We start from the raw sequence: 60,948 nt of genomic DNA, 5'->3' as shown, positions 1-60,948 counted from the left end.
TCAAAAGCAACACGGCCGAGTCGGCGTCTGATTTGCAGTCTTCTTTTTCTTTCAGTTCACGCTATTCCTGAAAAGCTTGCTCAACGTTTACTCGTGTCTGGCCTCTCTGTCGGTCAGTCTCCCTTTTCTCTTCTTCTGTTCCTCCGACATTGGGTTTCTCTGTCTCTTTTTAGTCGGCTGATCTATGATGAATATAACAATCCCTTAGTTACTTGTGTTTATATCGAGCCGGTTCCGCGTTTGGGGGTCTGTGCCGTAAAGCACCAACGCCCGGAGTTCAGAACTTTCAACGCTCCAACGCGTGACGCTTAGCCACGATAGCCAATCAGCGTGGAGCTTGACCCGACATCACCGACAGAGAGTAGTGACCCTTGCACAGAAGCATACGGCCGACATCTTTCTTTATTCTGGTGGTGGAAATAGTAACATAGTTACGCCATTAAATGCGTTTATGGAAACATTTTTAGCGAGAAATGTGCATTTTACTTTCATAATGTTCGCTCGGTGAATGTGAAGGATGTTTGGTTTGATAGTTATGACGAAGAGTGAACGCTCCGTTCACTTGCATGGACAGAATCTGGTTGCTAAGCAACCTCAACGTCTTGGCGGACTATTTCTCTGCTGATCAACACTACGAATGCTGGAAACACACCAGACACACCATGTGAAGTTATTTAACCCGATTATCGTTATTTATGAGTCCTTAGCCCAAGTGAAGGAGTTCAAGTACCTCGGGGTCTTGTTCTCGAGTGAGGGTACTATGGAGCGTGAGATTGGCCGGAGAATCGGAGCAGCGGGGGCGGTATTGCGTTCGCTTTACCGCACCGTTGTTACGAAAAGAGAGCTGAGCCGCAAGGCAAAGCTCTCGATCTACCGGTCGATCTTCGTTCCTATCCTCACCTATGGTCATGAGGGTTGGGTGATGGCCGAAAGGACGAGATCGCGGGTACAAGCGGCCGAGATGAGTTTTCTCAGAAGGGTGGCTGGCGTCTCGGGATAGGGTGAGAAGCTCAGTCATCCGTGAGGAACTCGGATTAGAGCCGCTCCTCCTTTACTTAGAAAGGAGTCAGCTGAGGTGGTTCGGGCATCTGGCAAGGATGCCCACTGGGCGCCTCCATTGGGAGGTGTTTCAGGCACGTCCATTGGGGAGGAGACCTCGGGGAAGACCCTGGACTAGGTGGAGAGATTATATCTCAACACTGGCCTGGGAACGCCCCGGGATCCCCCCGTCAGAGCTGGTCAATGTGGCCCGGGAAAGGGAAGTCTGGAGCCCCCTGCTTGAGCTGCTCCCCCCGCGACCCGACCCCGGATAAACGGATGACGAGGAGATGAGATGAGATCGTTATTTATATCCGAGATTATTTAATCTAACCCGATCTAAACTCTATCATGCACCCAAACACGGCGGCGTTTGGGTTTCCTACCTCGGACTCTAGCGCAGCCACAGGCGCGTTGAACCATTTTTGTGACACACAATGATCAAGCGTCAGGTTAGGCGCGTTACTCGCGTTATCCAACGCGGGTGCCATGTTTGGGTGTGTGTCTGTGCCGTAAAGCATTTTCGAAACTACAATCTGACTACATTTTCGAGGATACTTCCGCTGCGTCACATCCGGATTGTGTCGGTCCGAACAGATCAAGTTGCATATGCGCTTTTTCACTGGAGAGGCGACATGGGTAAATGACACACCCACCAATCGACCCAGAAATGGATGCAGAACCATCAGCATAACTCTCAACCTGCATACTTAATGTAATTTTGGCTAAAAAAGTTGCATAGTGGGCCTTTAAGTTTAAGTTTTTTGACGCAATTAACGCATGAGTAGAATGATCTGCCCCGTGCATCCCACCCGCTCTGTAGGCTACTACAGTCACTTTAACGTTGTGGCTTTCCGATGATCAGAGTAGCTGACTAACCACGGACCTATAACTGCTGCAAGTCAAGAAACTCATTTTAAGAATGCAAGGCAGAAAAGTCCCTGGTACTGCTTTTAACCAGATCCTGTTCTTCTCTACACGCACATGCTCAGCATAATCGTATGCAATGTTCACTGAAGTAAAACCCTTTGAGTAAACTGTTCAACAAAATAACTCGTCCCACCACAGCCCGTGTTCTAATAAAGACAATCTACTTTTTATGAGGATTTCTTTATTTCCTGAAAGCACAAAGTCATTCATATTGGGTATGTTTTTAGAGCAGGGAACAGTATCCCAGTTTCCACCTCACCCACCTTTAACTTATGTTCCAAAATTTGGATCTCCAAAGCATCCTTTTGCATCTTTTGAATTGTTACAATTGCATGAAGGTTGGTGAGGGCATCTGGTTCAAGTAGCCTAGGGCGATGACGCCATCAGTAACTGGAAGAAGATGATTAGACAGTGAAATGATTACTTGAGCCAGAATATTGCCCCATCTAATTTGTAACGTGCTGTGTTGCGTGTACATATTTAATTATTTTGAATAACCAACCTCTTATAAAGGCATTTCTATCCTGGAGGGTGAGGGGGGGGGGTCAGAGGAGCTCCCCCCAGGGATGCCCTCAGCCACAGGACGCATACTCTGTTCGCTGAGGGCCATCCCCTCAGCCTCTGTGAGGGCTGCAGAGGTGGACCCCCTCCAGTCTTCCGGGCCTCTGCTTTTTTTAGATTTGCTAACATGGAGGAAAATGTTACCCTAAAATTCAGTAAGCACTATTTTGAAGACATGTATATATATATATATATATATATATATATGTAATGCATTTGGCCTAGGTGTAGCCTTCTAATATTTCTAAATCCTATTAACTATTGGCAGTGTTGGGGTGGCTGGGAAATGTACTACTTACATTTACTGCTTAAATATAGGCCCATCACATGTTGAAAATAGCTGTTAAATTAGGTAGAGCAGGCAAAACAGCACAATTGATTTGATTTCAATTAAACATTAGTTTACATTTTTGAACTATATTTTTGTACTTCATCTTCATTTGCTGCCAAGTCCTCTTGGGGCAACTTGGGGTTGCGTAAATTGACACACACACATACACACAATATACATATTGAATGAGTGGAAGATATTAAACTATCCTCTTATTTTATTTTACTAATTTATTTTACACAGGCATTGACTTGTTCAGCTATTTCATGCCAAACAATCTCTCGCGCTCTCGCTGCCGCGAGAGCGCGAGTTGGCGCTCTCGCTCTAGCAGGGGTAACTGCTCGGCATAGGCGTTCATTAGAATTTCCAATTCCGTGGGAAAAAGTAAGTGGATCTCCGCTTTTGGTCCATGTTTGATCATGTTATCAGAGATCCATTGATGCTGGCTCTTTATAGTCAACAGGCACGCCCTCAACCCAGCGTGAACACACCCCGAGTTGATTAAGCCAACGCTGATCGCCTGTTCTGAAACCGAAAACCCAGAGTTGCTTTTCAACCCAGAACTCTGAGTCAACCAACTCAGAGCGCAGGATTAAACTCAGAGTATGTTAAACCAGCTACCTGAAACAGGCCTCTGGTGCGACCGGTCATGACGTAATAATGTTGATGTGAAGTTACATGAGCTGAGTATTGTGTTTTATTTTGAAAATTGACCGGATGCTCTATGGCTTTTACTTTTCACTTCCTGCCCGGCTCGACCTGCTCTGTCGAAATTGACGCGGTTTAGCAGCGGCTCGCGACAAAAATAGAATTGAGGCCTAAATACACCGGCGCCGAAGCGGCGCGTAAAAAAGTCTGCCCCCATTATTCCGGGTGTACTAGCCCACACTGGCACCGACTAGCTGCGCGGCAGCATTCCGCGCCGCGCCGCCCAACTAGTTTTCGAGCCAATGTTCTATTCCCTAGCGTCGCCGCCCCTGAAAAAGCGCTTTGTAAAAGCGGGTTTGTACATCCCGGGTCCCTTATGCCGCTTTTCCACTGCATGGTACCAGCTCGACACGACTCGACTCGACTCGACTCAGCTCGCCTTTTTTGCGTTTCCACCGCGAAAACATGGTATCTGGTACCTGAAGTGGCTGCTTTTTCTAGTACCGCCTCGCTCTAGGTTCCAAGCGGCTGAGCCGATGCTAAAAGGTGACGTCGGCAGACGGCCGGCCACTGATTGGCCAGAGAGTGTGACGAAGTCACGAGAGCGACATGGCAACCATGCTGGTAACAGCCATAGCAGCGCCGCAGCCAACATATTCCACTTCTTCAACATGCCAGCTAATAATACGAACACGAATACCATCGCATCGATGTTCTCCATTGTTGTTATGTGGGTTCTGTCCATGTGTGGGTTACGTAGGTGTTGTTTGGGTCGCGTACAAAAATACGTCACGGCCCTTTCGCGCAGCCGACCCCGCCCACGTCCCGGAGGTACTATTTGCGGTGGAAAAGGACCCGCGCTGCTACCGTGTCGAGTCGTGTCGAGTCGTGTCGTGTCGAGTCGAGCTACATGTGCGGTGGAAAAGCGGCATTAGGCACTTCCATATCTACCCCTCACCGCTGGATGTCGCCCTCTTTCGTTTGTGAGGAACAATTCCGAGAATGCACGATGAGAGACTGGTCGTCGAGGTGGAAAAATATGTCTAATTCTAGGACCAAAGTTCCCGTCATTACAAAGACAACTCCAAAAAGGACATTGCCTGGCGAGCCATAGCTCTGGAGATTGGCTCTTCAGGTGAGAAATCAACAATGGTGGACTAAGTACCCAAACCATTAACCATAATGGGAAATAGACAAAATTAAGTCACACATAATCACACCATGTAGGTAGAAACCAGATTACTTGTAATATATATATTTTTATTTAAGGCAAGGCAACTTCATTTATATAGCACTTTTAATACATGAAGCAGACTCAAAGTGCTTCACATAGAAATACAATAAATATACAATACAATAAAATAGATAGGCTAAGTAAAAGGAAACACAGGCAAAGTTAATGCCTTGTCATGTATTAACTGTCTCTCTGGGTTTAAGGAAAAATAACATTAAGTGTCTCGAGCACTCAAATAAAATAGACTGGCTACTGAGTCCAGCACAGCAATAACATCACTGTATTTATCCAGAGGGATAAAATATATGCGTATATATATATATATATATATATATATATATATATATATATATATATGCAAAAGAGTATACCAGAGAGTGATATAACTAAATTATAGGTCATCATGGCTATAGGTTACACCATACGGTTCTGCCATTGCACACTTCCTAGTGGCGAATTGAAATATTGGCGGTGCCTCTGCACGGAGCTCCTGGACCAGATTGTGGTATACCCCCTGTTCTTGTCTCCGTTCATTGATGGGGTGCACCCAAACCCTTCGTCTTCTCCTTGCCCGCTTACGGCGCAGCAGAAGAAGGGAAACCACCCGCAACAATTGTTCTGTTGAAATAAAAAACTCAATAAAATGTGAAATAACTTGTGTTCAATTAAAATGGATAACTACTGGATGCATACAGGTAAATGTGTGGCTATGTTAAGGCTATATAGATGGATAGATAGATAGCTACCTTATTGGTCCCAATGGGGACCAATAAAGTCATGTTTCCATCCAGCAATCCAGTAGCTCAATACAATAAATACACACAATAACAATTGGCCTGAAAAGGTGACTGCACTACAGTGTTAATTTTGTCAGCTATTTTAGATTTAGTCTTAGTCTTTGACGAAAATGCTTAGTATATTTAGTCACATTTTAGTGTTTTCCTTTGTAGTTTTAGTCTAGTTTTAGTCAACGAAAAGTCCTTACATTTTAGTCAACTTTTAGTCAAAATGTTTTCTCTTTTTAAACTAGTTCAATTAGGCTAACCCTATATAGGCTATATGGACACCTGCTAAGTTGTTCCACTCAAATAGAGTACTAAAGTGAAAACGTTACGTTGTCCTGGCAACCGGATTTTCAGTTCTAAACAACCAAACGAGAGATGGCGTTCTCCATTGCTTCCATGTGTTGTTTCTTTCAAAATTAAAATAAATCAATTTCAAGTGGTGAAAATCACTACCAATCGAAAAATGTCGAGGCGTTCATGTATTCCCCTGGGGCAGGGATGGGCAACTGGCGGCCCACGGGCCGCATGCGGCCCGCGACCCGCGGGCATGCGGCCCGCGACCCGCATGCCCACTCAGCCCGCACATAAAAAAAAAAAAATATATATATATTATAATAATAATAATAATTGATCGAGTTTCAGAAAACTCGTTCAAGAAAGATGAGAAGAATTCATAGAATTCAAAGGCAAACCCATGCGTCTAGTTTGCTTAGAAGCGATATCAGTCATTAAAGATATCCACTTAAGTCGCCACTACAACTACTACAACTGCTTGTTGGGTTTGAGTTCATTGAGTTGTTGCACTTAATGTTGGGCCACTGTTTTCCAGTTTTTTGACTTCATTGAATGATGATGTATGTGAGCCCTTTGCACTGAAAAAAATACTGACCATTCATGTGGCTGTTTGAGCATGGAAAACATGAAATTAATGTATGTTGGTTCAATTAACATACCGTACATAGGTTATGATTCTGGACGATTTTTTAGGTAGTGGTCATCGCCAAAATGCACCAGAATACAGGAAATCATCTACCAAATTCAAAATTATGTAGCTTCTCTCAGCTCACGTTTAGTTGAAGTGTGCAGTCATGTGGCCCTCCGATGGTTATGATAAAAAATGTGGCCCTCTTTATCATGAAAGTTGCCCATCCCTGCCCTGGGGTATTAAAAGGAAAAGTTTGTAAACGTTAGTTTAGTTTAGTTTTTTTTTTAATATGAAGACAATCTATTCTCAATATTACTTACATCACTGGTAAAGCAAACTCACAAATCAATTCGCAAAAAGATTGTTCCTTTTCTATAAAAGGTTTGTGTCAGTGTTAATTTCGTTAACGAAAAATATGACGAAGAATGTTCGTCAACGACCTTTTTTCCGTGACTAAGACGAGACGTTGACGAGCTAAAAATAGATCTGTGATAATAAAAACGATGACAAAATGTGATTTTGTTTTCGTTGACGAGACGAGACAGGACGAAAATGTTATTGGTGTGCTATTTGGACATTCAAAATGCACGATATTTTCCAATCAGTGCACTCCCGTAAGGTTCTTATGCAACTGTTCACTCCTCCAGTAAATAGGACGGACCTTAGCTACGACTTGGCAACGGGAGGTATGGTCCACTCAGCTATGAGCTAACGTTATGCATTGCACATGATTCGAAATTCTTCCCAGCTTTTATTCCACAGATACTAGGGTCTATAGCATATAACCGCGTTGTCTGATTACAGTTTAATTCATTTTTCACAATTTACCGGCTCTCGTTTTGAAGAAAATCGTTGCGCCATTCGTTTCAATGGGAATCGCCACGGTCTATACTTCAACATAAGGTGGACTTTGAAATTCGTCCCAGCCTTTATACCCAAGATACTATAGGGTTTATAGCATATAACCGCGTTTTCTGATTACAGTTTAATGCATTTTTTACAATTTACCAGCTATCGTTTTGAAGGCTGAACAGACAAGAGTACTAAAGTGTGAGGTCACGTTTCGAGAGCAACAGATTTTCGGTTCTACACAAACCAAATTAACAAGGGGAAATCCTATGCCACACAAACCAGTGTTAATTTTGTCAGCTATTTTAGATTTAGTCTTAGTCTTTTGATGAAAATGCTTAGTATATTTAGTCACATTTTAGTCATTGTTTTCCTTTGTAGTTTTAGTCTAGTTTTAGTCGACGAAAAGTCCTTACATTTTAGTCAACTTTTAGTCAAAATGTTTTCTCTTTTTAAACTAGTTCAATTAGGCTAACCCTATATAGGCTATATGGACACCTGCTAAGTTGTTCCACTCAAATAGAGTACTAAAGTGAAAACGTTACGTTGTCCTGGCAACCGGATTTTCAGTTCTAAACAACCAAACGAGAGATGGCGTTCTCCATTGCTTCCATGTGTTGTTTCTTTCAAAATTAAAATAAATCAATTTCAAGAGGTGAAAATCACTACCAATCGAAAAATGTCGAGGCATTCATGTATTCCCCTGGGGTATTAAAAGGAAAAGTTTGTAAACGTTAGTTTAGTTTAGTTTTTTTTTTAATATGAAGACAATCTATTCTCAATATTACTTACATCATTGGTAAAGCAAACTCACAAATCAATTCGCAAAAAGATTGTTCCTTTTCTATAAAAGGTTTGTGTGGCATAGGATTTCCCCTTGTTAATTTGGTTTGTGTAGAACCGAAAATCTGTTGCTCTCGAAACGTGACCTCACACTTTAGTACTCTTGTCTGTTCAGCCTTCAAAACGATAGCTGGTAAATTGTGAAAAATGCATTAAACTGTAATCAGAAAACGCGGTTATATGCTATAAACCCTATAGTATCTTGGGTATAAAGGCTGGGACGAATTTCAAAGTCCACCTTATGTTGAAGTATAGACCGTGGCGATTTCCATTGAAACGAATGGCGTGGTGATTTTCTTCAAAACGAGAGCCGGTAAATTGTGGAAAATGAATTAAACTGTAATCAGACAACGCGGTTATATGCTATAGACCCTAGTATCTGTGGAATAAAAGCTGGGAAGAATTTCGAATCATGTACAATGCATAACGTTAGCTCATAGCTGAGTGGACCATACCTCCCGTTGCCAAGTCGTAGCTAAGGTCCGTCCTATTTACTGGAGGAGTGAACAGTTGCATAAGAACCTTACGGGAGTGTACTGATTGGAAAATATCGTGCATTTTGAATGTCCAAATAGCACACCAATAACATTTTCGTCCTGTCTCGTCTCGTCAACGAAAACAAAATGACATTTCGTCATCGTTTTTATTATCACAGATCTATTTTAGCTCGTCAACGTCTCATCTTAGTCACGGAAAAAAGGTTGTTGACGAACATTTTTCGTCATATTTTTCGTTAACGAAATGAACACTGCTGCACTATATAGGCTACTAAAAAGGCTTAATAGAAGGTCCTGCACTTATTGAGATTATTGATGCAGTAGATGAATAATTGCAAAATATAAAATAAATAAGAAATGACAGCAAATAAAACGATAAAGTGCCCTACAAACTAAGTTGGTAGTCTTTACATACTTTCACTGCACAGATTATACATTTTTCAAATTATTCAGCCAAAAATATAGAAAATAAATAAACTAGATTACCATAGGCTACTCACTCATTGCGTTTCGTCTCTTTGTTGCGGTTGATTGACAGGTGACTTCCTGCTTTTATACTGCAGCGCGGCCGTCGCGCCTCCTCCTGTTGGTGCTAGGGGCGGCTTTTGACGCGCGTAAAATGCGCACCGCTGCGCTGCGGCGCCGGTGTATTTAGGCCTTCAGGCCTTTTAAGCGTGAGCGTCATCACTGGCGAGCCGTCTCGTTATCACCAGGAGAGTGAACGCACCTCAAAATTTGGCCCGAGTTGCTGAACGGAAGCAGAATCATAACAGCGTCATGAGGTGTCGTTCACGCGCACATTCCAACGTCGCCAAAATGTTTTCCCCATAATGTCCAGCAATGCGAACGCGCCATTTCTTCCATACACGTGACCACACCGTTCTATAGTCACGTGACCACGCCGTTCTGTAATCACGTGACCACACCGTTCTATTATCACGTGAATTGCGTGAAGCGATCACGTGAGCCAGACTTAGTTGATCTGGGACACATTAACAGATACTGGGGTTTCTTCTGATTAACTGTTTATAATACAGAGGTATCACTTTATGTCCGTTGCTGCCGTGTCAATTTAATCTCTAGAGTTTCGCATTGTTTGGGGTGTGACCCGTCACTAATCTGAGGTCTAATCTGCTGTTGACCACCATGAGGCTGGTGATCCTGGAGGACTACGACCTGGCCAGTGAGTGGGCCGCCAAGTACATCCGGAACAGAATCATCACGTTCAGACCCACAGCCCAAAGGTACTTCACCCTGGGCCTGCCCACAGGTGAGGGACACAGACACACAAACACTGCTGGCATGCTATCTTTCTATCAGTCTATCTTGTCTATCTTGTCTGTCTGTCTGTCTGTCTGTCTGTCTGTCTGTCTGTCTGTCTGTCTGTCTGTCTGTCTCGCTCTCTCACTCTCTCTATACACAGATTAAATAAAACTATGTTGGTATTATATAACGGAATTGCATGATGCCATCTTTCTTCATGAAATAATGCAATGGAAGGAGGCATTCGTTGAATGACCAGCATGACAATAATCTATAAGCCTACACATCATTTGATGTAACAAATATAAATGTGTCAATCATGTCATGTGTTTTTTTTAATTATGGCATTTTATTTTAGGAAGCACTCCATATGCCTGTTATAAAAAGTTAATTGAATATCACAAGAGTGGGGATCTTTCTTTTAAATATGTGAAAACCTTCAACATGGATGAATATGTGGGTGAGTAATTGCCTTCTTCTGTGTCATCCATGTGTAACATAAAAATATAACATTGCCTACACATCAACATTTGCTATTTAATTTAAATTAAACTTGCGTCCAGATGTTCGTTATGTTACATTTGAATCAAACTGCAGTAAAATGAATGCATTTGTACTGCCATCTAGTGTGTAGAAGATAATAATAATAATAATAATAATAATAATAATAATAATAATAATAATAATAAATGAAATTTATATAGCGCTTAATATGGTACTCTAAGACGCTTAGATGGTTAACATGCACCCCTCTGTAGGCCTGCCCCGCGCCCACCCTGAGAGCTACCACTCATACATGTGGAATAACTTCTTCAAGCATGTTGACATTGACCCGGCAAATGCTCACATCTTGGATGGAAATGCACAAGACCTTGAAGCAGAATGTGCTGTCTTTGAGAAAGACATTGCTGACGCCGGAGGAATAGATTTATTTGTAGGAGGTTGGTAGTGCTCTTTATTTGTTGGTCAGTGTTTACAACATGTACACAGCAGAGATGGTTAAATTAAAGTATTAGGTTAGAGATGGTCAGAAAATTGTGACGTTTAGGTATGAGAGATGGATGATGGTTGAGTTAAAGTTTGAGGTGTTAAGGAAGGTGAAAGAGTTAGAGATTGTTCAATTTAGTTATTATGCTAGAGATGATGGGTGTTGGTGTTGGGCAAGAGAATGGTTAGGTGAAGGTATTTGGTTAGAGATGGTTCAGTTTAGGCAGAGATTGGTTTAATTTGGTGCTACCCACCAGCTGTCAGTCTTTCCATTTAACCACGCTCTATATTGTGTTGAACTGTGTTTTCTTGGTCTGTTAAAATCTTTAACCATTCATGCATGTATTATGTGGGCAATCCATGCAATCATGGATATAGCATTTCATTATTTTAGAAGTTATTGGATTTGCAATAATGTATGCTATGAATATATGTGCTAATGCTCCTTTTAGCTGTATTATTATGCTAATAGAGGCCTTAGGTTTATTTTATGGTAAGAATTTGATTTCCCTTTTTCTGTGTATTCTATGAATACCTTTTTTTTTTTTTTTTTTTGAGTATCTGTTATTTTGTCCAGGCATTGGCCCGGACGGCCACATAGCCTTCAATGAGCCGGGTTCAAGCCTTGTATCGAGGACCAGAGTGAAGACCCTGGCCAAGGACACCATAGTGGCCAACGCTCGCTTCTTCGGGCATGATCTCTCCAAGGTGCCCACCATGGCACTAACTGTCGGGGTTGGGACTGTCATGGATTCCCGAGAGGTGAATCTCTTATTCTTCCACCATCTAAATTTACCCAAACACCGAATTGAATCTAAATGCTATCCAAATATGGAGCTTGAATCTTCGGGTGACATATTTGGATTTGGTAATTATTTAAAGTTGCAATTTATAAGATTGAGCCCCTCCCACTTAGTTGGAGAATTTCAGAATTAAAACTACTCTATTACTGGCTGTGCCACTGTGTGATGTGAAGTAGCGTAGCTGGGCTGGCTGGGTGGTGGGGGGTGTTTGGGAGTGAAGATGGTACGATTCTTGTGAACAAACTGGGAGGTACGGGCTAGCTCAGTATTTATTTCGAGAACATATCAGTTGTACGATGTGATTTTATGACTAGGAAATTTCATAAGATGGTACTTTATAAATCCCAGAAATATATAATGTCGTTGTCAAGGAATTTTAAGGAATTCTATGAATTTTAAGATGCCAAGTGGTGCTTTAGATGTCACATTTGTACTTCCTTGTTGCTCAGGTGATGATTGTAATCACGGGTGCTCACAAAGCTTTTGCGCTGTACAAAGCCATCGAGGACGGGGTGAACCACATGTGGACGGTCTCAGCCTTCCAGCAGCATCCACGCACCATCTTTGTCTGCGACGAGGACGCCACACTGGAGCTGCGCGTCAAAACCGTCAAGTACTTTAAAGGTGAGACTGAAACATTATGCCTCGTTTTCACTGTTTGGTTCGGTGCGGCTTGGTCGAGTAGTGAAGGTGCGGTTTGGCGCAGCTCAGTTACGGCTCGCTTCTCACCGCGTTTCCCTACCCTTATGGTAGGGAAATGCCTGCTACTAAGTCCAAGGGAAAAGAAGAACGCGACACAATGAACAAAGAGCAGAGGTGTCAAAAGAATTCACATTCATTACTCAAGTAGAAGTATAGATACTAGCGTTTTAAAATACTTCTGTAGAAGTTGAAGTATCAACTCAAGCTTTTTACTTAAGTAAAAGTATAGAAGTACTGGTTTCAAAACTACTTAAAGTATTAAAGTCAGAGTAATGCAAGGGGGAAAAAATGCCATTACGGACAAAAGCTTAGGCCGTGAAGGCCTATAGAATTACAATCAGCTTTTTTGCCAAGTATGCTCACACATACAAGGAATTTGGTCTCTGCATTTATCCCATCCGTGAATTAGTGACACACACAGCACACCTCTATAGCACACTGCCCCACTTCCCCCAAAAAAACATTTTTCTAAAGGCCATCTAATGACTATAATGCTAATGTTGAGAAATTGGGGTGCACCTGTTTCAGACACATTTATGCCCATTGAAAATGAATGCATATTAGTACAATGCAAAAACATTAAAGAACCATATATGTGTACTACTGAGCATTAAAATGTGTTTCATGGAGCGGAAGATATGATGACTAGTTCCCTATAAGTATTGGAATGGTGCAATAAGTCAAACTTCAGAGGCATGTTATCAAAAGCCTTTATTGGGAATGTAAATGTATGTATCCAAGCTTAGCTGCAGGAATTTAACATGTAACGAGTAAGAACTTGGCGAACTGGGACACACCATTACAAATCAGCAGTGCCCAGCTGACGGTGCTAACCAAACTTTTGCTAGTGATTAAGCATTTCCTGAAAAAAAACCACAATATCTACACCAGCATCTACATCAGTTATGCACAGACCATGCAACAAAGAGTTACCAATAGGCTTTAAATTACTCTTATAACATTAACCTCACTACATAACACACCCTCATTACATAACAATACCCTCACTACATTACGTTACCCTCATTATATTATCCTCATTACATTACCCTCAGTAAGGTGACCTGATGGGGAAGTGGTCTTCTTCTAATGGATAGATTTATTTATTGTTGGGTCAGATTATTTACCTTGGTACAGGATATATATATACCAAGTTTAATTTTGAAGGTATTTGTAATAGTTTAATTCATACTGCAGCATAGGTGAATAATTGATTTTGATTCGTCAATAATGTTCCATAGGAGTGCATTATCTAAGGAAAAAAACAAGAGGGTGTCTCGTTATTGGACATTCATCATGTGTGACAGGGCTTGTGATGAGGCTGCCACGGCCAAACAACATTATATTCCAATAATGGGACACAACAGAATATTTTATTTTGCTTTTACCAACAATGATTAAATATTACTTAATGTAATTTAAAATATCCTTCCGGGGCACTCAAAATATTGGTTTGCGTTGGCTAGGAAACATCTCGTTAATTTGCCCAAGATGCTGCCATGACCAGCAGACTAACTTTGGATGGATGTTTTAACTTTTTATAATGATGAATTAAAATGTTTGAGCAATTCATTTAGAGAAACATAATTGTACTCGACTAATTCATGATGTTTGAGGTTGTATCAGGCCCTTTTGGTAGGCCTATGTGTCTGTTTCTGTGAAATTTCCTCATATTATTATATTCACCTTCTACATTTTCTCCTTGATTCTTACCAGGTTTAATGCATGTTCATAATAAACTTGTGGACCCAGTGCTTACCATGAAGAACGATTTGTCTTGAAGTGAAAGTGATGAATAAATACCAACCAAAATGTTGAAAAGGAAAGAAGAACCATATCCAGAAATTCTTCAAGCAACCACGATTGTCCCCTTTACCTTCAATAATGACTGTTTGGTTTAAGATAGTATTTGGCAAATTTGCCTGAAAAGCATTTTAATGTTTACATAAAATGAAAATCGGTCACAAAAAAATGTGTTTGTACTTGTAAGTTTTAGTATTTCTTATTCTGATTCAAGTCAACAGTTGTTAATTGTACTTACGGTTTTTCAAAAGTTACAAGGTCGAAAGGCATTTGTCATCAAACCACTCTAGTGAATATTCCATAGTAAAGGTTTATTTTTTCTTTGCATAAAAACATTGCAATACAAGATATACTTGTTCAACAAAGTTACTGATGGGATAGAATCAAATACTCTTTTATTTTTTTCGTATCTGAGCAGAACCAGAATGTGTGCGAATGGCTTAAAAATAAAAAATTCAGGTTTTGCGTAATGCTATTAAGAAATGCCTTTAATCATTTTGTTGCAAAATTCAAAATGGCTTGTTTTAAATACGGTGTAAAAGTATATATTAGTGCTGGCAGTTTAAGGCGTCATTAACGACGTTAACACAAACCAATTTAACGGCGTTAATTTTTTTGCTTGGCAGACGTTGTAGTTTTTGTCACCTGCTGTCTAGCAACAATCAACAGTCACGTTAGAAAAACTACAGCAACATACCGGATCTATAATAATAATAATAATAATAATAATAATAATAAATTAAATTTATATAGCGCTTAATATGGTACTCTAAGACGCTTCTAGCTACACGCAGCACTCGAGTTGAGGGGAGATGAGGGGGGATGGCATCTGTTGGGAAAAATAACCTGCTGAGTACATCACATGTACATTACAAATATAGCTAACTCCTACCCTAGCCTGATGAGCACATCACATGGCAGACACATTACAATATAGTCAACTCTTGCTCTAACCCAACGAACACATAACACAAACATGATAATGTAGTCAGGTCAAGGCCGGAGCCGAAGGCCCCATTTCCCCATCCAGGCAAATGGTAGACACTCAGACAATGCACCAGTCATCCTCAAGAACAGGAGCCACATTAATTTATCACACAGGAGACATTTTGAGAGCTCTCCCCCGTTAGGAGGAACCAAGAGATACAACTGCCCATACCAGGGCCTGAGAGCCACATTAAATTATCACACAGGAGACACTTCGGGGGGCGCTCCCCCGTTTTAATTTATCACACAGGAGACATTTTGAGAGCTCTCCCCCGTTAGGAGGAACACAAGAAGATACACATGCACATAGCAGGGCCTGAGAGCCAAGGTCAAGCAAAAACACACAGAACCACGCACACCTCAAACGCACACACCTCATCGAGGGGAGGATACAGCATAAGACTGTATCACACAGGGACTCAGGATCTTCTTCTGAAGCAGACCTTCCACGGAGGCGAAGCTCTGGAAGAACCATCAGCGCTGATTAGGGACTTAGACATATTCGATTTCTCACGCTTTATGACTCTGTATAACCGTTGCCACTTTACTTAATAAATCCAAGGTCCTCGTGCCGACAGACTTTATTACCTCTCCGTCTCATTTCATCTGGTCCAGTAACTAGACAGACCGTTTTTCCCCTCAATTTGGTGACCCCGACGTGATCTTTCGTCGAATTGAATCGCAATTGGGAAACGAGAGACGGAGAGCGGCACGACCTCGGGACCCCGGAGCACCGGACCGATTCCTGCAGTCTCACCTCGCGTACGCCCAACAAAAGGTAGGCAGAACCTGTTGATAAAATCCAAACTCTGCATAGTAATATAGGAACCACATTAGGAGGTGAGACTGTGAGAGCGGTTCGCTACGGGATATCTCGTGGGGACGAATAGGACTGCATCCCAGCATTTCCCCATAAACCCGATTGACCCTGAACGCGTGACACATCGAATATCGGCTCGTTGCATGGTGAAGGAATACCCACGAGACCATAGGGCCTATAAGAATCGGGCATAGTGATACAAGACTACCGATGGCCAAGTAATGGATGTGTAATAAATAAACCGGCGTTTTAAAGAGGGTTAGGGTCCCCACCGGTGTCTTAAGAGGGTTAGAGTCCCCACCGGCGTCTTAAAGAGGGTTAGGGTCCCCACCGGCGTTTTAAAGAGGGTTAGGGTCCCCACCGGCGTTTTAAAGAGGGTTAGGGTTCCCACCGGTGTCTTAAGAGGGTTAGAGTCCCCACCGGCGTTTTAAAGAGGGTTAGGGTCCCCACCGGTGTCTTAAGAGGGTTAGAGTCCCCTTCTTTGTTTGTGTATTAAATAATTCTGTGTCTTAAAGAGGGTTAGGGTCCTCACCGGCGTTTTAAAGAGGGTCAGGGTCCCCCCCGGTGTCTTAAGAGGGTTAGAGTCCACTTCTTTGTTTGTGTATTAAATAATTCTGTGTCTTAAGAGGGTTAGATTCCCCTTCTTTGTTTGTGTATTAAATAATTCTGTGTCTTAAGAGGGTTAGAGTCCCCTTCTTTGTTTGAGTATTAAATAATTCTATGTGGTAAGAAGGTTAGAGTCCTTTATCAGGGTTAGAGTCCCTTTGCAGAGGAAACGGTATGCCTGGGGCATGAGTGGCACCCAGAGGAAAAAGGTAAATGAGAATAAGATAAACTAGGCTCGTTGCGTGGTGAAAGAACACCCTCGAGGCCTAAGGCTCGCCGCCTTTGATAAGTGAATCTGAGGTGCCCGAAGAAGCACAACGATTTCTTGGCCATATATTCATTGCATATGCGGGGACTGACGGACAGACACCTGAACTGACGCAGACTAGGGATAGCAGAGACCTCTCACCCCCACCTTCACGACCAGAGAGCAAGTGCGTGTGTATGGAATCCAGAATGAGAGTCAGCGTGGGTGGAAGAATAGGAGCTCAAGACTAGGAGAGCAAGAGAGAGAGACAGAGAGACAGTGTGAGCATGGGTGAGAGAGAGACAGAGAGACAGTGTGTGTATGCGCGTGAGAGAGAGACAGAGACAGTGTGTGTATGTGCGTGTGAGAGAGAGACAGAATGAGAGGAGCCGTGTGTGAAGTCAGTGTGAATGTGCGTGACAGCATGTACATGTCAATGTGCGTTTGTGTGAGAGGGAGCGAGAGAGATAGCAAGGAGAGATAGCAAGGAGAGCTAAAGTCGGAGGATGATCGAGAGGGACCATTTTCCCTCTAGTCAGTTGGAGGTAGCGATAGAGTGCGTGTTTTTCTAACAATGAACGGTTGTTTCAGGACCACGAGAAGGGACTCGTGGTCCAGTGTAATCCCCTTTCCCATATGTGTAGTCCTCCCATTTGAGGTCCCCGTCCACCATATTTGAAGTCCTCTACTCCACCTCATGTTGTAGTTCCCCTCCCTAGAATTGTATGGAAGTTAGAACCTGTGAGGGTGTTTTGGTTCGGCCTGACGAGGCCTGTACCAATTTCGGTGGTCAGCTTCGTAGTTTCGTGTATATAGAAATTTGGAAAGGGGGAGCAGTATTAAGTTATATATAATAAAGTGAAAAGTTATTTGTGAATGAAGGGACAGAAGGATCTTTTTGTGTGTGAGAGATAGTTATTAGGCCATTGTTCCATGATGGATAGTTCAGGATGTTGCATTCCAGGCTTATCTGTTAACGGTCCTAGGTGCGGCCTGACCCTAAGGGGAGTGAGGAAGAATAAGAGAGAGAACTGTAACCCCTCTTTGCCTTATGAGGTTACAGGTATTTTTGGGTTTCGGTTTCAATTCGAAGTTGGACCAGTTACCAGGATTCTAGGTTAACGCTCATGGAGCCCAGGATGGAACATCAATACTGACCACACTCACACAAAACATAGTTTCAGAACTGTATTGTTAACAAAAATTTTCAACATGGAAAATAATAAAATGCGCGCAAAATAAAATAGAAATATAAAGAAATGTCTTTATGGTCTTCTCTTCCTTGATATGAGCTCAGTTTATATCGTTGGGGCCCTTTGATCTTCGTGTTTCCTACCACACCGCAGGTTTGGGAGGTAGTTCAGTTGACTCTGTTCCTTAGTTCCGGCTCGCCATCTGGTTATCTCCAGCGGATGTCTGGAAGCTGCCTGGTGGCTATCCAGTGCTGGTCTCCTATCTATCGTTGACTACCAGTGTCGCTGATGTCCCCTTGACATCGAGCGTCACCAATTCAAATCCTTCACAAAAACCTGACCTGTAGAACAGGCCACATTCATACATCTCAGTAAATTACAACAGGCCATTGTTTCAGTTAAAATAAATAATAACATAAATATGACCTATATATTAATTTAAATCAATTAACAAAAATATATTATCCACATAGGTCTCACTTTACCAGTGAATGAAATAAAAACTCAAATAACTCAAAATAGCCTTTTAGCATCAATTGTCCGAATTAAATAATATTTGTCCGAATTAAATAATGAATCCCCCTTTTTCTCTCCTTCCATACAATGCACACAATAGCTTAACATTTAGAATTACCCCACGGTGTTAGCAGTTAACTCGTGCGTTAGCTCGAGTTCAATGCTAATTCGCCTTAGCCGCTACACTAGCGGCTAACGCACAAGGTTTCAATTTAGCAGTTAGCGACAAGTTCGCACTGACGCACACACACCTCCACTCGACGCTCCCCACATTCAAAAGACACATTAAACTCACCGCCGAGCGGGCAACATCAACTGTGGACTGTTGAGTCAGCTCGCGGTGTTTTCCAACTACTTCTAGATACTTTTAACTACTTCTAGATATTTTTCAATCGTGCAACCGAACGGTGCGTTCTCTCCTCTATGGAAGCATATATGTAGCAAAATTCAAATGGCAATGCAATTTGGAATTACATTATGCATTTGACAATTCATTATGCAATTTTATAATGTAATTTGTAAATACGTTATTCAAAGTGTATTTTAACATGCAAAGTGACAATGCAATCCTCAATTAAATTTGCAAAAGTTATAACAATACAAATAGAATAACATTTTGTCAAATTATTTGAGTTCCTTTATACAAATTGAAAAGCTATAGCGTCCCCGTGATTGCAATCCACTTCGCCACGCTCCATGTGTTGCGATATTCAAATTACATTTCAATCCGCAAAACGAACGCTTTGCAAAAGATTTGGCAAAACGGAATCCAAAGAGGAATCCAAAGAGGAATCCAAAGAGGAATCCAAAGAGGAATACAAATAGGAATCCAAAGAGGAATACAAATAGGAATCCAAAAAGTCAATATGCAAAGTGGCAAACGTATCAGCCAATCAGCGTCTGGGCGGCAACTACGTCACTTGCTCGTAATTTCCTTGTTCCCTTCTAGTTCGTAGCCTATGGTCCATGGTCACCAATGGAGATTATTGATATGCTCCGAAGTTTGGCCGATGATGTGGAGAACAATCGAGTTGAAGACACAGATGCAGTAGATAGAGTGCGTGTTCTGGGAGATAGGATAGACGACTTATCCTCACTGGTACGTTTTGACGCCAGTGTGGTATACACAAAGATTTCCCAAGTGCTACAGGCACTGGGTGCAAAACATAGGGTCGGGAGACCCACCGTCTCCACCCACTCCTCACCTACAAAGCTCTCCACAACCTAGCCCCCAGTTACCTCTGCGACCTCCTCCAAGAATACACTCCCTCCCGCTCCCTCCGCTCAACCTCTGCTGGACTACTATGTATCCCCACATCACGACTCATTACGAATGGGTGCCCGGTCATTCAGCTGTTCAGCACCCAGGCTCTGGAACTCCCTCCCCCCACACATAAAACAGTCATACACCATTACAACCTTCAAGTCACAACTCACCTGTTCAAACTCGCACTCAACGTCTAACTGATCACTGTCTTGATTGTTTGTTTGTTTTGTCTTGTTTTTGTTTTATTTATTTATTTATTTATTTATTATTATTTTTCCACAATGTGTTGTTTTAAACTATTTGTGATAACTTTATGTTCTGTAAGGTGACCTTGGGTGTCTTGAAAGGCGCCCTTTAAATTAAATGCATTATTATTATTATTATTACCGTGGAGAGATACCCTTGGAGACAATAGAAAGTGACGTCCAGACGCTGATTGGCTGATACGTTTGCCACTTTGCATATTGACTTTTTGGATTCCTATTTGTATTCCTCTTTGGATTCCTATTTGGATTCCTCTTTGGATTCCGTTTTGGATTCCTATTTGGATTCCTCTTTGGATTCCGTTTTGGATTCCGTTTTGGATTCCGTTTTGCGGATTGAAATGTCATTTGAATATCGCACCACACGGAGCGTGGCAAAGTGGATTGCAATCACGGGGACGCTATAGCTTTGCAATTTGAATAAAGGAACTCAAAAGAATTTGACAAAATGTTATTGTATTTTTATTGTTATAACTTTTGCAAATGTAATTGAGGATTGCATTGTCACTTTGCATATTAAAATACACTTTGAATAACGTATTTACAAATTACATTATGAAATTGCATAATGCATTGTCAATTGCATAACGTAATTACTTATTGAATTGCAAATTGCAAATTGCATTGCCATTTGAATTTTGCTACATATATGCTTCCATACTCCTCTCCCACTAATTATCACGCAGTTATGCGCACCTACAACGCCGCTTCACCGTGACGTCATGACGCACATCTCTCTGCTCTGTCTGACGCAGTTAACCCCATAAATGCCAGCTATCGTTCTCTCACACATTCATACAAAGTAATAGCGAACTTTTACTCTTTCTTCTTTTAACTTTTTCACAGCTTATGAAGCCTGGGCTACAGAACACATTTCACCCCCATTTGTCGACCTACACCATTAAGGCAGTACAGAGAGACACACTAACGCACAGTACAGAGAAAGGAAATAGAGAGTGTGTTCAACTGAAAGCGTGTGGTGGCCATACGCCATAAAATACCACATATCCAAGGAATACAGGTAGAGCTCTGTTGAGTTTTCAGGCTTTGATAAATTTGTAGTTCCCCGTCTGCCATGTTTGAAGTTCTTTGTAGTCTCTGTCCATAGGTTTCACCTGAACAACCCCTCTGCTGGCCGAGAAAAGGAACTACCACTGGTTTCTCCCACACCCAGCCCCCGGAGCACGCTCGCTTCAAGGCGTTATGGCCGCACCCAAAGTGGGAGGGAGACACGCAGAGAGAGAGAGAAGCCACATTCCACCCTTATCTGTTGTCTTGCACCAAACAGCACCCCGTACTGAGGAGGGAGAGAGAGCGTGTTCTCCTGAAGGAGGGAGAGGGTCACAGGGAGACACGCAGTGGATATTCACATTATGGCTAATTTGTTTTTCTTTAAGTTTAGTTTTTATTTTGTTTTTTGTCTTCCTAGGACAACAGTAATGATAATCTAATGCAATTGGACTAAAGAAGGTGTTGCTATTAACTAAGTGATTATTATTATTTTCACACAGGAAAGAATAATTGAATAAATATGGATATGATAAAGATGAGGATAATAATTAAAAATATATACATCAAGTAAAAACGTAATCTTGATAAACTGTACAAGTAGGACTACACCAATTAAAATATAGGGTAAATCTCTTTGGTCAAGGATGACGGGGATTAGCGCTACATCTGCTGGAAAGGGATCCTACATGCTATGTTGTCAATTTGGATTCGGAAGTAGTGGGTTTACCTTTCAAATGCCACTACTGCTGCTGCAACACTTTAATAATTTTAACTCTGATAAATGACTTTTTTGTTTTACCCTGAGGTGTATCTTTTACGCACACACACGCTGCATAGGGCAGAAGCGGCTGAAGACTCTGTCTCCATCCCTCCACCTTGCGATCTATACCACCATATAGGTGGGGATTGATCGTATCCCAGGTACGGCATCCTGCAATAAGCCAGTATGGAAGGCTGGTTAGCCAACGACGGGTAAGATCCCACCTTGAAGCCCGGGACGACCTAAGGCAGGCACAGTCACGATTACTTGGCAGAGTCGCTGTGGGCACTGGCTTACTTGATCATGAAGTCACAAGCTGCAACAATCATAGGAAGTGCCGGGTGGGGTGTAGGGTGGAGGAGGAACAGGAGTCAGATATGTCAGCTCTTGCAGCAGAGGTGGTCTTGGAACGGGGCATGTCGCGTTTTATTTTATTTGACCTTTGTGGTATAGAAGGCCACTAACGCATGTACGTTTTTTCGGTTTAGTGCATGACTTTGGAACAGCGTGGTTTCAGGCGGCTGATGGTAAACCCACCCATATTGGGCTTTGGATTTGGACATACTGGTTTCAATTTCCCTTCCCAAAAGATTGGTTTCAGTTTGCTGATGCTTAAGGTTAGACGTTTCGACGTTGGTTGCACCAACGGCGTTCTTAGATTTGCTCATCATTTAATGTGCATGGTTTTGACCATTGCGCAAGGGGGGAGGTATTGAGGAGAATTAGGAAAATTTTTGAAAACAAGGTTTTTCTTCACCATACTTGCAAACAATGATTGACATCCAGCTAAATGAGTGTGAAATATTTGAAAAAACAGTGTTCAACAGATGGGTAGAAGCAGTCCCATCAGAAGACCAAAGTGCGGCTACGGTAATCAAGGTTCTGACTAGAGAAGTCATGCCAAGGTTTGGAATTCCGTCACAAATTAGCTCAGGCGATAGGGCAGTGTTTATTCAGAAGACACTCAAACGAGTGATTTAACATCTGCATGTCAAACAAAGACTAGTCTGTGTCTACAATCCTCAAACCACAAGGTATGGTGGAGAGAGGAATGGGACGCTTAAGACAAAGATTAACAAAATTAAATTAGAGTACTAAATTAAAGGACTAATGCACTACGACTGACACTAATGAGTTATCGCAAGAAAACTAACAGAACGACACATCTAACCCCGCATGAAATGCTTTAGGGTCGACCCATGCCTTCACTTAACATTCGAGGGTCCCAAAAGGGACTTCCATTAGAGTAATTAGAAATAGAATTAAGGAAAATATGTTTGAACATCTAACTGTTGTACATAAGTTTGTAATTCCAGCAAGAGAAACACAAAGTTCCAGGGCCAGAGGAGGAGCCAGATGCAGACACGCCCGGAGCCGACCAACTACCCAAGGATGACGCAATCAAATTTCAGCAGGGTTTGAATCAGTCCTGTTTTGGTGGTCCACTATTAACAAAAATGTTGATTGGATAAATAATATATACTATAATCAGCAACGGTTTGTAAGTTTTTCCACGGATAAGGTCAAGGGACTATATAGATATAGATATGCTATTGGCAGAGCAAGGAGGGGTGTGTGGGATGATAAGGACGACATGTTGTACTTTTATCCCCAATAACACAGTACGGATGGGTCGGTGGCCAGGGCGCCGGCAGGGTTACAGTCCCTCAGATTAGAGTTGGCAGAGAGCTCCGGCATTAATGACCCCTTCACAGGATGGATGGAGAGCCCAATGAGCGATGGGTGCTACAGGTGCAGCAGGTGCCATCCAAGCTTACCTGGGGATCGAGTATACACCGGAGAGTTTGGATGAGGGACCACCAGAGGGGCCCGACCTGATCTGGCTGGAGAACATAGAATAGACCCCCTGCACCATTGTCCAAGAGCCCCCACGCAATGCAGCGCACCAATACATGAAGATCATCCGGCCCCGGCGTCCTGTTTCCACCACCGTATGCTGAAACCCCACCACGACACCCCCCTTTCCCCCCCCCCCCCCCCCGCCTGTGACGTGCTAGTAACCTCTCCAGGTGGGCTGCCCCATTCCCGTCCCCGCCAACGGCACCACCCCCCTCCCACCTGATGCACCCACGTTGCCCGGACCAGGGATCTGCGTTCCGGTACCAGGGGCTGCGGCCCGTTCCCTTAAGGCTTGAGGGCACCCCTGGCTGTATTCGCTTCTGTACGCTTCACTGTTTTTAGCCGCTCCCATATCTATGCCCGCGTCTACGCAACCGACGCCGGGAACGCAAATGTTGTTGTTTATATCGCTGTCCCACTAGATAGAGCTCGGGGATACACACGGGCGAGATTCCAGGGGCCTTGATTGCCCGTTTATCAGATGAGGTCCTGAGCGCAGTTGAATAAAAGGGTCTAATGCTCAGGTGGCGCATTGCGTCCACCTGCCCGTGATGACGCTCAGGACTATTCCGTGGTTTCTTAGTTGTTCCCGTGCCCCGGGCCTACCCTGGATACCCCATGCGTGTGATTGCTTATTGTTACACGACCAGTTAACTCCTCCTCACATCCTTAGTGTGTGGTCATCTAGGGATGGGTTGAGGGGGATTGCCATTCGTTGTGTACCTCATATCTTTCTGATATTATTATTATAATTTAGGGACACGTTTCATGGTTGCATTTCTTTCCTGTGATTGTTATTGTGTAGTGTTTGTGTGATTGTTGCATTTTTGTTTATATCGTTATTGTTCACTGTTAGTTTTATTGTTGCATTTTGTTGTTGTTGTTGTGGTTTGGTGTTGGTTTTGTTGTGTATCATCTGCTGCCAGTATTGTTGGTATTGTCTGCTCGCGATGTAAGGCCGGGGTGGATGCCACCCCCTAGGTGGGGTGTGCATGGCATACCCATGTCTGAAGCATGGGTGGCGTTTCTCCCACGTGGTTCCCCATACACCCGGTCCAGCGAGTTGTTTTAGTCCCATGCTCATGGTTGTTTGTTTTTATGATCATTTTGCCTTCTTTCTGTTATTTCTAATGGTGTTATAATGGTAGTCCCGTGCTGGAGTCCTATCCCTCGTACCCCTAATGAGTAAAAGTCGTCTTGCGACGACTTGAGGGGGATATGTTGGGAAAAATAACCTGCTGAGTACATCACATGTACATTACAAATATAACTAACTCCTACCCTAGCCTGATGAGCACATCACATGGCAGACACATTACAATATAGTCAACTCTTGCTCTAACCCAACGAACACATAACACAAACATGATAATATAGTCAGGTCAAGGCCGGAGCCGAAGGCCCCATTTCCCCATCCAGGCAAATGGTAGACACTCAGACAATGCACCAGTCATCCTCAAGAACAGGAGAGCCACATTAATTTATCACACAGGAGACATTTTGAGAGCTCTCCCCCGTTAGGAGGAACCAAGAGATACACCTGCCCATACCAGGGCCTGAGAGCCACATTAAATTATCACACAGGAGACACTTTGGGGGGCGCTCCCCCGTTTTAATATATCACACAGGAGACATTTTGAGAGCTCTCCCCCGTTAGGAGGAACACAAGAAGATACACATGCACATACCAGGGCCTGAGAGCCAAGGTCAAGCAAAAACACACAGAACCACGCACACCTCAAACGCACACACCTCATCGAGAGGAGGATACAGCATAAGACTGTATCACACAGGGACTCAGGATCTTCTTCTGAAGCAGACCTTCCACGGAGGCGAAGCTCTGGACGAACCATCAGCGCTGATTAGGGACTTAGACATATTCGATTTCTCACGCTTTATGACTCTGTATAACCGTTGCCACTTTACTTAATAAATCCAAGGTCCTCGTGCCGACAGACTTTATTACCTCTCCGTCTCATTTCATCTGGTCCAGTAACTAGACAGACCGTTTTTCCCCTTACATCCCCCTTTGGAATTAAAATGATCAAAATCATCCCCCTTCTGAAACAGCCATCCCCCCTTCCCATCCCCTGTTATTTGATCAATTAATGTGGAAATATTACCGCCATTTCATTATAGCGGTTTCCTTTTTCAATTCGGCGCAACGTAGGGTTGCCTCAGTATTGCCTGGACATTTTCATACCGAGTAAAAAAAAAAAAAAAAAACTCTGTGTTGCCGGTGTCCTCAACACCGGTAACGATACTGCATTCTCGGGCAGTATGCTATTGCGCAAGCACGCAGGCGTACTTGCGCATTAGTGCCACGAGCTCTCACGAGACAGACACGTGAAGCATGAAGCATGAAGCTGTCTCTGCATCTCAGACATCGCTTCCACAGGCAACTAGCTCTCTCCCCTTTTCTCCCTTTCATTCCAACCTGTGAGCAAAGCTAGTTTCCCTTCTCTGCCGAATGCATTTTTGAAAAAAAAGAATAAGTATCAGTTTTTAAAATCCTTAAATGTGATGCATGCCTCCGAATCGTGTGATGCGTCCGATCAGCTGCAAAATAAGAGCGATGACATGACAGTAGTCATAGCTCTTATTTTATCTCCAAAAATATATGATAATATAATAACAATAATTATTATTATCACACCGTTGTTGGTCTCCCACCTGTCATCAGCACAAATGATCTGTCCCTAAAAGTAAAACTCCACCATCCCCCCTGGCTTTTTTTACACTCGACCACTGGCTACACGGGTAAGAAAACGACAAGCACGCTGCACAAACTTGTTGGGACAAGCAAGGATACGGAGCGGGTGAAAAACTCCTTAAAAGTGTGTGTGTGTTTGTGTGTCACTCTGTTCGAGCCTGCACAAGAGTTCAATGTTTTCATTAGCTCCAAGGCCCACCTGGGCTGTACCATTTCGGGAGAGGCCGCTCAGTTACTCCCCTCTAGACAAAATCGACTTGGTTGCGACGTTGACAGTTTGTGAGCGTTGCGTGTGTTCAGTGGGTGAGAGGTTGCGGGCGCACCGCTCAGGCTGCCGGACAGCGCTCGAAGGAACTTTTATAAACGCAATATTGTTATTCCGCAGTATTCAGCCTGACAGCCCCGAAACGTTAACGGCCCACCGGGGATTACCACTCCGCCAGTGTGTGTGTGTGTGTGTGTGTGTGTGTGTGTGTGTGTGTGTGTGTGTGTGTGTGTGTGTGTGTGTGTGTGTGCAGGGCCGTAGCACCAAATCCTGGGCCCCTATACTATAGGTACTGATGGGCCCCCCTGCGCCAGGTTGTTGACGGGGGGGGGGGGGGGGGAGCGATTGTTGACGGGGGGTGGAGGGGTAAAAGAAAAAAAAAAGGTAAAATAATTTTTTTTTTTTTTTTGGTCATGGGCCCCCCCTCTGCCTTGGGCCCCCCCACAACTGTCCCCTTTGTCCCCGCAGTCCGACGGCCCTGTGTGTGTGTGTGTGTGTGTGTGTGTGTGTGTGTGTGTGTGTGTTATTCGATAGCCTGGTAATGTGTATAAGCCTACGCACGGTTTAAATAATAAATGTTGTAGTAGGGGAGACCAGGGACAGTTGTAACAGGGGACGGTTGTAACACTGTGAATTCCTCCAATCAGAAACCAGCTATGATGACGAAACTCACTGTGCTTTAGTGATGCGTCGGTCGCGAACGATCCGGCTCAAAGAGCCGGCTCTTTGACGTGAACGATTGGAACCGGCTCTACGATGGGAGCCGTTTTAAGATCCTATTTGGGAGCCGGTTTTTTTTTCAGTTTTTCGCTCTCTCCGCCTCCCCGTCGCTGCATGTGCTTTTGCTCTGCTTTTCGTTTTTTTTCTCCTGCGGTGCCTCGCTGTCTCTCCCCCTCCCCCTCTCTCTCCTTGCGCGTTCTGCCTGTGGTAAAGCAGAGTTTTTTTTTTTTTTATTAATAATGCGCCGGGAAAACACTGAAAAAAAAGTTTCTCTCCACTTTTTTTTTGGAAACCGCAGGCAATTGGCCAAGCTGTATAGCGTTCGTGGGCAGGTGTCAATGCACAGTCACGCACGCAGCAGTCAAGAAGCACACACGGCATAAAGAAGGGGAGTCAGTGTGACAATTGAATAGGCCTGTGTGATAATGAGTGGTGACAGAAAACGGAGCAAAATCTGGACTCATTTTAATGTCAGACTCCACCAGGGCAGAGTGTAGACTCTGCAAAACCAGAATATCCTATCGTGCAGGCTCCACTAACAACCTGCACAGACGGAAGTGGTGCTATTTAGTAATAAAGGTTTTATTCATAAAGCATTGTTATGCTGCATTTTTACTCATAAGTGCTTAACAATGTCAATAATGAAACAAAATGTTATAAAATTAGGTTTAAGCTATTGATTAATTAATAATGTAAAACATGTGTATGGGGAGCCGTTTGTTGTAGGCTAATGTTATGCAAGCCGACAGCTCCCCCTAGTGGGCTTGTGTGTGTATGGACTCGGGCAGTCAACACGTGCCAGTCTTGTTATGTGACAACGCGTTCAATACATGCTTAAGAGACTCAGCTTGACTCTGTGTATTCTTCCATGCACATACACCTGCAACACCGTTTGGGAGCCGAAAGAGCCGGCTCTCCACAGTAAGAAGAGCCATTAGAGCCGCATCTCGCAAAGGAGCCGAAAATCCCATCACTACTGTGCTTGTGCCCATTTAGTTTCCCTCCTTACTTGCGAAAACGGGAGTCGCATTTGAAACCTACAGGGGGCGCTATAAAGCAAAGTCGGTTTTTGAGGTCAAAAAAACACTTTTCTTCCCGATGTTCTTTTTTGGATGCTGTCCAAAGATAAAATGTCTACGAATTCAAACAAGTATTATTAGAATCCCTGTTTTGTAAGCTAGAAATATACATGGCTATCAAGTGTCAAACTAGCAGTAAAGCCAGTTGACATGAGATCAAAACATGGTTCGTCATACTGGGACAGTTGTAACGCTGTTACAACCGTCCCAGTATGACGAACGAATGTTTGAGTTATTGTTTTTTTTTTTTTGTTTTTTTTTGGTTTTGTAAATTTGTGAAGTGTTCATATAGTGTAATAATTCTTATGTTAATAGAGGTGTTCTACGCATTAAATCATTTTCCGCATTATAATTTGACGGCTTCACCTCTTTTTTGTCATGTTGTATGAAAAGAAAAGGTAATCATTACAAATAAATATAATACATTAATAATCATTAATCATTACTAATAAATATAATAATTAATAATAACAATAACATGAAATATAAGTAATATTGAGTATATGATTGACTAATTACATATATTTTGGACATGTTACAACCGTCCCTGACATGTGTTACAACCATCCCATACACTGGGATGGTTGTAACAGTGAGTGAGACTGTATTAAAATCAATTTTGCAACCTGTACATATTTTCATAAAACCACTTAAATACCATGTTTCAGTAGATGACAGATTGAAGTTTATAATATAACAAATTGGTTATTCCAGTGTAAATGGTTTTTGATTTATTGCTAAAAAATGCAAAAAGTGTTACAACTGTCCCTGGTCTCCCCTATTTCCCATCTTTGCTGAGCAAGAGATTTGTTCGAAAGTTCAGTGATTGAAAAAAATAAAAGGCTGGGCTATTGAGGTTTTACGGCAGGACTACCACTGTCATGCACCTACCCGATGTCAAGTGGACCGGGTTGAATTCACTGCGGGTCTCTCTTCTTATATCCATCTTACCAAATATATTTTATTACTGTCTTTCTCAACACTCTCTGATTTCACTAAAAGGCTAGCAGCACGAAATCAAGGAATATTTAGAATATAACAAAAATTGAGATTATTCGCGAGTTAACTATGACATTAATGTGATTAAATATTTTAATCGCTTGACAGCACTATATATATTTAATAGCTGGGGCAATTTCTGAAGCCGTATCTGTATGTTCACACCAAAAGCTGAAAAAGATGCAAAATCGCCGAATAGCTCAAAACGCAACGCTGTCCGAAATATTTACAGCTCATATCAATCTAGCGATTTTTCTTTTCCATTTAAAGGAGCCGCTTTTTTTGCCTGCACGCTCGTAGTTGTGGCAAGTGCTGCTGCTGATGACGAGCCACAAAAAGATAGTCAGACGTTTGGTCAATAGAAAAATAATAATAAGCATAAATACATGAAACACTGTATAACTAATTAATGGAGCCATTGCTTATATGCTAGCTTGGTTGATCGCTATCGTGTGTGTGTGTGTGTGTGTGTGTGTGTGTGTGTGTGTGTGTGTGTGTGTGTGTGTGTGTGTGTGTGTGTGTGTGTGTGTGTGTGTGTGTGTGTGTGTGTGTGTGTGTGTGTGTGTGTGTGTGCGCGCGCGCTGTTTATTATGGAAAAGATCCGCTCAACGTGAGCATTTGTGCCAGGCAAACACAAGGCAAACTGACACATTAGAAATAGATTTTTGTGCGGTATGTCCCTGCTTCTGAAATGCGCGCACATCTCCACCCACTCTTTGCATCAGCATTCCTCTGTGCGACCATCCCTGTTGCGTAATGCGGATTGCGTATGTCCTCATAGATTGTTGAAATCATATGCTGGATGCTTTATTCTTTCTTTGTGTTTTTTAGTTTATGATCTGGCTATAATAAGACCACGTTGGCTATGCAATCGCGGACAAATACGATGCCCTGCAGGAGCCGCAATTATTCTCTCACGCACCATAAAGAAGGAACAAATGTGTGTACTAGGAACTAGGAACTAAAGTTCTCGCGTATGTTTACTGGCGAGAGACAGTAAACATACGAGAGACATCTGCATTCTGATTGGCTGGCAGTTATTTACAGCCGAAACGCTACTAGCTCATTTGCATAGAGTTTAGCTGTTTTCAACTCTCATTTACAGCTTTACAGCTTTAAAGCTATCACTCAAGCGTTTTATCGGTCCTATCGCATTATCGCTCTTGTCTAATATAAAGTTAATGGTCGTTTATCGCTCAAAACGCTTTACAGCTTTTGGTGTGAACGCACAGTAACAGAATATAAAGGTCCAGGGATTATTGTCTTTTAAATTTCACTCCCTAGCACTAGGAGGCGCTAGATTATTTTCTTTTTTGTTGTTTGGCTGTGAAAACGGAACAGAAGGATACGACCTCTAGTCGAGTCCGATACCGCACAAAGCGTCTCTACAACAGAACCGAATCATGTCTGGACTCGTTAAGGCTGCCGCGGCCCGTGTGGCCCCTGCAATGCGGACCGGCATCATCACCCAGCGGGCCTCCCTCTACACCCGGCCCGCTAAGGAGAAGCTCGGCACCGCCGTAAGTCAAGTTTATATCGAAACGCTCGGTCGACTAGGACGCTCCTCACAAGGTGGCGTCTTTCGCTGCACGTTTCCAATGTAGACCTGTGTTTTAACCTGATCTATAATATGTTTAACCTCATCTACAATGCGTTTAAACCTAATCTGTAATATTTTTTAAGCATGTATGCCAGCTCTACGCCATTTAAAGTGAGGTAAACTACTAGGATTCCACCCCAGTGTCTCTACTTCCTCCCATTTAGGTCAATATAACGACTGAAGCGTTATGACATTCATGCATGCAACCACGGATAGATTAATTGCAGATTGACTAATGATTAGGATTGCCTTATTCTAGAAGGTATTGTATATGAAATGATTGTATGTGCTAATGGTCCTAATAGCTTTTTTATTGGGTAAGGTTATGATTAGATATTACAATGTTTCATGTGCGAAAGGATTATTGTATCAATAGGTTGTGGTACTTTCACGTGTAGGCTATACATCATGTATCATCTTCTATATAATATCTCGAAGGTCAGGGATGTTATTGTGAAATATGTTTTTGTTAAACTATGCAATATACGTTACATGCTGTAATTAATAACTTTAATTGCTGTTTCTATTTGTTGTTTAGGAAACTGCCATCGGACTTGGCATGTTCTCCTTGGCCATCCTGGGACCATCTGGATGGATTCTAGCCCACTTGGAGGAATACAAGAAGAAAGAATGAGGACATTTGTTTGGTGCATACAACTCCTCAATGAGTTTCCTGGGACCATGTGCAGATACCTGAGTGTGAGGGCGCAGTCTGAACCTTCTCTCTACTCCTACCTCAACGGCAGTTACATTCTTCATCTTCCATTTGAATACCGTTGACTTGTTATTTGACATGTGCCCTTATAAGGGCATTCTAACAATGTTAATAAATCATATTTAAATACTGAAATCAACATCTTGCGTCTGGAAGGTTATACATTGAGGTAATGAATAACCTTGAATAACCTTTAAATATGCTTTTCAACTATTTAAGTGAAGATTTTGAAGGCCCAATTTTACGACAATGCAACTTTGTCTCATCGGCAATGAGAAGTGATTGATTTGCTTGTTAGAATTACATGACGGAGGCATAAACCAAGAGGAATAACACATAACTGCACAAATTGTAATGATACTGAAAGGTGCATTTGTTGCTGTGGAGAGTGGTCTTCCAACAAGTAAGGCTGTGTTATATAATATGGTAATGGAATGCGCAAAAAAAAAGGTGGAAAATGTGGGTAAGAAAACTTAGGAGGGCCAGAAAGACGTTATCAAGCCAGATTAATGGTGGTCAAGAAGGTAAAAAAAACATGTTCTGAATTAAACGGACACCCGTTTATTAGCAGAAGGGATGCAAACAGGCGGGGGTGAAAAAAGTAAGTAGCCTACATCCGAGGAATGGAGGGTGCTGTAAACCAGTGATGGAGGGCGGGGAGGGGGTTCGTGTCGGGATGGTGCACAAATGCTATGAGGACTGGAGCAAGCCTATGTAACTGGGTGCTGCTGTTCACAATATATACATTACTCATAACTGCTAACCTTTCTATAGTTTCTAGAACTTATCATGTGCTCAGACTGCGTGCCGGTTCCAAGGGATGAGAAGTCTGACACCGAGGCGCCGATGCTCGTGTCACTTCAGCAAAGCATTCTGCGTCCGCACAGTATGTGGGAGCTTGTTCCAAAAGGCGCACTCTCCTGGTAATAAAGACACGGCTCGCCAGTGATGACGCTCACGCTTACGTGTGTTCCAGATCCCGACAACAATTGTTCACAGCAGGTATTTTTTTATCCCGTAAAAAACAGTCAGAACTAAACAGAACTTAGCAGGATCAGTTTCAAGTTTGCATGCCTTTATTTCCTTGTTGACTATCACCTACTATCCTTTTGCTTTTATTCATGAGAAGCACATAGGCCTACAATATTGCCACTGTATGGAAGGCAACACTTCCCCATATCTGGAGCTGGTTTACCAGTACACAAAGGTTAAAACTGAGCGAAGTCGATGCCAACAGACGGTAACAACGTCATTCAATAGTAAAGTATTTGATATGCTGGCAGATTATTTTATGTTGACTAAAACGTTCATATTCCTCCTATTCATGCGCGTCACTAGTAAACCATACGTCAAAACCTGGGCAACTCTGTTATCAAAATGTGCATGGACCTATTAAAGAAAATTTGGCCCGAGTTGCCGAACGGAAGTAAAATCTTAACAGCGTCATGAGGTGTCGTTCACGCGAAGTTTCCGACGTAACGAAAATGTTTTCCTCATAATTTCCAGCGATTTGAACGCACCAAAAGTTCACGTCAAGGTCACGTGACTGATGTCCGGAGCTTCGAAAGTTAAAATGGGACAGTGACACATAGGGCACTAGGGGCCTCTACGAATTCTCTTTTTTGCATAGGAATTATCCTTTCCCATGGAGATGACCGGGAAGTACTTGGGGTTGTTCGAATTCTTAAAATGCTTAGGAAAGGAGCCTCGATGCTTCTTTTGTTTTAGTCTATCTTCGGAGAATTGTAGTTTCACACTGGGGACGCTAGAGGTCAGCAATACCCGCCGTCACTTAATGACGTCGATTATGAAGAGTGGAGTCAAATCATTTTAAACAGTGCTGTCTTTTCCTATGTTCGAAAGGAAGCATCTTTTTGACCCGATGACGTTTTCCACAAAGGTTAAGGAAAGGAGGCATAAACGTTAGGAGATTTGACTATTCGTAGAGGCCCCCACTATGGGACTCTCTAAATCGACGCCACTTCGTCCTGGGCGGGACTTTACGTCCTACGTCACTCGCTATGGGTTTGCATGTGTGCGCGTAGCCGTTTGTCTCAGGGATCTGTGCACGAACTCCCTTGCACTACAGATTACGAGCGTCAGTGTCGTACGCGATGGAGGGTGGGTGACATTCCTACAGTCTGTGATGATAGGCTATATTCCTACAAATGACTTACTATTACTAGCGATTAACATGACGGAACAACACGAACTAAGCTAACATTAGACTATAGCCATACCAGATAACGCCATACCAGCTAACCCTAACTATTTATATTAAACTCTGAACCATTTTGCAACAGGCAACTGTGTGTTGGTGCGTCTTAATGCTTCCCACGTCTGCGTCTGCATCTTTCCCACTCCTGGCTAATAGTTTCAGCTTTTGTACTGTATATCAGAAATGATCACCCTGTACCACACTGCTGACTTGTTGATGTTTTGTGAGAACTCACGCATTTCTCTAGGTATCTTAAGTTTCCTACTGGAGTCATCAAAACTTTGGACTTTGTTATTGTAAGAAATATTGTGTTGCAAAAACACTTTGTGTCCTACCCTTAGCGTTACCCTAACCTTAACCCCAGTAACATTTCTTCATCATAAACTACAAGTTACGCAAAATGGCATACAAACATCCAGTCCAATATGAAAGAAAAAAGCTAGCTTCATTAAGGAATCGAACCCCTTATCCCCGCGTTAATGAGTTGTTCTCTGACCACTAACCCATCAGGTCTTAGTACATGCGATTCAAGAGTTAACCACTTGACAATCTTTCAACTTCGGTTGCCTAGAAATTGTAAAGACAGTGATGTGTGTACATTGTGCGAGTGTCCGTCACTCGCGATGTGTGTGCAGTCCAAAATGAAAGAAAAAACCTTGCATCACTAGGGAATCGAACCCCCAATCATCAGTTGGTCGTTGCTAACTGTAAACAAAGAGATCGCATTTTGTTTAACTGCTAACTAACAAACGGGTTTATGCGTTCACTGAACAAAGATTATGGAAATAAAAGACCACTTTTCCATCAGAAAAATCATCAGAACCGTTATTACCAACCCATAGACACTAAAGCCAAAACCTTTCTCACATGCACACCCATCGCGAGTGACGGCTATGCGCACACATGCACACCCATAGCGAGTGACGTAGGACGTAAAGTCCTGCCCAGGTCGAAGTGGCGTCGATTTAGGCCCCGTCCACACGAAGCCGAAACGGGCGAAACCGTTACGGTTTCGATCTATCCGGTTTCGAAGTATCTCCGTAAAGACGAAGCCAAGCGAAACCGGATAGATCTGTAGAAACGCTGTAGTAAACATTCCAGGCCCATAAGGGGCGCTGCTTCTGGTACACAAATCCAGAAGAAGAAGAGGCGAGCATGCGCATAAAGGCTGCCCCCCGACCCACTGACAACACAAACAAACAGCTCTTCTACGATGGCGAACTAGATTCTCAATAATGGCTTAGCAACCCAACAAGGGACATGATATGCTGCAGAACGATTACAAGCTTGTAGTCCGCCATCATCTTTTTTGTTGTGATTTCTGAGACTCCGCGGGCTTAAGAGCCATTGGCTAGGAGGTCGAGGGGTGGGGCGATGACGTCATGGTTTGCGGTTTCAGTCGTCCACACGAAACCAAAACGAAACCGGATAGATTTGAAACCACCTCCGAGGGTGGTTTCAGAAGTTTGCGGTTTCGGTCAGCGGATTCGCCGGCTTCGTGTGGACGGAAGGCCGAACCGTACAAGACCTTTGCGGTTTGAAATCATGAAATCGGCTTCGTGTGGACGGGGCCTTAGAGAGTCCCCCCCCACTATGCAGGATCGGCCATTTCTTCGCTGTTTTCTCGGTTTGCGCTGGCACATTTCTCTACACAGCTCCTCCTACAGCTTCGTAGTTGATATTTTGAAATGGTGTATTTGGGTTACAACAAACAAACAAACATAAACCCATCCTTTATTATAGTTGACAGGGAGATTTTATATCCCGGATTAGAATTGTTTTATCTTTGGTTGTTGAACAGAACGATCAGTGTAAGTGTGTGGGCCAACATAATACATAACGATAGCATGAACATTTTGCGCAGCAGTCGTACATTCATGTAGCTACTCAAGTACGTCACTTGTGTACGGAATTGCAGGGAGTTGGATTCAGACATCGAGAGGGTATGCTGTCGCTGTCGCCAGTCCCCGCAGGAGAGTTGTCATAGCCAGATGCTGTGCGGAAGATAGGGACACATTTATGTTTACGTGTCAATGTTTGAAAATAAGCATTGTAAATAAATATTATTCTATATGGTTTTAAAATGCTAGAAAAATTATTATTTTGGATATTGAAAAAAATGCAAGTGACAATTATGGAAGCATATATGTAGCAAAATTCAAATGGCAATGTATTTGACAATTCATTATGCAATTTTATAATGTAATTTGTAAATACGTTATTCAAAGTGTATTTTTATATGCAAAGGGACAATGTAATCCTCAATTAAATTTGCAAAAGTTATAACAATAAAAAAATAGAATAACATTTGGTCAAATTCTTGAGTTCCTTTATTCAAATTGAAAAAAGATTTGGCAAAACGTTTTCCAAAACGTAATCCAAAACGTTTTCCAAAAAGTCAATATGCAAAGTGGCAAATGTATCAGCCAATCAGTGTCTGGGCGGGAACTACGTCACTTGCTCGTAATTTCCTTGTTCACGTTCGTATGTGTCTTGTATTGAACATGTATTGTTTTTGTATTGAACGTGTATTGTTTGTTGTATTGAACATGCATTGTTTGTTGTATTGAACATGTATTGTAAGCTTTCTTACATTACACCTCTAGTCAAGCAAACCAATATTTTATTATAAACCTTATAAGGGCAATTGCTCTGTCGCTAGCTTAGCCACTTTTGAGAGTTTAACACGGTTTTAAACTCAAGAACTCACGTGACGTCTTAAGCCCCATTGCTGTGTCATATGTACTTGTGGTTTAACCTGCAGCTGCGTTTTACCTTGATCTCAATTGCTGTGTCTTCAGAGAAATTCACATTAAACACTAGAGGGCGTATTTTGTGCGTGTGTTAGGCCCAATCCCCATTCTTTCATCACTGTCTCAACCCTAACCCTCATTGCTACCCCTCATTCACTACGTGCACATTAGCATATGCTACTTCCGGTAGCGTACTTCCTATTGGGTGTCGAGCTTCCGGTATCAACACGACTCGGCTGTCTATGGCTGGAATCCGGTAGCCCAATGGCCGAAGCAAATTTCTCAAGATGTCTTGGACATATGCCGGCGATAACAGTTGACGATGTTCATCGACTGGTCAGCATTTTTTCACCCGCACCCCAAAGCAAACGAGAAAAGGGTTTTATACTGTATATATCGCAATATTTGCACAATTTTGAAGGTAAGTCACAACAACATGATATCCATGCTACGTGCTAAAGTTATGTTATCTGGTAAATGTTATGTTATCTCTATACATTATAAAAGTCGAAATCGTGCGTTAGATGTTTGTCTTAGCCCTTGTTTAGTTTATGATGTTATGTTCGGAGGCTATGTGTTGTTGACACTCCTACGTGTTATATAGGCAGTAGCCTAAAAGTATCAAACGTTGATTCGTTCGTTTTCAAGTTAGCAAACTGTGATTGCCTGTGTATGAACAAACAAACTTTAGATGGACAACAATATTTTCCTATTAGAGTTGCTAGTCATTGTTCTTACCAACTAACTTGCATGCTATCCTATTAATTACTAACTTGCTAAAATTGTTATTTTTCCACAGTGTCTGACAAAGATCAGGGTTCAGGAGAGGTGATGGTCAGGGCAGAGTGCTACAGGTCAATGAGGAAGTCAGAGAAACCTCACAAGCTCAGAGTATGGATACAGTCAGCGGCAGTGTGAAATTGTGTTCAGTGTAAAAATCATAGTAGGCCTAATGTTCGGTAGGGTATTGTTAGGTTTTAGGGTTAGGGTATGGTTGGGCTTAGAGTAGAGTTTCCTAGGATCATGCCAGGCTGTCAAGGGAGGTGTTCAGGCAGAATTTGAATATACATCAGGCAGGCTTTTAATATATATATCCCTTGACATGAGTAATACTGTCAAGGGATATGTATTGATTACGTTGAATACATTGGTATGTTGTACTTTATAGGTGGTCCTAAAAGATGTGCAGCCTGTGGAGCTCCTGCACTTCCACTGCACCTGCAAGGCTGGAAAGGCATTGTGCAACCACGGTGTTGCACTTCTGTTTCAAGCTGCGCACTATTCGCAGTTGAAACTCCAGGTTGTCCCCCCAACGTTGAGCTGCACTGAAGGGGAACAACAGTGGCATAAGCCTAGAGTTATGGTGAGTTCATTCAATCCAACTTCATGTATAAAGCATCTTTCATGCATACATTGTACCTGTTTTAAAACAATCCTACTTGCCACATTCTGTATTTATTTTTTACCATATTGCTGTAGGGGATAAAGCCGGGCCCTGTTGACAAGATGGCTGTGATCTCGGCCAAACCAAAAGCCAGAAAGACCACAGAGGGAGTGCGGTAAGTGCTCTATTTATGGGATTTCAGAATACATTATATTGGCCAATAGCATTTATAACCAGTGATGGGAAACTGGCATTATTGTTACAAAGTAGGTTCTATGTGTAATTATATTCTCTACGGTAGTGAGTTATAGGTTCAACTAATTTCATCAATGATTGATTCCACTCACCTCTAAGTGTCAAACTCTTTAGCAGGTGTCTATAAAATTGTCAAAAGCCTGACTTGTAATTCATGATATTCAGTGTTATTATTAATTCAGATGACCTGTTATTGTATTACATTTGCAGAATGCTCTTCCACTCAAGCAGAATGTATTACTCTGTTGCAGATTTTTAGTGTGTGTGTGTGTGTGTGTGTGTGTGTGTGTGTGTGTGTGTGTGTGTGTGTGTGTGTGTGTGTGTGTGTGTGTGTGTGTGTGTGTGTGTGTTTTCTTAAATACAGGAGCAAACTGTACAAAGGTCTTCATGGGGAACTTCCTGACCTCTCAGTTCTTCGGGTGTCGGAGGTATACAAAGACTTTGCTGCTGCTGACCGCCCTATGATCTGCAGCATGGGGATAACTGCAGATATTCCACTAGTGGACTCGCTGTTTGGAAAGGTTCAACATGGAAGTCCCGTGTCGTACCAGCAACCTGCCAAAGACCAGGTAAAGGCTCTCCATGATGCCACACCCCCTCCATCGTTGCCACTCCAGGCCTACAGACTTGAGCCATCAGAGTGCATGTTTGCGTGTTCCAGAAAACAACAACTGCACATGCAAAGTCTTCAAGTCACCGAGGATTTGGCCCATAAGATCGAATGTGGTACCCGAGAGCAGAGCTTGTGTGCCGATTGGTACAATGTTCGGAAACCACGGGTGACAGCATCTCGTTTCAGAGAAGTCTGTCATGTGGGCAAGGCCTCTGAAGAGGGACTTGCGGAACGGATTCTTAGAGGGATACGGCAGACCACAGCTATGAAGAGGGGTTTGGAGTTGGAGGCTGATGCAGTCTGGGAGTACTGCCAGATAAAGAGAGTCAACCACTACAAATGTGGGTTTGTAGTACACCCAGATGCATCTTGGATTGGTGCCTCGCCGGATGGGGTTGTTTTCGACCCATTAGAACAGCCAGAGTTTGGCCTTTTAGAGATAAAATGTCCCAACATTTCTAATTACATAGACGCACCTTATCTCAAGGTAATAAGTGGTTCAGTGCAGCTCAAACCGACCCATGCCTACTATTGGCAAGTTCAGGGCCAACTGTTGGTCACAGGTATGAGTTGGTGCGATTTTGTTGTCTCTGCCCAGGATGATGTTTTCATCCAGAGAATCCAGAGGGATGAGGGCATGATGCTAACAATGAAGCATGGGATTGACATGTTTTTCTTCAATGTATACATGGACAAATACCTGGCAGTGGCATGAGTTGTTGATTTCATTTTAGCAGATGACTCCTTTAAATCTTATGTGACTAATGATTAAGTTAATTGTACATGTTCATTTGAATGCTTTGTTTATTGAAGGGCAATCTCCTTTCTCTTTATTTAATTCCCCCCTATCCCTTGATTTTTCAATAAATGATAACGTATTCAAACATTTTATCAGTTGTCTCCCTCCTTTTTGTTGCACCTCTTTAACGAGCAGAGGTTCGTAACAGGCAGTGACACGTCATGCTAACGATTAATGAAATTTTACTCTTTCAAATACATTTCACTTGAAATCTATATGATGTGTTTTTCCTTTCTGAATTACAGATAAATGGTCCTTTGCATCTTTAAAAAATCCATCACAGCCAATAGGACACAGAACAAAGCTGTAGACTACATTTATGAAGTAAAGCAGTTTTATTTAAAGAGTAACAACAAATCACTTAAAAAAAAGTATGGAGTATGGTTAAATAGCATGTTTATTTTGCTAGGAGAGTATGGTGTGGGAGTCCATGGATAAGGATACCTGGCCACCAGAAAATCAGACCATCCATTTCTTGACCAGGGGTCCGTACTGATAATTGGAGAGGAGACATGCAACAGTGAACAGTGGATTTATACTGCCACAAATAGAGAGAGGGATGACCGTGTCAAAAAGTTTGTTTTCTTTGACCCTCCTAATGAGCCTCTCCACGTGGACTCTCAGGCGTGCAATCGACTGGGTTTTAAGGATGTCTACCTCTGACATTTGCTCCTGTTTGTGCATAAAAGCAGGGCGATACACTTTCCCAGAAACTAGCTCATCTATCAAAAACCCCTTGTCTACCATAACCTCCATGTCGGGTGTTAGGAGAGAGGTGATGCCGGAGTGACGGAAAATCTCCTTGTCACTGATGGAGCCTTCAAAAAGTGCTGACACAAATGTCAATGCTCCATGGGGGGACATGCCAATAAGTGCTTTGAAGGTACAGTGCGACTTGTAGGCGGAGAATACCTCACTTTGAAGCAGAAGGGAGGTAGGGGCTTGGCATCTCATCTCTGTGCAGTCAAGGATGACCTGGGTGTTCTCATAGGTCCCATTGAAATCTGTGGGGCAGTTTTCTCTCACTGATCTGCTGGTCATCCAGATGGAGAGCGATCCGAGCAAAGTATACAAAAAGTTGGACCACGTCACAATTATTCTGCTTGCTGTTGCTCTGTGGATATTGAACTTGTGACCAAGCTCCCTTTGTGTACAGCCGGTTGACAGGTAGTTGAGGAAGAGGAAGAGCTCGTCAATTGGCAGCAGTTTCTAGGGAAAATGTCACTGTATTAGATACTGTAGATAGAAGCACTACAACACAACGATAACATACACAAACTAGGGTGTTTAAAATATGTGGTGCATGCACAGAGCTGAGCAGAAACAATACACAGTTAACTGCCTCTTCTGTGGCAGTCACCAGCAAAATGTGTGATCCACATGTACCGAGCCGGTGGTATATGTTTATTGTAAAACTTACTGTTGGTCTGTTCATAGGGGTCTCAGTGGATGTACTGGTGGAGAGGTTCTTCTGACCACTGGTGACTCTCACCATTCTGCTTGTTGCCTCTTGAATTAGATCCCAAAAGGCCATCAAATGTTCATATGATGGAAATCTGCATGCAAACAGGACATAGCTTTTATGGTGATGGCACTCATATTACATTAAAACATTCCAATATAATCATCATTCAAATCAATCATACAGATGGGAGGCAAGTGAAATGCTTGTGTGATAATTAGAAAAGTTCAGGTTCAACATTTCTTACCTGGTGTAGTAGCGAATGTCACTTGGTGATGTAGAAAACCGTTGCAATCCAAATCTCTCCATGTGCAGTGTTTCGATCTGCCGTGTGAGCTCCTCGATCTGCCTCGACATGCTCTCAAATTTCTCACGGTCGACCACGATGAAAGAGCTGGCTGTGTAATCGTGGTCTTCCATCAGAGGTGTCGAAGCCAACTCAGTACATCCAGAGACACTGTTTTCACCCACTTCCATCTCCACGGTGGAGTCATCCTCGGGGGTGGTGTCATCCTCGGGGGCGCGGTCCAAAGCCTGGGTTGCTCGAGGCCGGCGATCCCAAACTCCGGGCCGTTGAGGTTTTTTGGTGTAATTATTCCAACCGAACAAGGATGGAATAATATTTGGTCGAAGACACCGCTTTCCAGCAGAAGAGATAACTATGTCTTCTTGCTCAAAGTGTCGACTACACACTCTAGAGCTGGTGGTTGGGGTGAAACCTTCTCTTCTGACTTTCACAAGCCACTGGGCGCGTAAAGTAGGTTCCTTTGGGAAACTATGAAAGCTCAAAACTTTGTTGAATCTCCCCCCGGCTGTACAAAGTGGCACACAACAATGGTGGTTATTACCACCGACTGCCCTTTGAAAAGTAAATCGTTTTTTCCGATCCATTGCGAACAATAACCTCACACCACCAGCCGGCTAATGTCAACAAACCGCCAAGCGGAAGCTAGAGGCTCAACTTCCGCCCTCAAACAGGAAGTTAGCATTTTCGTCGTGCACAGAGTGAATTGCTACCCCTAACCGATCCCCTACCAAATGGGACAACCCTACCCTGTGACGTCATCATGGCCTCCCCGTGCCCCCTAGCAGATAACCAGACCCCTGGTAATGTTACAAGAGACAGACTGGCTGCCATTGTCTCGGGCAACGAGCAAGACCCATTGTAAAGATGTTTAACCTGAAATGGTATTTATATTTTGTAATTGGCATGTTTAAATAAAGCATTAAAAAAAAAAAGAATTAATACTATTGGTCCCTCGTAATATACCTTTATTTTGAATGTCACTTAGCTACATGTTAAAGGTGGTATTAGGGTGCACTCACACTAGGCCATCTGGCCGTGGCCGTTTTCACACCTAACCGTGCTCAAATGGCCCCATTGTTCTCTGGCCTGCACTCACACTAGGCCATTTGGCCGTGGCCGTTGGCCGTCGCAGCTGTGGCCTGGCCACGGAAGGCTCTTGTACATACGTCATCACGTCGTAACACGTCATCACCAAGCGTCCGCTGCATGGACCATAATAAAGTCTGCCGCCAGTCAGAGTTTTAACAACAATGGACAACAACACAGAGAACACACCAACAGTTGAACTGCTTGACACGATGTTTACCGTTTAATGGGAAAGAAGGCTCGTCGCCTTTATTATGTCCGTGGTCGTCGCATTGACTATACGTCATCCAGCTCAGGTTGCGTAGCCGTGCGTGTGCGCGTGTCGGCTCATTAGCATCTGTACCGTAGCGGCCCGTGCCGTAGCAGCACACCTCTCCCAAGTGGCCAAATTGGCCAGGCCTGGCCAGACTGGCCACACTCACACTGGCAGATTTGAGCATGGTTAGGCCACGGCCACGGCCAGATGGCCTAGTATGAGTGCACCCTTAGATAATAATCGGTTATGAACAAGAACACTTTAGAAGAAACACTTTATTTAAATAAGAAACACTGAACCACACATCTAAAAATACACACACACGCATCTAAAAATACACGCACACCTAAAAATACACACACACACACACACTCTCTCTCAGCTTTTGAGAGAATGGTGGAGAATCACATCTTCTCAACCATTCCGCCAACTTTGCCTCGCTCTCCTCATGCCTCGCCTGCTCCCTGGCACTCTCCTCTTGGAAGGGGTGTCTGGGGTGGTGGAAAAGGTGCCTGGGGTGGAGGAGCATGAGGGAGAGGTGGGGGGGGGGGGGGGGGGGGGGGCTGGTTGCAGTGGACTCAACGAAGTCCTGAAAGAAAACGAATAAGAAGAAATTAGGAATTATATGCCAGAACTGGTTGATATGGCCATATGTTATGTACAATATATAATAGCTATGTACACAATATAGTACTGCCAAAAAATACATTGATTAACCATGTAATATTACTAGAGCTGTCAAGCGATTAAAATATTTAATCGTGATTAATCGCATTAATGTCATAGTTAACTCACGATTAATCGCAATTAATCACAAATTATTTTTCTATGCTAAATATCCCTTGATTTTTTTGTCCCATAATTCTTCTCATTTTAATTCTCTTATCAACATGGTGAAGTGCATCGGCTTGCCTTGTGCAAATGATTTTTAATTGATAACAACATTGGCATATACTGATCAAAACAGGACGATACAAAAAAAGAGCCTATAGTGCAATTAAACGACTGCTTTGAACAAATGTCATTTGAACATAGCAGTCAGGCTACTGCTTCTTTGTTTTGAGCCAAAGAAAAAAAAAAAAAAACTTTTTTTTTTGTAATATAATAATTGCGTTAATCGCGCGATAATTTTTTTAACGCCGTTAAAATTGGTTTGCGTTAACGCCGTTAATAACGCGTTTAACTGACAGCTCTAAATATTACTAATATAATATATGAATACTTATAGAATATTACTAATATAATATAATATATTAGTATATATAATATTACTTATATAATATTACTGATATAATATAATATATTAGTATAAATCTTATTTTTAACCTGGAGTCACTAGAACATGGAAGATCTGGATATCATACGACATGATATGCAGCCCGGTCTGCAGAGCCCGGTCGACAGCCGGGCTGCCGGCCGAGAACCGGGGTCGGGCGGCCCGCGAAAGTCGGCCTTGCGATCTTCCGCGAAAGTCGGCCGCGGACTTTCGCGATCTTCCGAGAGTCCACGGCCGGGCTTCGAAGCCCGCGGCCGGGCTGCAGAGTATAATTAATAAAATAATTACTAGTTAATTACAGAGAAAACACTTACATTTGGGTTTTTCCAATCCTGTCGCATCTTTTCGCCCTCCATCTTGTCTAGGATATTTCTTGATTTTCCGTTTTCTCGCAAGGTATTGTGGGAGCAAGTCACAACTGAAGCGCTTTGAGGGTGCCCATCGAAAATCTCAATTTTGAGGGGATGTTAGCCCTCCCCCTTACCCCTTAAGCTACCTCAAAACTGGTATTGGGACATGGCTCCAACAGCGAGGGTTAGGGTTGAGATTTTCTATGTAGCAAAGGAATGAGATTCGCCCTTAGTCTAATCTCGACACTGACGTGGTTTTAGAGGAGACTAAACCAGTTTCCAGGATGAAACAAGGCTCCATCATAACCGACACACACACACAGAATTAGTTTTATGATTTATTATTAATAGGTATGATACATTTACACTTATTACACCAGATAGGCCTTCAGTACAATACAGGCTACAATATAGAAGTTGCTTAAAGTGCCCAACTAAAACTCTACAAAGAACAGATTATTTGTCTGTAAAAAAATAAATGAACGCACAGGGGATCGTACCATTCAACAAAACCTAAAAAGGTCAATGCTTAACTGAACATTTTATTAGCTAAATGGCATATTCATAAATGTAAATACTTGAATCAGAAACCGCTTTTTGTTGTGTTTGAGAATGAAACCAGGCAATAGGAATGGGAAAGCTATTAAACACTTAGTGTGTGTGCTCTTTATAATACTTTTATTTAATTTAATGCTGCATCTTGTATTTTTTGTGTCTGTATTTTGTATGTCTGCCATTTCTGTACCCCCTGGCTGTTGTTGTATTGCTAATTGTCGATAAAATGTATAAAAAAAACAAAAACGTTCATAGGCCTATGTGTCAGGTCAATGGTCACCAATGGAGGAGATTATTGATACGCTCCGAAGTTTGGCCGATGATGTGGAGAACAATCGTGTTGAAGACACAGATGCAGTTGATAGAGGGCGTCGTCACGGCTTTCAAGCATGCAAATTATTGAAGCCTTACGGACGCCTTGGGACGGACTTCAACGCGCTGCGGCATCACTTACTGTACAGTTTGCTTGGAGATCGGCTGGTTGCGGTGGGTGCGTGCGTGCGGGAATGGGTCAATGAATGGCCGTGTGTGTATGTGGCTGCAGGCGTGTGCCATTCAAAGTAACAAATGAACAACTTAAAGACGATGCATGCACCTACACTATTCGTTCGGTTCAAAATAAAACGGCGTTGCTTATTTGCCTCGAAAACGTTCCTATCTTTTCATATTGTGTGTATAGATGCGGCGTGGTACCGAGCGGTTGAAAACGATTTCTGTCGGCGTCTCCTGTGTCCCCTGCACCTGCGTTCAATTACTATATATAGGCACGGGACACGCAGTGATTGCGTCATCGAACAGAAAGAAAAACGAAAGTGCGACGCCTGCAGTTCTTTCAATGGAATGGCTCCTACAACACCGGCCCCAATTGTTATGGGCGGGGTGCGCAGTAGCAATACGAAAAACAAAAAAAAGGAGCCAACTAAAACAAAGGCAAATCAAAATGTGAGGGTATGTAAGTGTGCGTCTTCATTCAGTAGCCGGATCCAGGAACACGATCTTGGTGACCGGTCTTTCGATTAAGTTGGTCCGGGTTTGAAGCTTTACACTCCTCACGACACCTCTTTGGTCAGGGTTGATGTTCACGATTTTAGCAATAACCCATGACCCTCTAGGGGCGTTTACATCTGCTATTAGCACAATGTCTCCTTGCATGAAATTCCGCCTAACTCTGCTCCATTTCTGGCGTTCCTGCAGGAGCGGTAGATACTCTTTAAGCCACCAGGACCAGAACAAGTCTGATATGTATTGTACTTGGCTCCAACGTCTTCTTACGTACATGTCCTCTTGCTTAAAGGTTCCCGGTGGGAGCAAGGGCGGTACTTTGGATAGTAGTAGGTGGTTTGGGGTCAGCGGTTCCAAGTCGTTTGGATCATCTGATACAGTGGTCAAGGGACGGTTATTAAGGATAGCTTCAACCTCACACATGACAGTGGTGAGGCTTTCGTCATCTAATATTCGCTGTTTTATGACGGAGAGCAAAACCTTTTTCAGCGACCGAATCAATCTCTCCCACACACCTCCATGATGGGCAGCTGCAGGGGGATTAAAGGTCCATTTCACACCTTTCTGTTGCAAAGCCTTGCTGATCTTGTCCTGATTCCATGCTTTAAGTGCTTCCTTCAACTCTCGTTCAGCAGCAATGAAGTTGGTCCTGTTATCGGATCTTAATTCGTTTACTTGTCCTAGCCTACAAATGAATCGTCGGAGGGCATTAACGCACAAATCTGTGTCAAGGGAATGCGCCACCTCCAGGTGTACCGCACGACTGGCTTAACATGTGAAAATGACTCCATATCTTTTTATTGTGCCCCTTCCTCTTTTGACCTCAATGGGGCCGAAATAATACACTCCGACATTAGTGAAGGGTGGCAGATCGGGAGTGATCCTGTCACTAGGCAAATCCGCCATTTTCTGCTCGCCAACGTTACCTCGTAGACGTCTACATTTTACACAGTCGTTTATAATTTTTCTGGGCAATGCATTGGCACAAGGGATCCAATATTTCTGCCTTAAAACAGATAACATGTAATTCCTTGCACAATGTCCTATTTGTCTATTGATATTTTCAAGAATTAACCTCGACACATGGTGATTCTTTGCTAGGATGACGGGGTGCTTTGTCTCTTCCGGCATGGCCAGCTTACTCAGTCTTCCCCCGACTCTCAGCATTCCATTATCCAGCTTAGGATCAAACTTAAAGATTGGGCTTTGTCTTTTGACGTTCCTAGTTTCACTCTTCAAACTCGCAATTTCATCCGGAAAGCTCTGCACTTGACAAAACTTCACAATTGCGTCATCTGCCGACCGTAGGTCGCCCAAGGTAAGCTTTGGTGCCCCCTTAGAGCCCTTGAAAGCTTTCATTTGACTTCCGACTTCTGGCATGCTGGCAGTACTTTTCTTTCCTCCGTTTCTCAGACTTTGCAGGAGGTTTTTCAGGCGCAGGAACCAAGCTACCGCTCGTTGGAGCTTGGTCCACGTTGAAAAGTTGTGTATGAGTTGATTAGTTGGACTTGTTTCTGAGGCTTGGATTACATTGACTGTGATTGCTTTATCCTTCTTGACTTCAGGGTCATCATGAGAAATTATACCAAGATCCACCGGGCTGAATGGCCAGTTTTCCTCTGTGCCAAGGAGGAACCGAGGGCCGCTTATCCAGACATTCGGTTTCAGGAATGCCTCAGCTGTCATACCACGGGAGGCAAGGTCTGCTGGATTTCTTTCGGTGGCAATATGCCTCCACTGATCAATGTCGGTCGACTCTCTGATAACTCCAACACGGTTAGCAACGAATGTTTGGAACCTCTTTGTGTCATTTCGGATGTACTTTAATACAGAAGTGCTGTCCGTCCAGAACACTGAATTTGCAAGTGGGGTTTGCAGTTCGGTCTTTAGCATCTTGTCAATCTTGACTGCTAACATTGCAGCAGTCAATTCCAATCTAGGAATAGTCACCCTTTTCAAGGGGGCTACCCTCGCTTTCCCAAAAAGGAAAGCTGTGTGGACTGCATCTTCTGTATTGGTGAGTCGCAAGTAGGTTACGACACCATACCCAACTTCGCTTGCATCACAGAAGTTGTGAAGCTGAGCAGATGCAACTGCTCCAAAGCTCTTTGGTTTGATGCATCGGTTGACCTTGTAGCTTTCCATTTGCCGCAGCCCAACAAGCCACTGCTGCCATTTTAAATGATAAGCACTTGGAATTTCGTCATCCCAACCACAGCTCAGTTAACACAGCTCTTGCAAAATGTATTTTGCTGTAAAGATGATTGGAGCAAGAAATCCTATGGGATCATACACAGACGCTACAATGGAAAGGATTGCTCTTCTAGTGAAGGTTTGGGGTTTCAAGGTTACGTGAAACCTGAAAGAGTCTTCTGTGCTCTATTCAACTCCAAGGGCTCTATCCACAGGTAAGCATTCTTTGTCCAAATCAAGATCCTTTACCTCTTTAGCTCGTTCTTTCCCGGGTATGGCTGCCAACACTGATCTGCTATTACTTATCCACTTTGTCAGCCTGAAGCCTCCTTGTGCACAGAGAGATGTTAACTCCTTACTCAATTTTATAGCTTCAGCTTCCGTTGGCACTGACTTCAAGCAGTCATCCACATAGAAATTGTTCAGGATTGTTTCCACAGCTTCCTTGGAGTACTGCTTGCAGTTGTCCTCCGCAGTCCTTTTAAGGGCATAGCTGGCACAACTAGCCGAAGACGTTGCACCAAACAGATGAACTGTCATTCTGTATTCTGTCAATTTCTGCTCAACGTCGCCATTGGGCCACCACAAGAACCGAAGGAAGTTCGAGTCTTCGGAACGTACTTTGACTTGATGGTACATTCCCTCAATGTCTGCCATGACCGCAACTGGTTCCTGACGAAAGCGAATGAGGACTCCCAGTAAGGTATTCGTGAGGTTTGGTCCTTGAATTAATTCTTCGTTCAAAGACATACCCTTAAAGTGTGCGGCGCAATCAAACACGACCCGTATTTTGCGCTTCTTTGGGTGCCATACACTGTGATGGGGCAAATACCATACTTTGCCATCTTCTTGCGTCAATTGGTTTTGCGGCACAAGTTCAGCATGTCCCTTTTTTATGACATCTGCCAAGAAGTCACGGTACTCCTGGTGAACGCTGGTGTTTTTGCGTAATTTCCTTTTAAGGCCTAGAGCTCGCTGCTCTACTACCGCTCGATTGTTTGGCATGGAGATGTCATCCTTTTTGAACAGGAGCTTTAGCTGGTAGTGTCCATCTTTCATTTTGGCGGAAGCAGACATAATGCGCATGAATTGTTTATCTTGTATGGACATTTCAGCCTTCTCCTCATACACCTTCTCAGGGAAGTCGTGATTGAAGTTCTGCCTTACAAGATCGTCCAAGTTTACAACTGCTATTCGATTACTGAGAGTCGGGCGAAGCTGACCTTCAGCGTCACCGCAGTCGTTCAAAAGTCCATTAACCACCCATCCTAGCCTGGTCTTGACAGCATAAGGACCACCTTCTTGGCTGTTTATTACCTTCCATGGTTCCATGGTCTTAGGTGCGTTAGTTCCTATCAGAAGCCCGATTTCAGCATCAATATGGGTCAATACAACCTCCTTTAGGTAATCCCATTCCTTCAAGGCTTCCGATGTGGGAATTTGCTCCTTTGTAACAGGTATCTCCTCTTGGGTGTAGACCGCTGGCAGCGCAATAAAATCATCTCCTTCAAGATTCGATACTTCCAAACCGGATATTCTGTCTACATTCACAACCTTCTCGTGTCCAAGGGTTTTCAGTAAAATTCTTGTTTTCCTTCCTTTAGCATTCAGTTGTCTTTGTAAAGTATTTGTGCAAAAAGTGGCAGTACTGCCTGTGTCTAAAAAGGCGTAAGTATGGATGGCTTTATTGCAGCTCGACAGTTTGACCTTTACTGGTACAATGGCTGATCACACGGATAGTTATTCGATTGCCTACTTTTACTTCTTTTTTTACTGGGGCCGGTTATCACCGGCCCCAGTATGAGCGGGTTTCTCCAGTGATACCAGAGAGCTGTTTACTGCTGTCGCTCTGTCTTCATTCTGCCTCCTGATTTCCTCTGGTTTATTTCTTTCGATGTGCAGCATGGTGGGGTGCTTTAATCAGCAGATCTTACAACTCAGTCTCCTCCTGCAATCCTTATTTAGATGACCCTTGTTCATGCAGCCGAAGCAGATTCCGTTGACTTTGAAGAATTTAACTTTCTCTTCACGCTTTTTGCCGTTCAATTCTTTACAAGTTTCAGTTGCGTGGTCCTTTTTGCAGAACAAACATATTCTGGGTCGTGCCGTCATAACAGGGGTTGGATTTTGAAGCGGTTCTTCTGTTGTCAGAGTTGTGAAGCTACTCTTGTATGCAGAGCCTGATTTTACACTGGGGAATTTTTTCCTGTCGTCCTTTGGTGTGACATCTTGGATGTTTCCAAATAATGGGTCGCATGCCATATTTGCCTGTCTTTCAACAAAGCTGACTAATTGCATGAACTTGGCTCTTGCTTGGGTTCGCTCATAACACTCATAAGCTTTACCTCTCCATTTTTCTCTCAATTTGAAAGGAAGCTTTGAGACAAAGGTTCTCATGTGAGAACCTTTGTTCTCACATGATGGGTCATCATGTGACCCATCATGTGATGGGTCACACATGATGACCCATCACATGATGGGTCATGTCATGTCATTAAGAGCTTCAATGTCAATCATGGCATTACCAGAACTACGCATAAAATAAGCGTACTCTTGCAGTGCTGCTCGATCTTCGGACTTAAGTACTGGCCAATTCAATGCCTTCTCTTGATAGGCTGAAGCAATAAGGATGTCGTTCCCAAAGTGTTTTTGCAACAATTGCTTTGCTTTGTTGTACCCTTTTTCGGGTTCCATATGTAGACAGCTTCTCACAAGTAATTTTGGCTGGCCTTCAGTGTACTGATCTAGGAAGAACAATCTGTCCCGCTCATTACTTGTTTTTCCTTCAATGCAATGTTCAACGGTGCGAATGAAAGTCAAGTATTGCATGGGGTCGCCTTTAAAAACAGGAATTTCCTTTGAGGGCAAAGTTGAGAGTCTTTGTTCTTTAATCAGCATTTCCGTTATTTCGTTCTGCTTTTGCATTATTTTCATCAGGTTGGTGTCTGCACTGTGTTTGTAATGGGCATGTTTGTCACTGTGGGATACTGGTAATTGCAATAATTCTGTCTTGAAAGTTGGACCTTTAACTTGTACATGCCGCTTTTCACCTCTAGGGGCGTATGAGCTCTGTCCAGGTAACTGTGCAGCAACATGACTGTAGTTCTTGTCATCTCCAAGTTCATCTCCTGGCTCATCGTACTGAGCTGAAGTAAAGTAAAGTCTTTTAACAGTTTCCTTTTGCCTTGAAAGCACACTGCTCCTTCCATCCAGCTCATCATAAACCTTGATTTTAGCATCTGCAGCAGCAAGTTGGGTTTCAATGCTTAGCATTTCCTTTTGAGCTCTTATTTGGGTAACCCTTCCTTTTACAGTCCCCTAATTACTAGGTATTTACCCGGTACAAACATGGTAAATCATAGTGTATTACTGGGTAATTACCACTGGTAATAAGAAGGTAAATACAGAGGTAGTTACCCGGTAAATACATGGTAAATCATAGTGTATTACTGGGTAATTACCACTGGTAATAAGAAGGTAAATAAAGAGGAATTATCCGGTAAATTATAGTGTATTACTGCATAATTACCACTGGTAATAAGAAGGTAAATACAGAGGAATTACACCTGATGTACCAAGTAAAACCTCCACTATCACCCATCAACTCAACTAAGTAGCGTGTAGTTGTAACTGTTTTAGGTTGGTAATAACTCAGATATTGTGTACTTCCTAGGAAATTAGGCAACCAATTCTTAGAAACATCTATTATCCAAGGTTTATGTTGTTAACAGCCCAAATTTAATGATGTACTATCTAGAAATTAGCATCGTACTTTCCAATAAAATACATTTTCTTAGTTATTATTAGAGCTGTCAGTTAAACGCGTTATTAAAGGCGTTAACGCAAACCAATTTTAACAGCGTTAAAAAAATTATCGCGCGATTAACGCAATTATTTTATTTAAAAAATGTTTTTTATTTTTTTTTCTTTGGCTCAAAACAAAGAAGCAGCAGCCTGACTGCTACGTTCAAATGACATTTGTTCAAAGCAGTCGTTTAATTGCACTATAGGCTCTTTTTTTGTATCGTCCTGTTTTGATCAGTATATGCCAATGTTGTTATCAATAAAAAATCATTTGCACAAGGCAAGCCGATGCACTTCATCACAGAGATGGGGGGACTCGAGTCGCCAGTTTTGCGACTTGTGACTTGCTTGACCAACACTAACGAAAGACTTGACTTGACTTTGACTTGCCCCTTCCTGACTTGTGACTTGACTTGAGTCATGTGACTTGCCAAGTCATTGCAATCTTGTTAAATATTTTAAATAATAATAATAAAAAAAATATTAGATGAACATTGTTTTATTGTGCGCGAGTGCTCCTGACCTGCAACCTGGCAACCCGCCCTCTTCCACGCAATGTGACATTCCTGCATGAGTCTAGTGAGTGATCATCAGCAGAGATGGAAGGCGCTCCGACCAACATCCCGAAAATAATCAATTTTGGCTATAAAGATTACACAACAACACAAAATAAAAGAGGAGCGACATGCAAAATCTGCAATGTCAAAATTACGGATTTGCCAAGGACCACGTCGAATTTCATCCGACATTTCAGGACAGCACATAAAGAAAGGTGAGTAACATGTTGCAAACCTAGATGGATTAACGTCCTTGATTGTCATTTTGCTACTTGGCTGCTGACATTAGTGAGAGTACTAGTAGGCTAGTTGTTATTGATGATTTTACTTAAGCTAAAAAATATATATCTGAAATTGCAAATCTGGTGAAAAGTAGCTGCTATTCTCGAAGCGCTAGCTAGCTGTAACACCAGAACTGACTAGCTAGTTGCTAAATATTGTAATGAGGAGTTGGGTGGGGGCAGTGTGGTGACTGGCTGGTGTTGGGGGGGGGAGGGTCCGAAGAGCCGGTGAACAGGTGAGGGTGATTGAGGGTGGATTTAAGGGAAGAGCATAGCGACAGGGCAGAAAAAAGCTGGGAAGGACGAGTTACCGCTACCGCCGGACTGCACTCACGGGTTGGGCGGGTGCCGTTCGCACGCTGGTTAGGGCTGCCGGCGGCGAAGATAGCTTAGGGGGCTACCTGAGAACTAGGGACGGGGACTAGGAGTGTGGCTGCGGTGCGGCTTCCCAGCGAGGGGTGCTCTGGTTCCGCTACCGATCGGAGGCCTCCCGAGTGCTGGACTGAAGTCTCCCTTCTCCCGTTTGCCTACCAGCACCCACGCCTAGACCCTGGGGGAGGGTCCCGCATCCCGGGAGAGTTAAGTAGGATGCCGCTGTTCGGCGTGTGTGTGTGTGTGTGTGTGTGTGTGTGTGTGTGTGTGTGTGCGCTTCGGCGGGTGGGGTAACGCAGGCGCCTGACCGAGCGGTTGTTGTTCTGTATATTAAATAAATATCAGTTGTATCCTGTTGGCGCTGCCTTTGTTGTTTGTCGGATTCCTCCAGCCGCAACAATCTGACCTCGCGTTCTAGGTTTATTACACTGGTGGCAGTGGTGGGATCCGCTTAATTGTTGTGAACTCCATATACCCTAGACACGGCGCAGAAATGTCAGAGGCGGAGGCGAATGCTAGGGCCGACGAGGGGGATGACGCAGGTGGGGCGGGGCCTCCAAGAGCTATTGCTCGGCCTGTGTTCATGCCTGAGACGTTTACCGGTATAGGCCGGGAGTGGTCGGACTGGTCAGAGCAATTTGATCTGGCGGCAGATGTAAATAATTGGGATGAACCCTTAAAGCTTAAATTCATGTCTCTGCTACTCTCTGGGCGTGCTAGAGATATGTATAGCGGTTTGTCTGGGGATGCTAAAGGGAACTACGCATTGTTAAAAGGTGCTATAGCCAGATGTTTTGAGCCCTGTGACAGTAGCGACTGGAGTCGGGCTACTTTCACAGCCCGCCGTCGTATGCATAATGAGACTGCCAGGGAATTCGGAAATGCCCTACGGCGTCTCGCCACCAAAGCATACCCCACAGCTGATGACCGCACACGTGATATGTTGGCTAGAGATCAATTCCTTACACATTTTGCAACCGGTGACTTCCGTATCAGCCTGCGTCGATCAAAACCTAATACCTTAGAAGATGCCATTGATCTTGCGTCTGAAATAGAGCTTCTTAGGAATTTGGAGCAAACCCACCTGATGCCTGATGCTAAAGTAAGGGGAGTGGTGGAGCATAAATCTAAAAGTGATGAGAAAATGGAAGTGATGATGGGGGTAGTGTAGGAATTGAGGCAGGAAGTAAAATCTCTTAGTATATCAGTGAGTAGTATTCAACGGTCCATGAAAAACTCTACTTCGAGTCAACTTTCAGCGAATCCTGGACGAGATTCTAGGGACAGTGGTCTTCCACAAGGGCCCGTAACTCAAGCCCGAGGGGCTGGGGGTGGGTGTTGGGAGTGTGGGTGTACCCGACACATGAGACGGGACTGCCCATATTTGCAGGGAAACTACAGGGGGCAGGTACCGTAGGCCTAATGCCTGTCCCCCGGCGCTTTAGTACATATGCGGCCTCTACCAGCAACCAGGGTGGCTCAGGATACACCGGAGCCAAAATAGGTGCGTTAGACTCCCTTCTGTTGGTAGATAGTGGGGCAACATTATCGGTGATACCAAAACAACTATGGCTTGAAATTACTAAGGGGGGAGCAGAACTGTCGGGACATCAGGGTGATGTGTCTGCAGCTAATGGAGGGTTAATGGGGATTTTGGGGAAATGGCAAACAGTCTGCCAGTTTGATTCATTGGCATTAATTGCAGAGTTTCTGGTAGCTGATGTGCCTTCTCAAGATATTCTCTGGGGCTTTGACTTCTTGAGTAAATATGGGGTAGTGATTGACTTTGGTAAGAAGGAGTGCCGAATAATGGGTAAACAGTTTCCCCTGATTGTTCCGGCAGATATGGATACACCCCAGACAGTGAGCGTCCTGGAAGACGCTGTAATTCCCCCACGTAGTGAGGTAATCATTGCGGGAACGGTGGAGAATTCATTCAGGCCCAGCTATGAGGGTATGTTGGAACCAGCAGACACGCTCTCAAAACAATGTGATGTAATGATTGCTCGGGTGGTCTGTCGAGTGGAAAGGGGGAGGCTGCCGATAAGAGTGATTAATGTAACTAAAGATGCTCTTACATTAAAGGAGGGTATGAGACTGGGAACGTTACACACAGACATTGAGGTGGGCTGTAAGGCTGAACATTTAGGCAGGGGAGAGGATGAGGGGGGCCCAAAGGAGACATGGTCTGTTGACAAGCTTATTGACTACTTTGGGGTGCAGCAGAAGAGTTTTGCGCCATCTGAAGTAACAGATATCCGGGACTTGTTACGACGAAATATGTCTGTGTTCAGTGAGGGGGCGGGGGATTTGGGGAGAACTCACCTGACATTACACCAGATTGATACAGGGGATGCGAAGCCTGTGAAGTTGCCACCCCGTCGGGTTCCCCTTCATTTACAACAAGAGGTGTCAGACCATTTAAAGCAAATGTTGGCAAATAACATAATTCAGCCTTCTCATAGTCCATGGGCGGCACCAGTAGTTCTGGTACGCAAGCGTGACGGAGGCCTCCGGTTTTGTGTGGATTACCGCAAGTTAAATGATCTAACCCGTAAAGACGCGTATCCGTTACCACGGATTGATGATGCCCTGGACAGTCTGAATAAAGCTTGTTGGTTTTCTACTCTTGATTTAGCCAGTGGTTACTGGCAAGTGGAGTTGGATCCCAGGGATAAACATAAGACTGCTTTCACCACTCGGCAAGGCCTGTTTGAATTCGATGTCCTTAGTTTTGGTCTTTGTAATAGTCCTAGTACCTTTCAGCGACTGATGGATCTGGTGCTGGCAGATGGACAATGGACCACCTGTCTGGTGTACCTGGATGATATTATCATCTTTGGACGAACATTTCAGGAACATTTGGGTCGTCTGGACGAAGTTTTGACAAAGCTACGTCAGGCTAACCTTAAAGTCAAGCCCGCCAAATGTAATTTGTTTGCTACTCAGGTGCAGTATTTGGGACATATCATTTCCTCAAAGGGGGTGAAGGCAGATCCTGCAAAAGTAGAGGCAGTGCGTCAGTGGCCAGTGCCAAAAAATCAGACCGAGGTGAGGAGCTTTGTGGGGTTAGCCTCTTACTATCGGAGGTTTGTGAAGGGGTTTGCGGAGACTGCTCGGCCCCTACACCAGCTTACTGAGAAAGGCAGGCATTTCAAATGGACAGAGGTATGCCAGACAGCCTTTGAACAACTTAAACTGAGTTTAATGTCAGCCCCTGTTCTGGTATATCCTGATCCCTCCAAGACATTCATTTTGGATACAGATGCTAGCGATGCAGGTATTGGGGCTGTGTTGTCCCAAGAAGAGGGTGGGTGTGAGCAGGTCATAGCATATGCCAGTAGAGCGCTAACTAAGCAGGAGAGAAAATACGCAACAACAAAGAAGGAGCTGTTAAGTATGGTTACGTTTATAAAGCATTTCAAACACTATTTGTTGGGTAAGGAATTCGTCCTGCGGACAGATCATAACTCCTTGAGGTGGCTGCATAATTTCCAAGGGTTGGAGGGACAGTTAGCCAGGTGGGTGGAGCAGCTGGCTAGCTTCCAATATAAAATTGTTCACCGCCCGGGACGAGTGCATGCCAACGCAGATGCCCTTTCTAGGCTGCCTGCTTACCTGCCAACGCCGGTGGCCTCGGAGCCAGCCCCACAGACACGAGGGGCGCCGGTAATAGCGGCGGTGAAAACCGTGCCTCCCAAGGTAACCCTAGAGTGGGAAGGGGATGAGTTGGCTTTGGCTCAGCGGGAGGATGTTGAGCTACAAAGGATAATTTCACTAAAAGCAGAGGGAGAGACTTGTTTACAACCACCGTATGATCTGAAGAAGTATGCACCCGTGTGGCCTCAGCTAAAAATGCAGGGCTCACGATTGGTGAGGTTCCCCCCACCAAACTCGGATGCCGCAACCCAGGTTCAGGTGGTCATTCCCACCGAAATGGTGTCAAATATCCTAAGGCAGTTACATAATGACACTACGGGTGGTCACTTGGGCATACAGAAATTGCAAGCAAAAGTAAAAGATAGATTCTATTGGCTGGGCTGGTTTGGGGATGTAAAGCGTTGGTGTCGGGAATGTGGGGATTGCGGTTCCCGAAAAGCTGCAGGAAAGCAGTGGCGGGCCCCACTCCAATCTGTGGTAGCCTCAAGGCCATATGAGCGGGTGGCGTTGGACCTCTTGGGGCCTCTCCCCGAAACACCCAGAAAAAGCAAATACATTCTAGTTATTGGGGACTACTTTTCAAAATGGACAGAGGCGTTTCCACTTCCTAATCAGGAAGCCGAAACAGTGGTCAAGGTGTTGGTTGAACAGTGGGTGTGCCGCCTTGGAGCGCCACGGATAATCCATAGTGATCAGGGCCGTAACTTTGAATCCAAGTTATTTAAAGAGGTGTGCCAGTTGTTGAACATGCATAAGACCAGGACGTCAGCTTACCATCCTCAATCTGATGGAATGGTGGAAAGGTTTAACAGAACACTGGCATCCATGTTATCTCTCTTTGTGGATGAGAACCAAGCTAACTGGGATACCCTGTTGCCTTACGTGATGATGGCGTATAGAAGCAGTGTTCACTCCAGTACTGGGTTTACGCCATACAAAGTTGTTTTTGGGCAAGAGATAGTCCTGCCGGTGGACGTCATGCTGAACCTGGATAATGGGGAACAATTCTCTTCTGCTTCAGAATACGTGGCTAGATTACTGGAGACATTGTCTACAGTGGTAGATGCGGTAAAAGGCCACCAACTAAGGGCATCTAGGAAGCAGAAGGAAGAGTATGACTTTAGAGCACACTTCCAGTACTATTCTGAAGGGGAATTGGTGTGGGTCCGGGGGAAAGCTAAGAAAAAGGGTCTCTGTCCAAAATTAGGTTTAGGTTTAAAGGTTTAACGGGCCTTATAAAGTCAGAGAGAGGATTACGGAAGTGCTGTATAGACTGGTTCCAGTGGAGGGGGGAACAGAAATGGTGGTACACTTCAACCGACTTAAACCATGTCCTTCGTCTGTAACAGAGGTTACCCACCAAGGGGGTGCAGAGAGACAACCGGCAGCTGGCATCCCACCAGAGGCTACCAACCAAGGAGATGCAGAGAGACCACTGGCAGCTGGCATCCCACCTGGTGAGACCTGGCTGCAAACCCTAGCTCCGACGGTGGGCCGAGAGAGCGAGGGGGTAGTGCCAGGAGCCAGACCCGGGGGGTCCCCAGTCCCACCTACAGCAGGTGAAAGCAGTGTGCCTGACCGAGCGGTTGTTGTTCTGTATATTAAATAAATATCAGTTGTATCCTGTTGGCGCTGCCTTTGTTGTTTGTCGGATTCCTCCAGCCGCAACAATCTGACCTCGCGTTCTAGGTTTATTACAATATCAATGCATGCACGCCTCTAATGAGGTAAACGGAATCAAAACTTTTTTTGCGTTTGCATCCCTGAGCTTGAACACTAAAACTGCATGCCTAGAATATAATGAGGCTATACGGAATAAAAACTTCATTTTCAAATGTTATGACTACTTTGTAGGCAGTGATGGCAAGCTCCCACATCATCCTCTGGTTTGCTCTCTTGCTTCGCTAGGCATGCATGCATAGATAGATACTTAGCAGGCGGTGTTCAAGCTTATGGATGCAGACACTTGTAGAGAGAAAGGCAGAGGACGAGGGAGCACATTTAAGGAGGCACTAAATCATGACTTCACATATCAGGGGTGCAAACCTGTCACCGTTTTTAAGCCAAAATAGGTAATTTGTGTGATTCATATAGATCTGTAATAGATCGGGGGGGGAGGCATTTTCAAAAAACTTTAAGGTAATGTGGAACGTTGGTACGCTGCAAGAACGTTTGGCTATGTAACGTTGGCTATCCTGCTCTCTCTCTCTCTCTCTCTCTCTCTCTTTCTCTCTCTCACACACACACACACACACACACACAAATAAAAAGCTGTTTGAGATTCATTCATGTTGAGCTGATTCATTACATAACTTATCTTCTTACATTTAAAAAAAAATGACTGAAAAACAGGTTTGATGAAATACAGACATTTGAAAAAAACGAATTTGATAATGACTTGACTTGCTTGATGATGAGACTTGACTTGCTTGACTAAAGCTGCTTGGACTTGACTTGCTTGATCCACCTTACTGACGACTTGGACTTACTTGAGACTTGAGGGCTAAGACTTGCGACTGACTTGAGACTTGCATGTATGGGACTTACTCCCATCTCTGCTTCACCATGTTGATAAGAGAATTAAAATGAGAAGAATTATGGGACAAAAAAATCAAGGGATATTTAGCATAGAAAAATAATTTGCGATTAATCGTGAGTTAACTATGACAATAATGCGATTAATCACGATTAAATATTTTAATCGCTTGACAGCTCTAGTTATTATTCATAGCTACACCCATTTAGAAAGGGTTTATTCGATTTACCACTATGGAATTACTTGCCTGGTGACAACCTCAGCAGGAACAGTTTTCCTCTAGTGTCATGGTGAAGCCATTTGTTTCCATGGTATTACCAGGTTCTTACCATATAATTTATAATAGATACATTCCATTATCCATGCAGTCAACACAAACATGTACCATGTACGTTCTGCGACGTTACCAAGTAAAACACAACAATTTACCCAGTAAGTAAGCTGAAACGGTACTGTAAAAGGAAGCCTCGTTTGTTTCCCTGGTATTACCAGGTTCTTACCGTATAATTTATAATAGATACATTCCATTGTCCATGCAGTCAACACAAACTTGTACCAAGTACGTTCTGCGACGTTACCAAGTTAAACACGACAATTTACCCAGTAAGTAAGCTGAAACTGTACTGTAAAAGGAAGCCTTGTTTGTTTCCATGGTATTACCAGGTTATTACCATATCATTTATAAAAGATACATTCCATTGTCCATGCAGTCAACATAAACTTGTACCATGTATGTTCTGCGACGTTACCAAGTAAAACACGACAATTTACCCAGTAATTAAGCTGAAACTGTACTGTAAAAGGAAGCCTTGTTTGTTTCCATGGTATTACCAGGTTCTTCTTACCATATAATTTGTAATACATTCCCTTTTCCATGCAGTCAACACAAACTTGTACCATGTACGTTCTGCGACGTTACCAAGTAAAACACACCAATTTACCCAGTAAGTAAGCTGAAACTGTACTGTAAAAGGAAGCCTTGTTTGTTTCCATGGTATTACCAGGTTCTTACCATATAATTTGTAATACATTATTCCCTTTTCCATGCATTCAACACAAACTTTTACCATGCACGTTCTGCGACGTTACCATGTAAAACACGACAATTTACCCAGTAATTAAGCTGAAACTGTACTGTAAAAGGAAGCCTTGTTTGTTTCCATGGTATTACCAGGCTCTTACCATATAAGTTGTAACTGGTTATTCCCTTTTCCATGCAATCAACACAAACCATATATGTTCTGCAACATCGTTCACCAGTAGTTAAGCACTTTAATTGTTGTTATAAAACCCCAAACCACTGTTGATGAAAGGCATATTAAAATTAAACAAAATCAAAGGCTTATCTTTCAAACAATGCATATCTCACAAACAGGCACTGAACACTGAAGAAATCTGACAAAAAAAAG

General features: G+C 43.3%; 3 protein-coding genes and 1 long non-coding RNA gene across 5 annotated transcripts; 3 read left to right on the top strand and 1 right to left on the bottom strand.

Annotated features, from left to right (window-relative positions):
* Positions 1-4,787: 4,787 nt before the first annotated feature.
* LOC115543920 (uncharacterized) lies at positions 4,788-9,533 on the bottom strand. The gene is made up of 3 exons (XR_003976775.1): positions 9,142-9,533; positions 6,595-6,683; positions 4,788-5,360 (listed from the first exon to the last, which is right to left on the bottom strand). It is a non-coding gene; the product is annotated as an uncharacterized LOC115543920 (long non-coding RNA).
* Positions 9,534-9,572: 39 nt separating this feature from the next.
* On the top strand, positions 9,573-14,678 carry LOC115543919 (glucosamine-6-phosphate isomerase 2). Of its 2 annotated transcripts, XM_030356600.1 has the most exons (6): positions 9,574-9,911; positions 10,263-10,364; positions 10,663-10,845; positions 11,469-11,653; positions 12,144-12,318; positions 14,113-14,678. In XM_030356600.1, exons 1-6 carry the CDS (start codon positions 9,788-9,790, stop codon positions 14,175-14,177), a joined length of 834 nt encoding a protein of 277 aa, XP_030212460.1. In that variant the 5' UTR covers positions 9,574-9,787; the 3' UTR covers positions 14,178-14,678. The 2 variants fall into 2 exon arrangements, with proteins under 2 accessions (XP_030212461.1, XP_030212460.1); XM_030356601.1 differs by lacking the exon at positions 10,263-10,364 and having other exon boundaries at positions 9,573-9,911.
* A 15,909-nt stretch (positions 14,679-30,587) lies between these two features.
* LOC115544322 (cytochrome c oxidase subunit 8A, mitochondrial) lies at positions 30,588-31,959 on the top strand. The gene is made up of 2 exons (XM_030357208.1): positions 30,588-31,025; positions 31,644-31,959. Exons 1-2 carry the CDS (start codon positions 30,909-30,911, stop codon positions 31,737-31,739), a joined length of 213 nt encoding a protein of 70 aa, XP_030213068.1. The 5' UTR covers positions 30,588-30,908; the 3' UTR covers positions 31,740-31,959.
* Positions 31,960-36,561: 4,602 nt separating this feature from the next.
* LOC115543406 (uncharacterized) lies at positions 36,562-39,932 on the top strand. The gene is made up of 3 exons (XM_030355745.1): positions 36,562-38,154; positions 38,271-38,350; positions 38,795-39,932. The coding sequence occupies exons 1-3, from the start codon at positions 38,152-38,154 to the stop codon at positions 39,756-39,758; spliced, it is 1,047 nt and encodes a 348-aa protein (XP_030211605.1). The 5' UTR covers positions 36,562-38,151; the 3' UTR covers positions 39,759-39,932.
* The last annotated feature ends 21,016 nt before the right edge of the window (positions 39,933-60,948 follow it).

This window comes from Gadus morhua, chromosome 5 (assembly GCF_902167405.1).
Source record: "Gadus morhua chromosome 5, gadMor3.0, whole genome shotgun sequence".
Taxonomy (NCBI): Eukaryota; Metazoa; Chordata; class Actinopteri; order Gadiformes; family Gadidae; genus Gadus; species Gadus morhua.
The sequence above is the reverse complement of the archived record's forward strand: the minus strand, read 5'-3'. Positions and strand labels throughout refer to the sequence as shown.

What these genes read in the sequence shown, in the direction of transcription:
- LOC115543919 (XM_030356600.1), top strand. Translation starts at nt 9,788, where the DNA reads ATGAGGCTGGTGATCCTGGAGGACTACGACCTGGCCAGTGAGTGGGCC. An exon ending in CACCCTGGGCCTGCCCACAG is followed by an intron (nt 9,912 to 10,262) that starts GTGAGGGACACA and finishes ATTTTATTTTAG; the next exon opens with GAAGCACTCCATATGCCTGT. An exon ending in AATAGATTTATTTGTAGGAG is followed by an intron (nt 10,846 to 11,468) that starts GTTGGTAGTGCT and finishes TATTTTGTCCAG; the next exon opens with GCATTGGCCCGGACGGCCAC.
- LOC115544322 (XM_030357208.1), top strand. Translation starts at nt 30,909, where the DNA reads ATGTCTGGACTCGTTAAGGCTGCCGCGGCCCGTGTGGCCCCTGCAATG. An exon ending in AGGAGAAGCTCGGCACCGCC is followed by an intron (nt 31,026 to 31,643) that starts GTAAGTCAAGTT and finishes TTTGTTGTTTAG; the next exon opens with GAAACTGCCATCGGACTTGG.
- LOC115543406 (XM_030355745.1), top strand. An exon ending in AAGACCACAGAGGGAGTGCG is followed by an intron (nt 38,351 to 38,794) that starts GTAAGTGCTCTA and finishes TCTTAAATACAG; the next exon opens with GAGCAAACTGTACAAAGGTC.